This window comes from Apteryx mantelli, chromosome 4, assembly GCF_036417845.1.
Source record: "Apteryx mantelli isolate bAptMan1 chromosome 4, bAptMan1.hap1, whole genome shotgun sequence".
In the NCBI taxonomy this organism is placed as follows: domain Eukaryota; kingdom Metazoa; phylum Chordata; class Aves; order Apterygiformes; family Apterygidae; genus Apteryx; species Apteryx mantelli.
Window position 1 is genome coordinate 13,434,732 of NC_089981.1, and position 72,089 is coordinate 13,506,820.

The following is a 72,089-nucleotide window of genomic DNA, read 5'->3' on the forward strand; positions in this document are numbered from 1 at the left end:
GTGCAGTAGATCCAGACCCATCATGGATCTTGAGCACATGCCACATGTGTCGCGGTCCGCCGGAGTGACGGGAAAGAATCATACGCATTCACAGAATGCAGGTTCAATTCCAACTTTATTCGGCAATTTGCCCATCTTATATATGTTTGTGCAGTCGTACACTTTGCTAGGCCAATCACCATGCAGATTATGTCACAGGTAGCCAATCATGGCACCGATCACGCACGCAGCGATCATGCCTTGTACCTTGCTACTTATTTAGCAAAGCTATCTTACCCTTAACCTTGGTTCCCACTGGCTTCTGCTAGTTTATCTGTACTTTCTCAGGATGTATCATTTCCAGCTGCGCCAGTGTCCTTGGTGGACTACTTCAAAGCACGTAGCAGTGGCTATAGCCTGAGGCCTAAGGCTTCAGCAAATTTAGCTACTAATGCTAAGCAAGTTGTGCTAAGCAATTAATCCTAAACAGTGTTAGTTCCATGCTCTATATCTCATATAGATTATTGTTCTGAAGCACCGCAAGGGCCCCAACACACATGTCTATACAGCAGATGGGATTCATCTCCCTGCAGTTAAGGTATTTAAAAGTTAGGTGACTGAATCTAATCTGGTTGTCTAAGCTGCCTTTGTAGTAAAGGAAGGAGACAGGCCATTCAAGAAGATAATTCATCATCTCTCTCTTGCAAACTCATCTTACAGGGACGTGGGACATTTTCCATTGCCACTCATTTCCTGCTGGTATTTTAAATGCTATCTTAAATTTGCCCTCACTCCCACACCTGCAGAAAGAGAAGGAAGGTCAGAAGCAGTGGGGGAGTCGTTGATATTCCTGGTGGAGGCTGCTCTCCAAAGATCTCCCATCTTTGGGCAAATAGTGTTTCTCTTCAATGGTGAATTCCTACTTCTCTAATCTTCCTTTTGCATGAGAGAGCAATGTTGAAACACTGAAATGTCTTCTGGGTCAATTATGCTAAATTTCAATTGAGAAAAATCAAAATGCTTCATTTTAATCATTTTGAATCATTTAACTTCAACAAAGAAATTATTAGATATTTCAGAATGTATATAATAGACATTGTGGTGTAGTCATGTAGTATGTAATAATAGAGTGTGTTTTGAATTAAATGAAGCTAGAGAAGAAAGTAGGTATGAAAAATGCTTTGGAAACTGGAAGTGCTTCTCCACCTCAAATGTAAGGATGGCTCAAAGTCAAACTGTACCAGCTGACTATCTGGGCAGTTGGTTTAAAAGGAAGTGCTAAAAACATGGGAATAGGAGAACTTACAGAGATGATTTGTTTATTTATTTATTTATTTATTTTTCCTTGGGAGATGTTGTGCTGGAAGCGGGAAGGGGACCTGTGGGAAGATGGAGGCACTGTGGGATGCGTGGAGGAATACCGGGGCTATTAAGGTAGTGGGAATTCTGCATGTGTGTCCATCGCATGCATCTCTAAGCACACGAGGTTTATCAACTGGAAACAACTGAGTATGTAATTACCTCACAGGAACAGCTTTTGGGAAAGAGGTCTTCAGATATGCATGGGGGTGAGGGCAGACTGAAATAGCAGCAGGTGGCTATGGCCCAAAAGTGAAGGGGCTCAGCTGGACTTCAGGGAGAAATAACAGAATGGTGGAAACAGTGAATTTAGGAGCAGAGTTAGCCAGCTACAAACAAGGGACATGTCTGCAGAGGATGCGTAAATGACTTTTTTGCAATTTCTGATCGCCTCACAGCCTGTCATTGCTTGAAACAAGGTAAACCCTGGCCTCAGCTCAGTTCTGCCATTACGAGCATTCACAGTCTGTGTCGTTACCTGTGGAGGCTAGGTTGAGTGCCAGTCTGGACTTCCAGCTGCTTGAGCTTATCTAGGTAGTACCCTGAACTGCGCTTCTCACGCTCGCTTCTGTCGCTTGCTCCAATTATTCATTTCTTCTCCTCCTGCTAGGCTGAGCCATGTCTCCTTTTAGTCCTCTCCTCCCTTCCTTTGCCTTCCCTCCATCCAGAGTCAGCGTCCTCACGCACAACCTAACCAGGCCACCACAGCGGGACCATTCTTTCCCCAAACAGCCCCTGGAGTCTTCCTCAGCTGAGTCCCTTGCTCCAGGAGTTCAGCCAGACCTTGGCACTTCCTTCACAGACCCCCTCCGTGTTGGCTGTAGCCTGTGCTGCCACCAACACATCCAGGTTCCCCCACCCCCTGGACTCTACCTTCTTCAGCCATGGCCTTGCAACAGCAGCCAGCTTATCCTCGGTGCTGAGTTCTTCAGTTTTAAAGGCATTGCACTACAATAAGGTTAGAGCTCATGATCATGGGTGGGGGAAGTGGTATGTCTGCATGGTCTGACATTGTGTGAAAACCGTCTGGGATGCCAAAGGTCTTTGCAGGACAGGGGACTGAACTCTCTATTTCCAAGTCTGTAGGTAGCAGCCCTCACTTGGGTCTGTGAGTTGACACATATGGCAGAGGTGGGCTGGAGGTATTCTTGATCTTGGATCTCGTAGGGAACATGGCAGTGGAAAATAGGATTTGGGATCCTTAATGGAACTATGGGGTGCTTGTCGAGTAGGGTTTAGGATAAGAGTTGCACTGGCAGACTTGAAGGGTTGGCTGACAGGCTTCTCGGCAGTTGAATTTTGTTGACAAACCCGAAAGGAGGCCACAGAGTTGTGCAGGGACAGCCCTGAAGAGCTGGAATTCAATACCCGCTACCAAGGATACAGAAAAAAACAAGGACACAATTGCCAGTTTGGGGAGGGGGCTGTTCTTCCTTCCCTGCCCCACTCCTTCAGTGACCACCTCCATTTACGCCCCACTGAAATTTTCCAGGATTCTGCTCTGCTGGGGTGTTGGCAATCTTGCTGCCATTACTAATCTGCTGCCCAAGGCAACCCCTCTGCTCTGCCTAATAACCTGAGAGATGTGGCAGGAGAGAGAACAGATTGGGCTGGATTATGTATACTGTCAAATTTCAATTATTTTATTATTAAAGTTCTTTTTTTTTTTTTTTTTTTTTTCCGGAAGGGGCAACCTGTTTCATAAATTGTGGAAGTGATGGACTTCAGCACTGGATTCCTCAGTTGCCAGTTTGATTTCTCTCAGCATTAAGATGTATGCCTTTAAGAAGACATTTTGTGCTGGTGAGGCAAAATGGAGAGACTCTGGAAAACAGGCATGTCAGGCTGAAACTTATTAACTGATGACTAGTAATATTTGACGGATGCTAACATAGCCATAAGAACAAAACTGTGGCATTTCAGATTTTTTTTTTAATTGCTTCATCTGTAATTGTGAAACTGTAATTTCCTAGTTTCTTTTTTTAAGCTTTACCTTTCCTCCAGGGGAAATGTCTGTGATTTCCTTTGCTTTTCTCTGAGGAAACCCTACGCAGATTATTACATGTATTGATTTGAACTAATCACTCTGACTTTGACAAGGAAGCCAAATGCAAATTCCAGGTAGGTTACAGCTTTAAGGAGCCTGTGTCTAAAGACTCAAGGCAAGCAATTTAATATAATTGGTTGTCTCTCCAGGAAATGACTTAGGATGATTTTAGTAAGGTCTCTGTAGGTACAGTTAAGAAACTTGTGCCTGACAAATTGCAATGATGCAACTTGGCAAGTGAGTTTGCGAGTGTGTTTAAATTGGCTCCAGTGTGCATCATTAAAAGCTCAAGTTCTTTCACTCCTTGAAATTAGCAGCTCTCTCATCTTACAGTCAGACGTGATTATTGCTCTAATCTAGGGACAGTGAGAGACCGCCTTGAAGGAAAAGCAGCCTGTGAAAACTGGCAGGATCTCTACAATGCTTTTGCTGTATCTCAAAAACCCCACAGAGACCCCGGTCTAATCTATTTCATTTAAAGATGATGGGTCAAACAGAGCTGGCTGCATTGCACTAGTGGGGCTGCAGCTTAAAACTGCCTGGACTGAGCTGGTTTTGAACTGCTCTGTTTTTTGCTGGGATAATACACAGCTGACTGACCAATTTGGTCTACATAGCAAAGGCAGTAAACTCAGAAATGGTTTCTGGCAAAGATGAGGCCAATTCACAAGTTTCCCTGTCTTCTTCTGCTGTCCCAGGCCTCCTACTCTGCAGATTTCTTCTTGCTACTCCATCTCCTTTGCAGAACCTGGAAAACAGGGGACAAAGTTTTCATTAGAAAGCCAGTTTTTCATTTAATTTTAGAATAAAGAACATCCTGAGGGAGCCTAGCAGGGAGGATGGAGCCCACCTGCAATGTGAGCTGCAGGGAGGGATTATTCCCTTGCAACAGAACTACCTCAGAGCATCTTGTCTCTATGTCTGAAACACAAATGGCCATGAAAGAAAAAAGGATCGTTCTCAGCCCCATGTCTAAAGGCAGCAGCTAAGTCTGTAATTGGCCTGGGCTCATAACGAGCATCCTTAGTTGGACAGCTCAAGACCTGACAAAGCTCATTAATCCCACTATTAGTCAAAATCAGATTGCTTTGATCGCATTGCTCCAGGAACATAGTCCTGGTGTGGCATGAGAGGTCTGAACAAAGCCCTTCTCCAGACAAACACTTGCCCCTCTGATGCCTACATAAACCCCATAGTGACGGCTCCTCAGCTATAAGGCTAACGACCCTCGGTGGAAGCACCAGTCTGCAGGGTTACACAATGCCGTAGCATGCACAGTGCAAAGAAGAGGCCTAAATAAAACAGCAGTATGGCATGCATAAAAAGACTTTTCCTCTCCTTCCGAGCTTTCTTTTTGCTTTGAGATCCAAAGCTAGGACTCAAAATGTAGGGGGAAAAAAAAAAACAAAACAGCCAGCAAGTTGCGATAATAATGAGTGTATAGATGTAAAAGCATGTGGCTGGGCACCAGGGGGAATGGCTGCTTATTTGTCTTGTCCTGGTTGCTGCACTGTGGATCGAGATGAAACTCCAGGAGATTTCAGTTGCCCCAAACATCCTGACCTTTGAGAGCCTTCTGGAGAGCAAGTGCCTTTGGCAGGGCAGGAGTTTGGTAGGGAATCTGCAGTTTGAATGCAGATTAGAGACAGCTGAGAGTTGCAGGGGGGCAGTGTGCTGCAGGACTTGGCCAGAGCGAGGCCTCTGAAGTGACAGAGGGAGAGAGACTCTCCTGGTGGGCCAAGAGGGCCAGGGCTGAGTTTTCTGCGACCAAAAAAGCCACTGAGAGGTGTTGACCTGGAAAGCAGGGCTCAAAGGAAGAACTATTTTTCCAAGGACTCACTGAATTCAGAGGTGTGTGTTCAAAACTTTTGATTTAAATTGCTCCCCCAACAGGCCTGCGATTATCTGGGCCCAGCATATCATCAACTAGTGCATGCATGTATTCTCCAAATAGACTCCTGAGATTTTTTTTGTTTTAATTACTATTTCATCATAAAACAAAATGGAAGAACTGTAATTTAAAGGGCGCATCCTCAATTAGAAATTTCCTGTGGTGAGCATACCAAAATAAGCAGGTTGAGTAGTAGCAGGTGGCTTTGGATGATAGAGCCATTGGGATTAATAAGATCTGGAATAAGGAGTTTACGCTGCACTACATATATCCTGCAAGTTAGGCGTATGAAATAGTAACATTTGAGGGAGTTGCACCACCCAAGTACCTCCAAACTACTTTGAAGTATTCGTAGGTGAAGATTACTACCTGTGAAATGGGATTTTTATCCAGAGGCAGAATACCCTTTTTACAAGCAATATGTAATATCTACTTGCAACTGGGCTAAAGGCCTCCTTTTTTTTTCCTGAGTAATACTTCACAAGTACTGCAATTATTGCATACGGACTGAATATTTCAGTATCTAGAGTAGAGAGAGGCTAGTAATGCTATTCTTATGAAATATTTCTCTACTTAGGTAAGATTCACTAGGCCTTGGTAACCGTATGACAAAGCTGATAAAAAGAACAGCATAATACAGACACAGCTGAGGACGCTTTTGGTAATTGCTGATATTTTCCTAAGGCCTTAAAGTCAGCATTTGCATTTGGTACACAATAGTGGCACATATAGTTCACAAGCATCTTGAGGATCAGTAACATCATATTCACAAGCCTAGACCTTTGTAGTCTTGGGCTAACACATCACAACCAACCTGGTTAGTTGGAAGGCCTCATTAGATTTGGCTAAGAACATATCTCAGACACTGCCCTATGTTTCTACTTTTAATTACCCGGTACAACTAAGAACATGCCTACAATGACACATCTGAAAACTAGAGGTGTCATTGAGAGCCAGCAGCCCAAAGCTCTCTCCATAGTCATGGGAGACTCTCACCTTGAAGGGGCAATGCATCCCAACCTGAAAGAGGTTTCTAAGATACATGACGTGAAGCTCTCCTTGAACTTGTTTATACTTTCACATACAACTACACCACTACCTTTTAGACATGTGCATTTTGATGAGATAGTTAGCTTTACCACGTACTTCATGCTGATGGCTAGCGATGTATGGTTTAGCAGAATGTCAGATGTTGCATTGTGACAGGATTGGATTATCAGCACTGGGATCTAGATGTAAGGTCTCAGGTTAGAAGTTCCAGAAAGGGAGCATCTCACAGGCAGGAGGTGCATTCGTTTGGCTAGTATTAGCACATCGTCACTTGACTATCCATACAGCACTGTATTTTGGAGCCGTGTATCACAGAGAGATTTTGTACGAAGTATTGCCCTCTTGTGGCTGTCCAACAAAAGATGGGTAACTCAGAAAGTTTTCAGCTAGTGGAGAGCACATTAAGCCAGTTTGGGAAGACGGAAGGGCACAGCCCTAGTTCTCCTAGGAATACATGAAATGTATCTGTTCACTGTGTCCATTTCTGGCATCTGTTGGGTTTATTACCTAATGACTAGCTCCATTCTCTGTTTCAAAACTTCATGGGATACGTGATTTCTGATGGTCCTAGGGCTTACTGCAGTACACACAAAGAGAACTGGACCTCATGCATTTATTCCAGCCGAAGGTCTATGCAAGCATTGCATAGGGTAGACCTGTGTTTGGTAATCCTTGGAGAATACCAGCATATCTTCTAACATATACATGGGAGTCTTAATTTTGCAAGAGGCACACACTGCAAACATAGAGAAGAGGCTTTAGGAGTGATTGATAAACAATATTATCCACGTTAACACTGCAAAAGTTATTGGTTGGTAGTGTTGGAACAGTAACATATACACCAAGCTGTGCATCCAGAGGGAAAGTGGCATTGCAATAAATAAATGCATGGATGCTTCCTGGAACAAGAGTGGGATTTTTTTGATTGTTCTCTGAAGTAGTGCTGGTAATTTGTGTTCATTCTTATGCCTGGCTACACATGCACTTCAAGTAGCGCATGGATTTCACAAGTGGTTTACCTCTTGTCATTTCTGGAGGGCCTATACAAAATCATAGCTGATCATAGTAATGAATTGCTAGAATGGTTATCAGTAAAGAATTTTCTGCATAAGATTCAGCTAGAATATTCTTGTGAGCTCTCGCTATAGAACCAGTGTGTAAGTCATTCCTGCAAGTACTGAGGTACTGTTTAATATAGTAATGCAAGGTATACGGAAAGATCCTTCAACGCCAAGTCTGCCTAGACTTCTATGCACTGGGAGAGGGGAAAAAATTAAATGTCTGAGTAGATCCTAAAAGTGATAATACCGTTGTTATGAAAGTCTACAGGGCAAAATTTATAGGAAGAAGTGTAGTCTTTTATCAGATACTGGATTTTATTCCATTTTGTATCCCCCCAGATAAAGCCAAAAGAACAAAATGCATTCTGGGTACACCATCCCTTCCCTGAGCTTCAGTTTGTGCCCATTGCCTATTTTCCTGTCATTGGGCACCACTGAGAAGAGTCTGGCTCCATCTTCTTCACACCTTCCCATCAGATATTTATAAACATCGATAAGATCCCCCACCATGAGCCCTCTCTTCTCTGGGCTAAACAGTCCTCTGCCTCCCTTTGTAAGAGAGATGCTCCAGTGCCTTAATCATTTCATGGCCCTTCACTGGACTTGCTCTGGTAAGAGGCAGAGTGCTGTGCAGACTCCTGGGCGTGCGTGTTGTGGCTATAAATCTGGGTGCATCTTAACTATGCTTCTGTGCTGCGATGATGAACACTCATGGCTGGAGATAGACCTCAGGTTTGTTAAAGCACTGTGGCATGGCATTCCAGCTGTGGTGCCTGGTGCAGAATAATTGAGAGGACTTTGTTGTTTCCACACTGCTCTGTACTGAAACCAAGTGTCAAGGATGTGTTTCTTAGGGGCCTTTTATTGTGGTTGCTGCCTTTCTGTAAAGGCTAAGCTCATGACTGTTTCCTGCTGGAACTCAGCTCTCAGTGCTAATGAATGTACATTCTTAACAGTAAACCAGTGAAAGTATGAAAGTAGTTTAAGTTTTGTTCACCTTCAGCTGTGGGTCATCATGTTGACAAGGGGTTCATAATGCATTTTCTGATTTTTTTTAAAGTATATTTCAACAACTTTAAAAATAGCATGATTGTCCATTCCTATCCCAAACCATTTAAATTCCAAAGCCAGGCTTTAAGAAGTTGGTAAATGCCTCCATGAATTTTTCATGAAGCTTTTTTTTGGGGGGGGTGGGGGGGAAGGGGGCTGCCTCTGTTCTCATGTTGACATCACAGCAGAGTTGTTATGGATGGGATTGATGGGAAACAGTGCAGGTGAGGCATCTGTACCAGGGCTTTCTGTGCAGTTCCCTGTGCAGCAGGTGAACAGAAATCAAGAATCGGCATTCATCTCATCCCAAAGTAAATATTTCTCCTACACCAGATGAACTGCACCATCATAGCACCTTTTCTCTCAGCTGAAAAAGAGCCTTGGAGCCACGCACGGATGTGTAATTTCAGGGTCCGAACTAGGCAATTCCTACATCTGCAGTTAAATAAAAACCAGCAGGGCATTGTCTCCAGAACTGGTTTGGTATGACTGTCACTACTTAAATAATACAGAGCCTATCACAGTGTTGGCATGCACCAAATCCATGTCCGTCTATCTCTTTCCCTCCCCCCTCTACCCCCAAGACAATGACAGCATACAGTGCCGGGTGACTGCTCATTAATAGTTTGCCCATGGCTAACCCCTTCTGAAGTGGTAAATGGGAGAAGAGAACTGACCCATTTGGATGTGAGCCATGCTATACTCTCATAGTTTTGGGGAACAGTAGTCTGCATGGACAGCTGGAAGACCCTTTCTTACCCTTTTCAGTAAGGTCATACCAATGTAATATTCACCAACAAACTGAGGCAACCAGATCATTGCTTCTGGTACCAACAGGCTGTGCAGTCACCAACAACGTTTACTACCTCTATAAATGGAAGGAATCTCTTACGAATTGTGGACTAAACTAGCACTGTCTGAATACTATGGAAAAGTTTTCTGTAGCTACACCATCAAAAAACACTTCAGATGTTTCTGAAAGCTACAGGCAAGTTAATGACCATGAATTTCCAAACATTTCCTTCCGAGTTGGGAAATGAAGCAGACAGCTGGGGACTGGACAAACATATCTTTTCTCATTAATCAAGATTTTCAAAATGAATATTAACCCAGATGGATGACCAGCATAAGGCACTACACTTCCTAAAACTCTTTCTTCTGAAAAGAACATTCTGAAAAGAAATTTCTTTAAAGCATCTAAGACTGAGTTGTTGTGAAAGGTCTGGAACTAGGTTTAATAATATTTTAAAATGATATGTGTGTGTCATTGTTTTGGCCACAAACTATTTCACAGCAAATAAAAGCTTGAGCAAACGTTAGCTGTTTCCAACAGCCTCTTTCTAATCAAAATGATACGCAGGTGACTTTGAACTGCATATCAGACAGTTGTCTGAGAGTGGGAATGGACAGCACTGTCAAGGAAATCCTGATGTAATGGGTTTAAAAAAAAAAAAAAAAAAATCTCTGCTGGGAGCAGAGGCCAAGGCCTTTAGAAGCTGTAGGGATTAGCTTCTTTGTGCTTGAGGTAGGTTTGGTCATTGCTGCTTCTGTTGGGTTTAGCATGGATATCTGTCTGTTTGAATACCTGATCTAGAAGATTGGGTTTTTTCGGAAGGAGATTGTCTGCTGTAGAAAATATAGCCCTACTAAGAGCAGCATGCAGAGATGCAACCAGACTGCAGCACCCTGAAAGCCTTGTGGGATTATACAGGAAAATGCAAAATTCAGAGATGCAAGAAACTTTTCTGACTCTTCTTCTCTGCCTCATATACAGTTGTTTAAGAGTGAGTGGACCAAGGAAAGAAGTTGTGATGGTGTGCTCCTTTCTCCCCCCACTGATGTGCTCTCTCCCCCTCAACCTGACCTCCCTGTAAACAGCACGTATGTAGGGGCTAGTTGAGCATGCACCAGCTAAGACCTGTCTAGCATGCAAATACGACCATGAGTCAATCATCTCCCCCCCATAAATAGGGGGCAGCCCAGAGCCCATTGAGCTCTCCTGCACAGCAGCGGGCTGCACTGCAGAACCTCCTTTTGAGTAGGAGCGCCTCTCAAGGTCACTCCTCAAGGCTGAGAGATTCCTTACCCACCACAGATCCTCGGTAAGTGATCAACAGCATGCTGAACTTTTGTGAACTTCGCAAAACTTTCCTGAGTTATATCCCTGACTGATAGCACACCTAATTCCTTTCACATAAGCCGTTGACCAAGTCTGAGACTAGGACTGGATTCTGCCGCACCTAGGCTTCTCTTCGGAGGAGTTTAGAAAGCAAGGGGTTCCAGTCTGAATCTTGTGACTCAACAGGAGGGCTCCCTTTGCACTCACCCCTTTAGACATCAACCGTTGACCAAGTCTGGGACCATGACTGGAGCCAGCTGCACCTGGGCTCCTCTCCAAAGGAGTTTAGAAAGCAAGGGGGTCCAGTCTGAACCTCGTGACTCAACGGGAGGGTCTCCATTGCACATGCATCTGACCCTGTCCTTCATGCAGTAAATAACTGAGAGAACCTTGCCAATCGAACCTCGTTAAATCATTCTTATTTACGACTGAACTTTGTTAAGTCGCTGTCTTACTGCAGTAAACGTAGTGCTGCTTCCCTCTTACGAGGGAAGTGCATCACTCCTTTCGCGACAGAAGTCTTTTCTCAAACCTTTTGCAACTAAATCATAGGTGGAAGAGACAAAAGGGGCATGTTGTAGAATGTCATGTAGTATACCCCTGTTTTCTTCTCTGCTCTGCTGTCGGATATTAGACCAATCACTTGTAAATCCCTATGGATTTCCTATCTATGGAATGAAAGGCCAGTGACACAAAGGACTTAGAAACTTCTTCCATTACATGCCTGCTTTCCTGTAGTTTTACTCTTGTTGTTTATTTATATCCACCATATTTAATAAATACTGTCTGTATATTAAGATAATTCTCCAAGAATGAAATGAATCACCATCTAAAGGTTCTTCTGTCTCTCTAGTTTAGAGGGAAACATCCAAATCAGAGTCAATATATTCCGCTCCTCAGGCTGACAGTGCAAACAAAATGCATAACGTAAAATACTGAAAATCTTCAGTGGCATCTAAGCACACTGCAGGGGGCTTTCAAAGCATCCTGAGGATGCTATCAGCTCACAGAAAAGAATTTCTCCATCTGATAGCAGTCAGCGTGCTATATGCAACAGCTAGTTGCGTTTATGTTCAACCTCAGTGCAACAGCTCACAATGGCAAGGCAAAATTGGAGCAGTATTTTATATGATGTCATCCCCATGCTAAATCTCTTGATCCACAGCCTGAGAAACACAGGTGGAAAGGATGCCCTGATGTCAGCTGTCACTGTCCACCTATGTAGCCTGAACTTCATCAGTTTCTCTAGCAGGATGTCATGAGAGACTGTGTCAAAAGCCTTGTTGCAACTGAGGTAAACAAGTACCTCTCCTCTCCCCTCACCCGCCAAGCCAATCATCTCCTCAGAGCAGGCTGGCAGCTTTGTTAAGCAGAGTTTTCCCCTCATAAAGCCATCCTGTCTACCTCCAGCCTATCACCTTTCCTTCCCATGTCTGGAAATGATGTCCAGGATTAGTTGCTCCATCACCATCCTAGGGACTGAGGTGAGGCTGACTGGCTTGTAGTTCCCTGAATCCTCCTCCTTGCCCTTCTTGAAGGTAGCAGGGGCGTTTGCTCTCTTGCAGTCCTTGGGAATCTCTCCTGTACACTTCCTTTTTAGGTTTGAGGTCAGCCAGGAGCTCCTTGCTCATCCACATAGGCCTCTTGCTACCTTTGCTTGATTTCCTGCTTGTTGGAATGGACCACTCTTGAGCTTGGAGGAGGTGATCCTTGAATATCAGCCAGCTGTCTTGGACCCCTCTTCCCTCCAGGACCATATCATATGGAATCCTTCCCGAGCAGGCAAAATTCTCTTCTCCTCAAGCCCAGGGTATTGATCCTGCTTTTTGCCCTCTGCTCCCTCCTCACAGGATCCTCAGCTCCACCATTTTGTGGTCACTGCAGCTAAGACTGCCCCCGACTTCCACATCTCCAATCAGTCCTTCCTTGTTTGTATGTATGAGATCCAGAGTGCCTCTCCTCCTCAGCTCCTTGATCACCTGTGTTAGAAAGTTGTCATCAATGCACTCCATAAACTCCCTGGATTTCTTGTGCCCTACTCCGTTGTCCAGCCTGCCAATATCAGGGTGGATGAAGCTCATAGGACCAGGGCCTATGGACATAAACTTTATTCCAGTTCTCTGAAGAATGCCTCACCTATTTCTTCTTCCTGAAGAGACTGTCTACAGCAGACACCCATTACATGGTCACCAGTGCTGGTCTGCCCCCAGTCCTGACCCATGAGCTCTCAGCTGGCCCCTCACCTGTCCCCACGGACAGCTCCATGCATTCCAGCTTCTCATTCAACTACTTCTCTTCTCTTCACACTTGAAACAGATTGCATTTTAAGCAAGAGCCTAAATTTTGTCAAATTTAACTTGATGGCTTCAAGGAAGTTCTTCAGCTGCTGCCTTGTACATCATATCCATTCAACTTCATCTGCAATGTCTAAGTTGATTGTAGAGAGGGGCACACTATTTCTGTGCTCATCCTGCACCACAGGTGTCTGCCTCCTGACAATATAGAGAAAGAAGATTGAAATCAATATTCAGAGATATGACATCCCCGCTGTTGAAGGGACCATGACTGTACTTACCAACAGTTTGTGCCATTAGGGACAAATTCAAAAGACTCTTTTGCTCTTCCCACGAGTCTGAACAATAGTGTACTAAGCTGTCACAGCAGAAAAGTCTGGCAGGTGAGCGTTCCACAGGTCAGCTGGTGACCACTGTTCAAACAGCCTACATAAGACTTTCTCCAGGAAAGCAAAGGTTCTTCCATGTCAAAACCATGATGCTACAGAGCCTCCCACAGAGTTCAGTGTCCTGACCAACAGTAAGGGTGGGATTCAGTTCTAAGAGACACTCACAGACACTAAGCAGCAGTGGGGTGAAGGGGGTGGTCATGGCCACGTATTTTTCATTCCATCGACGCACCCTCCAGTAGCCCACCTCCTGCTTGGGGTCCTCTGCATGGCAGCTGGCAGACTCATAACAGACACCCAGGGCCCAGTGGGTTTTGTCTCCTACTTCAGCCTCCCAGTAGTGGCAGCCTGATGAGTAGGCAGATGATCCCAGCACACAGGGGAAAGTGGTGAAACACCGAGAGCTGTGTGGCAGCTCCTGGGGGATGTCAGTGAAATAAACACTCCTGAGATTCTCCGAGAGCACCACACTGGCATGAGCTGTCTGAGGGTCCAGAGACACATCTCCTTTGGCAGAGCAGAGACTATGAGAAAGCAGGGAAAACCAAGGGGGAGGGAGCAATGGATTCACACACCTCACCCCAGAAGAATCAGCTAGAGAAGAGCAATTACACAACTATTTGCCCATTGACCACAAGGCAGCTGGGCATCTGTCAACCCTCCATGCGCCATCTCCTCACCATGCGCCATCACCACACGCTTGAATTGCCTTCTCTGAGTCCCTACCCCAAACTGTCTTAGCTCTATGCTATGCCACCTTTCTCCTAAAGTTGCTTACCTTCCTCTGATAGTCTATACTGTCATCTGTTTCATCTCTCAAGCGCCCCACTCCTGACCCCTTATTCAGGCAGGCACCAACAATACTGGCACCAGGGGGCACTTCTGCACTTTGGCAGAGTGACAGGGGTGCTGTTGAGCACATGCACTGATATAATGGGCTTTCTCCACAAAGGGGCCCACAAATGAGCTCTCAGGTCCGTTCATTGGGTTCACCAACAAGACAACCACTTAAATGAGAAGAGTCAAGTCTAGTCACTTCAACATTTTAAACCAGGCCTAGACATACAGGTGAATTCACTGCCAAACAGAAGACACTTTTCAGAGCCAAGGACTGGACTCAGGTCCCAGACCTCGGTCTCTATATAGCTTGACTACCAGTGTACTTCTTCAGCATCTGCTTAAGCTGAAATAATGGCCTAGGGAAACAGGCCATTGCCCTCTTCAGCTCAAGAGGGACAGAAGGTAGCTCCAGCTTCTTAAGTGTTTCACACCTAAGGAAAGAAGTGACCTCATCTAGTAATTAAATCAATCACAGTGTCTAGAAGATGCCAATCACAGCAGCTGTTTCTAGGAATTATTACTATGCTAAGGTTGAAATGCTGGAAGCTTGCCAAAAGTCTATATTCCCACTGAGAAACCATGAGAGGAAAAAATTAATGGGAAGAAGCTGACAGTTCATATATATTGGGATTTGGCCCAGAGTCAGCATGACTACCCTGGTCTGAGAGAAGGCAAAGGATGGAACTGACCACCAATATATCAGGTTTTATCTTCCAGGGGGATCATTCTATTACAGTGCAATGCAGCCAGTCTCCTAACACTGCACTGAAACATTGGCATGGCATTAATCCCAGAGGAAAGGAGCACTCCTACCAAGCAATTGCATCTTCAACTACTAACGGCTCCTTCCCTATCCTATCCCCTCCCCTCCCCCCAAATAGGAAGAGGAATAGGGTACATCACCTCTGCAGAACACTCTGCATGTCCTAGAAAAGGAGAGGGAAGACAGCAAGTCAGATCCCACCAAACCCCCCCCCCCCCATCAGCATAAATATTGTAGGGTGTGTCTGCATGCCCAGCAATCCTTTTGCCTGTTAGTGCTGGGCTTTATCTAACCCAGGTGTCATTAATTCTGCTAATTATTTGGGGGAAATGGAAAGAAAGGCAGCACTTGTAAGGTCTGGCTCATGACATCTGGATGAGTCACACCCCATTTTTACCCTTTGAGTATAAAGTCTTGCTTTCCAAGGTGCAGACCTACCATGCCTCAGTTTAAAGCTCAGCCTTTTCCTCACCTCACCAAGAAAGATGAAAGTCATGTTGCTCTCAGCTAGACCACATGGAAGAGATTAAACAGGGAGATCCAGGGCTCCTGGTTGCAGAGGGCCATACAGATTAATAGTGACCTCTCAAAATGCAAGGCAGAGCTTCAGCCCTGCCCCAGAGAAAGGGACTGCCACAAGAGCTTCTTTGAAAGGCTGTGACAGAGAAGTCACCAGGAGATTAGAGAGCATCTCCCAGCTGGGGACTGACCTGAGGCAACACCCCCAGGGAAGAAAGAGCCCCTCTTGTCAACTCTTCTGAGCTCACCACACCACTCCAGTTCACTCCAGCTGGGTGGGCCTAAAGAGAAGGCCCCTACCCCACTCCTCCCAGCTCTGCCCCTTCTTCCACTTACTCTCAGCTCCTTGGGCTTTTTCTCCTCCATGGATAAATGTTCCTTCAAATCCTTTGCTTTTCTGCCCAGATGCTCCACGCAAGCTTGTAGCTTATCCTGGAGAGGGAAGGGCAAGAGATTCTGCTCAGGCAAAATGGACCAAGGCATCAGATGCTGAAGCAGCACTGAGAAGGCTTGGATCATACCAGCTGAGAATCATATACCAATTGATCTGACATGTCACTTCATGCACTTTGCTTTCATGGGATGTCAATTATAAATTCCAGCAGTCCTCTGGCTATTCAGACTGAACATCTGCATCAGGTACTACACTGAGTGTTTCTGGGTTAAAGTTCTGAACACCTGTGTGTACAGCAGCAATACAGGTTACAATATTCCTCTGCCTTCAAAATTTAGCTTCTGAACAGCAGCTAGAAGTGCAGACAAGGAGTCAAAGCAAGATAGTTCTACACTGTATAGATTAATTTTTTCTAGGGAGTCAATCACCAGAGCAACTTTCCAGGAAACCTACTGTATCTCTGAATCAAAATGGAACTTCTGACTCCACCCTCAGATATGGGACAGCAGGAATTACTCAGTGGAACATCACAAATTTTGCTCTAACACTCCCTCCTGCCTCTGAAAACGACTAATCGAATCCTAAGTTGTGATTCCCCCCTACACAAACAAAAAAAAAAAGAATGGGGCGGGGGGCTGAAAAATGCCTCCAACATTTTGGATGCAACTTGTGCAGACACCTTGGCTGGGATTCTGTCCAAGATTAAGACATCTACATTTAGATGAATTAGATGAATTAGATGCCTAAATTCCACTAGATGTCAGTATAGTCACAGGAGTATTCTAGAAAGCTAATTAGCTGACTATGCATCTACTGTCGGGTGAAGTGAATAAGCACATTTGTCAGACTGTTGGTTCTAGCCACCAACACAGCTAGCTCAATTGGTTGAGGTTGCCTCAGAGGGTGAAGCACACATCCCACTCAGCTGCTGGAATGTTTCTTCAGCTTCAAGATGGAGAGCCCGTGAGCAGTAACATCAGTTTCTGATGTCGGAATCATTACTGTAGTTTTGGGTGGTCTCACCTCAAGCTGGCCATGAGGTATAGGCACATTTCTACATACAGCTGCCTTAGTTCCCGTTCCTCCTTGCTCTATCCATTAGACTCCAGTTTCTTTACTGGATCATAGAAACGAAACCCTGAGCCCCCAGCACGCACCCTCCTCCTTCTGTAGCAGGGACTGTCTTTCTCCTCCCTGTTTGCAGAGAAGAGCGGAATCCACTAATAAGTTCTGCTTCGCTGCTTAGAGCGGGTAGGAGCCAGTAGTCATTGGGCCTACACTCAGCTCTTATGCCTAGATTAAACTCCTTCCCAGAACTGGGGAGGCCCTACATCCTCTTTCATAATCTACTCATGTTCTGATCCCTAGGCTCCGCTTCCAAACTGTGGTGCTTGAATACAAATTTCTCTAGAGTTTCTCTGGTCACTAGCACCCTTTTGAAATATTTAGCGTCAAAGTCAAACTAGAGATGCAACACTTGTTCCCAGACTGTTCTGCTGCATTCCTGTGACTTAACAAGTATTGGTGGGTCTGAACTGCCCTACTGCCTTACTTAGGATGAGATGGTTAGAAGTTTAAAGACTGGAGTGGAATGCCAGGTATCTCAAACCTTGTGAAGGAAATGCTTTCTAGCAGTACCTCCGGGAGATACCACTTGCTTTAGTTGTGTTTTTTGAGGGCTTCATCCAGGGGCCCTCCTGTATGAGCGAGATGGCCGTGGGAGACTGCACACACCACACACATGGCTTCCTGGTCCTCCTTGCAGAAGAGACTGATGACCTCATGGTGCCGGCAGCAGAGCTTCTCGTTCTGCATCTTTTCCTTGACAAAAGGCAACTGCCGGGCTGTCTCCACTATGCTGGCCAGCTGCCGGTTGGGGTACATGACTTGCTGAGCACAAACATGCTGACACATTGAGCAGCTGAAGTCCTTGACCGCTGGCTCCCAGTAGTGGGTGATGCAGGCTCTACACAAGCTGTGGCCACCGGGAATCATGACAGGGTCCTGCAGGTAGTCAGACTGATGGAGCAAGTGGTGTCTATGTTAAGGACCTCCAAATGACTGAGGCAAGCCATTGGTGGTAGTGCTATGAGATGGGCACAGACTTCAGGAGACAGTTCCTATGTCCTGATATAGGAATAGTCACCTGGAGAAAAAAAAAAGAAAAAGAAAAAAAAGAAAACCACACCACAGAGCAAATAGATCACATACATGCATTATGCAGCATGTGGACTCAAGGAAGCCTAAGAATCAGGCCTCATAGATATTCTCTCCTAGCTTGAGTGAGGAGAGAAGACTAGAGAAAAGACATGGGCTATGTAACCCAGACACCTGGTTCAGCTTCATTGTCCTGTTCCTCACTGACCAAGGCAATCAGTAATTTAAGTAACAAGCATTTATTGAATTCCCCAGTACCTTGCAGGAGGAGTTCTTTCCCCATATCAGACATGGGGGTGGAAGGCAGGCTGGAAATAGCACACATGTTAGCAAGCGTAGTAGTACTGCATATTTCTGCTCTGTCACCTACATACAGACTTTTTCCCTTGAACTCAGTACATGGTGACTAGACACACAGAGAAACAGAAATGAGAGGTCCCACTTTCATACATAGCCCCCTGAAGGCAGTCTGGAAGAGGACTTATTAAAAGATAGCCCAGGCCTCATGGCATAGACTAAATAGACTAGCTTCCCCCTCTCACTGTTTACACATGGTGCTTACAAGATGAAAAATTCCAATGCAAACAAGTTTGTTAACAAGGAAAACATTTTTCATCCAGAGGGTGACAAAACGCTGGGACAGAAGCCTAGAGAGACTGTGATATCTTCATACTTGGAGACAGGGAAAAACCAGCTGGATAAGACCCTTAATGTCTTAATCTAATTAGGCCTACTTTGAGCAAAAGACTAAATTAGGAGACCTACAGAGAACTCATCCAACATAAACTAGTCCACAATTTCACAACCCTGTAGATCTCCACTTCAAAAAAGAAAAAGCATACTACAGTTGAAGGAAATCAACAGGAGCAGAACACCCCTAGACAGACTGAAAAAGAACAAGTCTAACCAAGCAAGACCTCTTGATAAAATTTTAAAAGCTAGAAGCACTACGAGTTAGGCATTCAGGGCATCTAAGCTTTTTGGTCACAACACTACCTTGCCAAGGATAACTTCCAAGCTAAAGAATTTGTTAGGCAATACACATCCCAGGTGGACTGCCACAGACCTTTGCTTTCAGCAACTAGAGAACAATTCCCCCTCTTCTCCTTTACAGAAAAAAACACAGATGTGGCTAACAATGGCATTTATATAGGAGCAACAGCTGTGATTGCCACCCACATGCCCTTCCCTACCTCACCCTATGAGTATGAATATGAAGCATATTAATTTGTGGTTTTAGGGATTAGTCATGGAATCTCTCTCCTTTCCCTCTGCGTTGGATGTATATTCCCTGAGATGTTGCAGAAATCCTCTGCGCCCTCCGGGGTGACCCCTTCATCGATGTTAGGAGAAACAGTGCAGGTTTCCTTGACTGCAGAAGCAACTTTGACACCTGTGGTATGGTCAGAAATACAAGTTTATTGTCCTGTTCCAGGCTGTGTTGATCAGATTCAGGACTAATCAACAGGTACCCACAAGCAGCCCTAATGTCATTAGCTTATATTTCTCTTTCCTCTCTTCCCCTCCCAACTATGCTTTCCCTTTTGACTCCTGTTTTGCTCGTTTCACACCTGTATTTGCTATTTATATGATTATGTTGGTAACTCTAGCCTTCCTGAGCAACTTTGCTAAAACAGCAATCCTATTTCACTGTCTTTCAATATCCTTCACCCATGGGGAGTTCCTGACAAGCCTCTTTCACTCTCTGTAATGTCCAGCAGTTTCTCGTGTTTTTATCCTATTAGTGTAACCTCGGGTCATGGAGAGCCACCTGCCCAGATAGATAAAAGCCTGTTCAGATCTCCTTCTTTTTCAGAGTGCTGGGTATTACCAAGAGTGGAATAAATCCAAATCTTCTCAACATTTTGGAAAGAGACCACCTCTGTTATACAAAACAGAAATAACAGAGATAAAGTCTGTTTATATTTAAAAGTAGACTGAAATTTAGCAAAACATCATTTCAGGACAATGTGGAATGAGAATGTTACAGTCTAGGAATCCTAGAATAGCCTCATTTTCACACGTGTTCTTTGTGGCTTCTATGTCCAATTTATTGATAGAATTGATACAGCAGCAGCAGCAGACTGTAGTCATGTATTCTTCTGTGCAAACAAATTGCAGTTACTTACCTTTGGTTTAATAAAGACATGATAAGTGAAAATGGATATGAATTTAACTCTTTTCATAGTCGTGGAGTTGAAGTGCAGTTGACATCTACTCTGGAATATCATTGTAATCCCATGCAGACAAATGCATTTGAAACCTTAATTTCCCCAAAGATGCTGACCATCCATTTCTGTCTTCACAGGTAACTCTGTATATCCTGCACACCTTCAAAAGTCAGCTCAGGAATTCATACGTCCATGTACCTACTAGTCAGACAGTCAGTTTGTTATGAGTGTGAATGGAGCTTAGTTTGGTGCAGGAACGAGCAGAATTAATCAAAGAGTGTTTTCTATCAGACATTTGTCTAGTAGAATGCCATCAAAGTTGACTGGAAACAGTTGGAATCCAACCAGTGGACTTTAATATCCTTTTCTGAATACAAAAAAATATTAGTATCACAGTTATAAATATGGCACTGAAGGAATAGTTGGTTTATTTGTAATAAATCTGGAGTAGCTCTGCATGCATATGCCTGCTTATGGAATTCATCTCACCTAGAGATATACCTTTAAGCATGCCTTTGTTTCTGTCTTCCATCTTAGTTTCTTCTCAATAGGGAGGGGGGGGAAAAAAAAGTAACAGGTGTTTTTACAGAATGGTTCATCTAAGTATCTTAGACATCTGCTACATGATGAGATGAGTTATGCCATAGAAGTGCCCATTTTTTCCTTCCTTTTCCCTATTCAGGATGTGTAGAATGATAAGCTCAGGAGGCTGCAGCCAGGGCCTGTCCCTCTGGCCCTGAGCCAGGTGGGCAGAGAAGACCTGGAGATGGTAGCCGAGTTCAACCAAGAGTCCAGATGACCAGGAGAGTTCCTGGTGATGAAGCAGGTATGAGGTCAAGCTGAGAAGTCAGCCTGCGGGTCAGAGCCAGGATCAGGCCTGGTGAGGATAACCAGGGACAGAGAGAGTCCAGTGCCTACTGGGCAGGCCCAAAGTGACAAGATAGGTGCAGGGTCAAGCTGGGAAGTCAGTCCACAGGGCAGGGTCCAGAGCAATGGAGTCTGCACGCTGAGCTGAGCTGAGCTGAGCTGAGCTGGAGATCAGTGCTCCTCTAGGGTAGCTCAGACAGAAACTGAAGGCCCAGGGTTGAGCTTAAATGGGGCTCCTGGGCCCATGGGCAAGAGGTGCAAGTAGCTGCCTCAGGCGAGCATGATCAGGCCCATTAAGGCCTATTAGTGCCCTCAGACCCTGAAAACAGTAATAATGTTAAATATTAAATATTAAAAATAAATATTAAATACATTTCTGTAATAGCAAGAGCTACAGCTTTACTGTGAGAAAGTACAATTGTGACACTTTTGAAGGCGATTAGTTTCACCTAAGTTTTTACTTTCAAGTTTGATGCCTTGAAGATATCCCAGCTTTGTTTTCAACTGTTGCTAACTAGTACCAGTTGAGCAGTATCGCTTCCATGTTCTGTTTCCATTCTCTTACCTCATACATCCTTGTAGCCTTTTTTTTCCTGACTCACAGTCTGAAGGTGATCATTAACCTTTCAGTAAAACCGGGTCACATTCATCAGGCACCTTAGACTGTTTACAGTATTAGTGATGTGGGCGACTCGAGTCTTCCATGCAAGAACAAAGTTACCACACAGCAGGTGGTCCTGAGGGACAGCCTACCCTCTTTTGTTGTGGGTGAATATCCTTGAACCAATTCACATTCATCGCAGGCTAAAAATGTGCGCACAGAAGAATTTTTTACAAATGCTGAGGCTGGGACTCATCTTACTTAAGTTTAGACTTCTGTTAATGAGCTGCCAAAGCATAAACCAAACTTGTAGGCTCTTTCTATAGCTCATGAAGGCAAATAAAAGTCTGTTTGCCTCCATAGTTTTGGGAGAGAGATTGATCACACCTGTCTCTGTCTCCCCTGAAAGGTCTATATTTATATCTATGAATTACAGGAAGAGTGTAGAGTGACCAGCTCAGGTTTATGGAATTATTTCAAGTCCACGTTAATGCAGCTTAATGCTGCCCTGAGTTCTGGTTTTGGATCACATTCCATCTGACTCAGGGAGCTGGCTCACAGAGAACAAAAAGCCACTGGCTTCAGTAGGGAAAGACTTCAGTCTCAGCTGCTTTGGCCATGGAAGTAGCACAGAGAAGGAAACGGAACCTGCTATAACACTGCCTCAATACACAGAGTTATTAGACAAATGGGTGTAAGACCATTTTTCCCTATCCTTAGGAAGGACTGCAAGTAAAGGTCCCATAAAAAGCTACACTCCCACTCACTGGGGGTCATCACTCAGAGCAACCCATTCTGCCCATCCTGAACCACTTAGACCCCTTAATGTGTAAACGTAGTGTCTGAGGAAGAAATATGTTCCACTCTTCCATATCCATAGCTTTATCATTAAGACTGACAGGTGTCATTAAACAATAACCAGTCAGTTCCCAGAGCAACTCTGGCAGCATCTAGAAGTACAAATTTTCTGCAAGCAAACATTTTCATGCTTCCTAGAATACCATGGAGGTTGCAGATATTCCTGACTAAACTGTGAGAGAGGACTACAGCAAAGAACGATAAATAACCCAGACAGGCAATACCTGTTGATCCACTTTTAACCCAGCTATCTCCTGAACACCACGGCTTTCACATAGTCTAGACGAGAACTCTGGAAGCCATTACATTGCCAGTCTAATGCAGTCTGGAAGAGGACTCGGTCCAATGCAAATACATTGCAGACCTCATGGTGCAGCCCAGAGAGACGAGCTTCCCTCACTCATCATCTTACACATGGCACTGCACATTCATTGTCCCAGGAGTCGCCCCCACTCCACAACACGAGCAGCCACTGCAAGCACAGTCTAACCAAGGCTGCGTTACCTGGGACATTTCTGCCTGCCTAAGCCCCACTGATGACTTTTCCTGCTAGGGACAGTCAGAGCAGATCACTCTTCAGCTGAGTAACCCAATTCAGCTCTCTGCTCTGAAAGCCAACAGTTTCTCGAACAACCTCTAAGCCCTCGAAGTAGCACAAGTAAGCTAGCTTTTCTGGCAGGTAGAGATGTCCTTAAACTCCTGCCAGAATCAGGGGAAGGGTCTTTGTTCGTATGTCTCAAAGGCTCCTCAGCTTCCCAGAACAGCTGTCTTCATCATCTTATCGTAAAGTAATTTCAATAAGTGTCCAGTGATATTGCAAGAACAGGGAGAGAGGTTAATGGCAAGCTGTTACTAAAGCATGATATCTATGTCAACATCGTCCAATAGACCATTATTTCTCTTTTCTTCAAAAGAGTTAATTATTCAAGGACCTTAGAAGAAAAATAAGCATGTGATTAGGTGAAAGTGCAAAGGCAGTGTTAAGGCAGAGGCACCAGAACTCTAAGCAAATCACCAGCGATTACCTACTTGAAGAACTTTATATCTGCATTTGAAGAAAAATCTACCCCGATGGATGGACACATAATCTGAGCCTGGATGGTCCACAGATGAACAGGTTATCACAGCAAAATATCTGCTCCACAGATGAGCAGGCTGCCTGAAACTAGATGGTCCATGAGCCAAAGAAGTTATCTAACAAAGGACACGAGTCCAAGGGTAGATGTGTTATTAGAGACAACAGGAGTCTTCTGTGGAAAAACCAGCTAACTGTGTATCAGGACTGTGCATTTTAATGAGAGGAAGAATTATCAAGTTTGATCATAATTAATAACAGAGGTGGATTCACATTCAGATGGCATTCCTAATGCTTAAACTCCACGGAGTTGCACTGCAGTTCTTCAGAGTCAGATAAGCAGAACTGATTCCTCTGATATCTTACACTGTACTGCTATTTACGTGAATATGGTCTTGTTATTATTAAAAGAATTTGTATTAAAGTTTGCAGTCTAAAGTTTTGTTAAGCTTTGTTTGTGAGCTGATAGGGACAGACATGACGAGGGTTCACTGAATTTGCTAGGATACTTATGTCATCAGTTTCACTAGTAAAAAGTAGTAAGGGCAGGGAATGAGATGGGCATGTCCTGTAATCAATGACAACAAAGACACCCTTAGAGGATGATTCCTTCTGCTTATCACACTTATCTTAAGATGGGATGAATTGTCCTTTGAAGGTGATATTGCTTCCTTTGTCTATAGGGGGAGCCTAGAATAGATGTTGACTGGACCCGTAACCAAGGGTAGGGGAAATTAATTCACAGAAGGATTCTTCATTACAGTGCATCTGCTGAGACTCCTGATTAAGGCCTGGTGTCTTGCAGGAGATCTAATTTACAGACATTAAACTGCGTCGAGAGTCATAAATACACCAAGTACTTCAGTAACACCATTTTTCTGAAGAAAGAATTCTGAAGCGGCAAGCTGAATGTTAGAATATCACATTTAGAATATCACATTTCATATTGAAGTTGTTTCTCAGCATGTCACTCCACTAATGTTTCACAACCCCCAGGCTGCAGGTCAGCTGCAACATATAGGGAAAAGAATGAGTTGTTGCTCCAAAGGCAGTACTGAATTGCATAGTTCTGCAAACATCGAAGCAAAGAACATTTATCTGGGCATTTATCTGGAGCAGGGAGGGGCTCTATTGCAAGTGTGAAGTCCTAAAGTTTTTCTATTTAGATAAATCTTCTGATTTGTTTCAGTAAGATGTCTTTGAAGTGAAGAAGGAAGCTACTCACTATTATGAAGGTACATGAAATGTTTGTAGCTTTTGAAATAAGAGTTTATTTCTGGGGTCAATACAGCATAAAATATCTCGCACCTTCATGCAAGGAAGGTAGGCCTATTTCTTCATTTTAGAGATCAAAAAGATCATTTTCAATCTGCAGATAGAATCATAGAATCATTTAGGTTGGGAAGGATTTCTGGAGGTCATCAAGTCCAACCTCCTCCTCAGAGCAGGTTCAGTCAGATCAGATTGCTCCAGCCCGATCCAGCTGAATTTTAAATGGCAGCACAGATGGAGATTCTACAAATTTGCACCTAATCCAGTGTTTGATCACTCACGTTGGGGCAGGAGAGGGAAATTTCCTCCTTCAGTTTCCCAAGTAGTCCATGGAAGAGAGCAACCTGTTGATAGCAAGCTCATTGAAGCCCTTTTCTGAGAATTAACTGGGCTAGTTGCTGTGCTTTAGGGCAGAAAAGGTTGGGTAGGTTGGAGATAAACAACAGCCAGCTATGCAAGGATAACTCAGTGTGTAAAGGCAGTCTGGTCTTTTGTGCATCTAAGCAGGGTAAGCATTTTGCCCACTTAAACTGTGTACCTAACCATTACAGGCTGGTTTTAATCCTGCTGTCTGCTTCTTGAAATGGGCAAGTACTTCTGAAGATTTGGCTCAAGGGGGGAATAGACTGGCTTGATATCTACAGTATCTACTCTTGCCTTTCTGGATGAAAGAGGTCAGTAAGAGAATAGTTTTGTACCTATGCAATACCTTGAAGCCTATGCTAGAAACAGACCTCAGCAAGAACTGAAACCTCCATTCAGTCACCCACATTATAAGAACTCTGCTTTGAGAGCATCAGCCAGGTTACTGGTAACCTCCAATAGATTAATAATAATTTTTCATGTGAGGAGAAGCTGGTAGAACCTTTACAGTGATGAGTGATTCCCTTCTTGTTCAGGATTCCTTCCCTTTTAGCACGACTTTTTTCCCCCTCTAAATGGAAAGTATTTCATTTGGTGACTCTTCCCAATTTATTCCTGAGCAGAAGATGGCCACTTTTCCTTGACAACAGGGATGCAAGCAAATGAGAAATCCTTTCTCAGCCAAACCTGGAGGATCTTGTGGTATCTCCTCCTCTTTGGGAAGATGCAAAGCTGGGTTTTCCTGCTGCTGTTGCCATTTAGTGCCTGCCAGCATTTCATTCAAGAGAGGAAACTCTTACTTTCTTCTGCCAGGATGTGGATTTGTTATTTGTATGTTTACAAGTTGCAGTCCCAAAGGTCAGGGTGGTGGAGGTCCATGTAATGAAGGCAGGTCTTAGCAAGTTGGCACAGCTGCAGCCTAACCATTGTATTCCTATTTCAGCAAGGCTGAACGGGGGCTGCTTTGTCCCATTAATGGACTTTGTGGCCCATACTGAGCTCTAACTACCCTGCTACCAATGCCCGGGGGAGTTAGCTAGTAGGCAAAAAATGTATTGGTGATTGCAATACAGGAAGAATGATGTCTGAACTAGTGTCAAGACCATGTATCTTCAGGAACAAGCAGGCCATTGCCCTTGGAGTGGGCCATTTGGATGATCCTGTACACCCAACCGTGGCCACGAGTGAGGGGAGAAGAGTGCTCCATAGATGTCCTCAAGAAAAGCAGACTTTTTTCCTTAAAAGAGGAGAAAGAGGGCACATGAAAACCATTGTAGTGCCAGACTAGGACTTGTGTTTCACAGTGCTGCTGCTGCCTTTTGAATAAATTATTTTATCTTTCTGCACTTTCTTATCTCACCTGAAAAATAGGAACCGTACTCCCTTGTATCACAAGTCATTTCAATGCGTAATTAAAGAAGTCTAGTCAGAAGCTATGATGAAAATGCGCCGTACTTCCTTGTGGCTACTGAGACAATCAATTGTGTGTTGCCAGTTTCCCATCACTTCTAGGTGTTGAACCAGTTTCTTGTTGGGAGATAATATGAGTGTGCTAGCAACATGCCTGAGAGGAATCACTGTGTGGCCATTGAGTTTATCCTCTCTGGACTATCAGAAAGCCAAGAGGTGAAGGTAACCCGCTTTTTTTAAGCACATTAATAGGGAATCTTGGAAGGATCATGTAGATGAAGGTTGATTCCCCTGGCTTCACACACTGTGTACCTTTCCCTCAGTAACTTGGCTTCTGTGGATTTCTGTTACTCCTCAGCTATCTCCCCGAGGTTGCTGGTGAACTCTTCAGCAGTGAGGAGAGCCACTTCAGTCAGTGCCTGTGTGGCACAGCTATTCACTTGTCTCCTCATGGCTAGTGTTAAGTGTCTCCTGCTGGCAGTAACGACATATGACTGCATGTGGCTCTCTGTAACCCTCTCCTTTATGCAACTGTCATGTCCTCAAAAGCCTGTACACAGATGGTAATCATCTCCTCTTTCACTGGCTTTGTCCACGCACTTGCGCAAACTATCTCCACCTTCACATTCTCTTTCTGTGACTTTGGTGTTATCGGTCATTATTTCTGTGACATCCCCCGAGGATCCAGCTTTCATGCTCTGACACCTATAGCAAAGAGACGGTACTTCACATTTTTGGTGTGTTTCGTGGCATCTTCACATCTCTGGCAATTCTCATCTCCTCCATCTACCTCATCTCCACCACCCTGAGGATCCACTCCTCCAAGGGCAGATGCAAAGCCTTCTCCACCTGTGCTTCCCATCTGAGAGCTCTCTTCTTGTTTTATGGCAGCACCATTTTTATGTACGGTAGCCCAATATGCAGCTACTCATTGGACTGAGATAAATGGGCCTCTCTGTTCTCTACAGTGGTGACTCCAGTGCTGAATCTTATCAGCTACAGCCTAAGGAATAAGAAGGTGAAGGATGCTCTGAGGAGAGTTTTAGGTCATATTAGAGAAACTTCAGCAGACTTGTTAGAAAGAGAACTTTGTTTGGGGAAAATTTATCAAAACCTTGGTACAAAGAGTAGGACTTCCAAGGAAGATTTGATCAGCTTCCAAGGGTGAGATTCAGAAAGGTACTTAATTGTTAGAAGTGCTTTTAGGTGGACTTTTAACTGGTTGTATCTGCAACTTCTATCTTGAAAGACTGTGTTCCTCTGCTGCTGAAAGCTGGAGGAATCCTGACTCTTAACTTGCAAGTTCCAAGCTCAAACAGGACTCCTGCCTGAGGAGTGCGTGGCACAGAATTGCAGTTCTCTGTTCTATTAGGAACGTTTGCTCATATAGGAAAACCACCAGTCCGTCAAGATGAGAAAAAGCTTTCAGAGACATTCAAGAGGAGAAAAGCAATGTGATTTGAATTTATGGCCATTTCTGCTACGTCTTCAGTATTTGAAAGGAGTAGCCTCTTCCAGTGCAACACACAGAACCTGAAGTTCTGGAAAGGAAATCTTGGAGAACACACACCCGTGTTTTTGCCCCCCAAACACTAGGGAAAGTAACTGTCCCTCTCCTGTTAAATCTCCCTCTTCTGTCACTCATTACTACCTCCTTTTTCCCCTTCTGCCTGGAAACACGAAAAAACTACAGAAATGTAAAGAAGAATGTGAAAATATAGCCTTTTGGTGCTGCTAGTTGTCATCTTTCTGTTGCTGCAGAGCCTGAAGCTCAAGGTTTATCTCTTGTTTCTCATCATTAAGTATCATCAGATATGTGAAGTTCACTGTTTTTACACGTATCAGCGTTGCAGTGTCCTTATCTTGAACAGAGAAGTGAGATTTTTCAAACCAGATTTCTGAGGTGTCCAAAATTGTCTCTTTCAGTGGACTCCCAGCTCACAGGAAGGAAATAGCTTGAAAAGAAATCACAGGCATCATTTTATTTTCCTGTGTATGTTTACAGGTCTCTGGGAAGAGCAATGTACACTAGTACTCTTCCAGAAGAAGACAGGTAGGTTGTCATCAAAGAGCTTCCCTGCACAGCAATGAGTCATGTCTGCACACCTCTGTCTGCGCTGATGTTTAAGGTAGTCAAAGCCATCTCGAGCTAAGCATCAGCAGAACCGGCAGCATGTTTCAATCAAGAATCACAATCTCAAACCTAAATATGCTTTCTGACAAATATCATCAAAAAGAACAGATTTTCATAAGCCCCACATTCATCTCAGTCCTGCATTCACCTATGCCTTAGCCTCCACCTCGAGAAACCCAGACAAAATTAGGGAATTTAAAATGTTAAAGAGCTGAAGTCTCTTCAAATCTACAGTTTGCTTTTCGAAGAAAGCCTTCTGATCCACCATCCAGAATCCTGTTCCTCTTCTTCCCTTCCCCAAATCTCAGTTCCAGGAGGAGATTTGGGAAAATCCCTGCCTTGAATCACTTGTCATGACAGCAATGCTAAAGTAAGTCTATTTGAGGTAGAACAGCATTGCCCAGAGTCAGGAGGTCCTAGGGGCATTTGGGGGTTTCCCTGCTGCAAGCAGTTGAAGAAAACTCGATGAATCAAGAACAGTACTGTTAAGAATTTTAGGGAAATTTTCAGTGTTCAGCTAGGAATTAGGTTATATTGTGTGGAGTGTGGAGAGATATTGGATCCCCATATTTCCACTGAGATACCTATTCCTTAGATCTTTATAGTGTAAAGCACCAGACGACTGGCCAAAGTATGAAACTTCATCCAGTCTCTAAATAAAGAGGTGAAAAATGTCCCGACAATTGAACTGGATTGTGGCTCCAACATTGACTATGGTATTTAACCATGCTTGGATTGCTGCTCTGATAGATTATAAAGCTCAGCTATGACATAAGGTCTAGGCCTTGGAAAGGTGTTAGCAGAGCTCCTTTAAATGAAGCGTTCCCAGAGACACCAGGTTGGCACAGACTGATGAAAATCGGAGTTAATGCCTGGCATTGGGAAACGGCCTCTGTGTCCATCAGTGTTCCTGGGAGCCTTGGAAAGCCTAGTACAGTGTATGTCACCCTTCACTGTAAGGCAGACACCTAGTGCAGCATCCTGCTCCTCTCATGCTCCTCTTTTACCATGCAATCAATCGCAGTCCCCTCAAAGGTCTCTTGCTGTCTTCAGCAGCTCTCTCAAGTTGAGGCACCTCATGTCAGCACACCAATATATGTGGGATGAAACCTGCTTGTGCTGTGCCATCCTGAAGGATTTGCTTTCTCTTGGAAGCTTAGCACCACCATCACTTTTTTTGTGTAGAAATGTGAGCAGACACCACTCTCCGAAGCTCGCAGGAGCTAGTGGGAAAGCACAACCTCTCAAAATACCTAGTTATTCCTCTTAATGCCAGGAGAAGCCAAGACCTGAGACTTACACAACTCTAAGGTGTCTAAAGGTAAAAGCCACAATACCACCCCAAAGGCTCGGGTTTGACTGGTGACAATATCCTCACATCCTTTTGACTGACAGTTTCCAAAGAAAGATGAGAGCTACATGAAACCTTGAATTTAGTTTCAGTTCTGCTCTGAACAGCCATGCCAAAAATAGAACAACATTCCTGAAAAGTCCCTCCTGAACACTTCTCTTTGCCTCCCCATGGTTGAGATGGACCCCAAAGAGCTGTGCTATGCAGCCCACAAAAGAGATGGTCTTCTTTTCAGCAAGAAGGTCATAAATGAGTTTGGGAACTGTGACAGTAGAGTAACTGATATCTACAAAGGACAAGCAGCTCAGGAAGAAATATGGGGTGGGAGAGTCCAGCTGTTGACTGTTCTGTATAGTGATGATGATAAGCAGGTTTCCAAGAATAACAGTGGCATAGAAGACTAAGAAGAATGTGAAGCATACTTTTGCTAATGTATCATCTTGTGTGAGTCCCTGGAAGACAAACTCCGTCACATTGTTTTTGTTCTTCATATACGTCACGTAGACAGGACTTGAAGCACAGAATAAAGCCACCTGTGATGGCATTAGAAACACAGTGTTATCAGTACACATCCATATCGATCACTGGTATGTTCAATATCAATGTATTCCCTTTTATGCCTTTTGGGGAAAGTTTCCTTTCAAAGTCAATGCTTCTCTCAAGGAGTGACAGTTGATTTCTAACTCAGAATGTATTACTGAAGTGTGTAATAGCGAGCTCCGTTTATTTATTTGAGGGAGTTGGTGGAAATATCCTCCAGATTCATATTTCTGATCTTTGCCCCTTTTAAAAAGGAAGACTAGTCACTAGGTTCCCTAAACATCCACTTCTGAAGTGTTGATTTGGAAACGAAAAACTGACTGAGAAGGATAGTGCATGTTTTGATTTGAGTCTCAACACGTTAGTCATGCCCTAAGGAATTCTGCTCAAGCAGTGAACATACCTTCTTTTTCAACCCTCTGAGGGAATTCAACAGAACTTTCCTTGCTATTGCTCTCTGACTCTGGTAGAATGTCCATGCATTTTTGTGCAACCGTCAGTATTCACATCATGACACAAGGCAGCTGGCTAATTAACATCACTTCAGCTATCAGCGTAGATCCTTCTGGAGGAGGTAAAGTGGACACCTACCTCATGTCTGTTTAGCAGAGACGTGCCTTTAGGCACAAACTGTCTTTAAGGCGCCCTAAGTGAAATCAGACCATGTTCAAGGGATGCCAGGAAACCTGAAGCAGGAGAGTCATTGTCCTATATGTGCTGTATTGGGCTACATCTTGTATTCACCTTTGCTGCACTCTGTGCAGTACGCAAGTATCACTAGTGTTCAGTTTCTACATTGAAAAGATAGACAGCAAGAACTGCATAACAATGTCCACAATACTGGCAAGTCCTTTGGGAACTTAATCCCAAAGTTAGGATTGAGTACATAGGAAGTGCTGCAGCTACCTATTGACTCCTTGACTCTGTAACACCAGAAACTTCCTTTTGACAGATATTTCTGGAAATGGCATATAACTGAAAAATAAGCAAAGAAGACACCAATTAAAACAAAGGGTAAAAAATTTTGAGTTCTTTCTACTTCATAAAATGCACCTCACAAAAGTCACTCAACAATAATGCCTCTTTTGAAAGGCAGGATTTCATAGTCATGCTTGAACAAAGCAAAGAAGCAAGATCAGAAAACTTGCACAGTTTATATTTGCTAGTCTCCAACAGTTTGCCTGCTATTCTCCTCTGATGACCTCTCGGACCACTTCAGGCAGTTTCATCAAAACCTCTCAGCTCCAAGCTGCTTCTTATGTGTCACGAGAGCAGTCCACATCTCTGCCAGGGCTGAAAACTACAGGGGATGAAACGGACAGCCTGAATGTCCAGCTCCATTTCTCATTCTGCTAAAACAACTTCCAAAAGCATCTGCAAGAACAACTCTCTGTCTCTCTCCAGATGGGGAAGTTGTGGCAGAAATATTTCAAGTAAATTGCACAGCAGAAGCACAAGCTTACCAGAAGCAATGAGATCGCAGAGGCATGTGAAGTTTTCTTTGTCAGAAAGAATCAGTGGACGGGGAGCTAAAATATATATTTTGGACAGCTATTAGAGTAATCTCTACAGGGTGACTCTGGAGCGTGATCACCTAGACCATGTCACATTGTGTGGGGGTTTGCTTGCTTTCTTGCTTGCTTTCCAATGCTGTCCAGATAAATGGACTTCATTTAGGATTAGCTATGTGCTTCTTTTGGAAACATTTCTATTTAAAATCAATGTCATGGCTGACCATTTGCAAGAGTTTGTGTTCACATTACCCTTGCAATCAAGCATTTTTTGCGTAAAGATGTCTCTTACACGTCTCAGATATTTTTTCCCTTCCAAGCCAATATTACACATATGCTTTCTTCTTTCTTATTAACTTCCTCTTACCATTGCACGTTTGCAGCATAAATAAATATCAGAACTGTGCTATATGACTGTTGGCACTTAGACATCTGGTCTGTACACGTTTGAAACAGGAAGTAAACGAGGAAATCATTTCAAGACTTTAAAAATGTTTGTGGTCAGGCCTCACTACTTGCCAGGTATTTTTACTCAGGCAATGCAAAATATAGAAGCAGCTGCTTAGTCCTCATATTAAGTCATTATAAGAATCTGGGCCAATGTGTAGAGGAATCAAATGCTGTTGTTGCTGTTGTTGATGCCTTCCATAAACTATGGTCCCGCTGTTGCCTGCTAGCATCCGGCAGCCGGAAGAGAAATCAGAAAAATCTTGGCGTTCTTCCCCAAAACATTAAAAAACAAACAAACAGTTTTTAAATTATAAGCCTTAGCTTCAACTGGCCGTGTGCCCTAACCCCTCAGCAGTTTCAGTATGAAGGGGGTCAGTGGGCCCCATCTGTCTTTCTACCTGCCCCACACAGGGTGAGACAGACCAGCCTCTGAAGGCGCCTGTCCCTCTCTGTTGACGATGGTGCTGAGCTAGACAACTGTCCTTCACTGCATGAAGAATTTAGACTGCTACAAACAGGTGGGGCTGGTCCCACCTTTAGCTGTGTCCACAGAGTGTGAATGCTGGGTGAGGGACATGCTGGCCCAGGCCTGAGGGACACTATCCCTCTAAGCCTTGAGAATCAGGATTTATCCCAGTTCCGTCCTGCTGGCTGCCATCCACATAACCCACCACGGTGAGGAGAAGACACTGAGACGTCCGCAGTGTACTGGTGCATGCCTGTGAAACGGGAACCCACTCTGCCACCCCCTGCATAGAGCAGAGGACATTCAGGGAACCAGAGCATTTGCGACATTGTCCCACGGTTTGGTCTGTAGATCTGCCGCTCTCCTGTGCAGGGAACACCTTCTTATCTTGAATCACACTTAAGCCATGTTAAGGTGCAACACAAGTGCAAGCCAGTGTTTATAGGGAACATGAAGTGAAGGAAGAAAAAAGAAAGTGCTTTAGTTACTTTCAGAGTGCATTACACAGATGTCTTTCTCCCTCACGCAGCTGATTTGCTCTTTTCCTCCTGGCAAGGTAGGAGTCAGCGTCCCGTGGCTCCTCGTGGCTCCTTTGGCCTCGTGGAGAACCTTAGCTGCTACAACTAACCTCCCTGTGGCAGCTGTGACTGGCTCTGAGGTGATTTAATCTTCCATCTTCACATCTTTTCCTTCCTGCAGGAGTAGCTGTTCCAGCTAGTCCCTTGGAATACATGTTTCTTCCTTTGCCTGGACTTGTAAATGTGCCCTGTTGGGCTACAAGGCATACAGACCTTGAGTACAGGAATTATCCCCAAATAAATTTTTTTTTCATTGACACATAAAATTGTGCCCCCCAATGCTTTCTTTGCCCCCCCCAATGCTTTCTTTGGTGGCGACAATTTCCTACGGTGAGCAATTTATCTTTCACTTGGATCTTTGATTTGCTATTAGTCTAAACAGTAAAATGCAAAATCTGAGGCCAAGATGAAGGGCAGAGGGGATGGCTAGGAAGGAGGGCATTAATGATAGCTGAACTACTGCAGAAAGGCAGAAAGCTGCACTGGAATGGGAAGGGGAGAAGCTTCTCCTCATATCATCTGCATCAGCAAATGACCCAGCCAGCATCTAAGATCAGCAGTTTAATTGCTAACCCATGGATTCAGCATATGACAATGCAGTACTCCTAAGAAGGCATTTACTCCAAAGTAAAGGGGAAGGAAGCCTTTGGCACAGTTGCTTCCAGCAGCAGGTGACCAACAGCCTTGCAGACACCTTGGGCCATCGTTTCCTAGCTGAGTAGATTACAGAGTAGATGGAGTTTGTCTGACGGAAAGTTTACACCTGGGAGAGCTCGGACTAATGGGATGCTCTGCCTGGAACACATTTTAATATTTTTGATAGCATTCATGTATTTATTTGCTGGTGTCTCCACAGTGCTTGGAAGCCCCAGTCCTGGGCCTGTGCTATTCAAAAAGAGAACATAAAGGGAATCCCTGCTAGTCACAGAGTTTACAATGCCATTCCAATCAAAACATGAGCTTTCAGTGTCTTCCTAATTACTGCAACAGCTAAAACCAAGCTTTTCTTCAAAAAGGAGCTTTCAGTAAATTTTCCAAAATGGAATTATAGTGAGAGAGACTTGATTTTCTCAGCTCCTGAGAAAATGTTACCACAGTTCTACACCTCACCCTTTTCACTCCAGACTTTTCTATTCCACAGTTTTCTCATGGCACTTTTCATCTCCTCATTTCTCAGTGTGTAGATGAATGGGTTCAGCATGGATGTGATGACAGTGTAAAACACAGCTACGCTCTTGTCCTCCGAGAGACTGCTGGATGGGCGTATGTAGATGAATGTGCATGGCCCAAAGAAGAGAATCACCACAGTAATGTGGGACCCACAGGTGGAGAGGGCTTTGTACCGCCCTTCGGACGTTTGCCTTCTCAAGGAAAATAAAATGACAATGTAGGACGTGACCAGGATGAAGAAAGAGACCAAACAAAGCATTCCACCATCGGCAACAACAATGATGCCCGCAACATAGGTGTCTATACAGGCCAGTTGTAGTAGGGGATGGACATCACAGAAGTAGTGGTCAATTTCGTTGGGGCCGCAAAAAGGGAGGCTAACAGTTACAAGGGTGTGCACCATGGCATGCACAAAGCCCCCCACCCATGAACCCATCACCATCCAGCCACACACACGCCTGGTCATGAGGGTGGTGTAGTGCAGGGGTCTGCATATGGCAAAGTAGCGATCATAGGCCATCACTGTGAGGATGAAGATCTCAGCGCAGCCAAAGAAATGTAACCCAAATAGCTGTGCCATGCAACCCCCAAAGGAAATGGTTTTCTTCTCAACAAGGAAGTCAGCAATCATTTTGGGAGCTGTGGCAGAAGAGTAGCAAATATCTGCAATGGACAGGTGGCAGAGAAAGAAATACATGGGGGAGTTCAGACGTTGACTGCTAACTACAGTGACAATGATGAGCAGATTTCCTGCCACAGTAACAATATAGAAGAACAAAAACACCACAAAACATATTTTCTGCACCCCTTGGTTCTTTGAAAGGCCCAGAAGAATGAATTCCTTCACACTGCTTGCATTCTTCATGTTGATCAGTTGGGTGCCAATATGCAATATACAGCTTATACCCCTGGGAAAACAAAGACAGACACATGATTCATCAGCATTTTTTTCATTATTAATAATGAGTTCTATTTCAGAAGTGGATACAAACCAAGAAAGATATAGCATTAGTATCAAGCTTTTGAAGTGTTTGGTTTCTGTCATGTATTTTTTTTAACGGCTTCTTAATTCTCCACAGTACAAAGCTTCTGACATGGCTTTGGTGGCACAGAGATAGGTGCACTCTGTGATATGTTCCTTAATCCTGGTCCTCCAGGATTTTGAAGGACTGGCTCCATGGCTGGTAGCCTTCCATGCACTAAGGACAAGGCCAGAGTGTTCACCTTGGGCACTACAAGGCAGATAATGCAGTATGTTTGCCCTCAGGGGAGACAAAGTCCCTGACAGCAATCTTTGTAAAATGGGTGTCTTTAAGAATACCTGGAAATATTGCTCAGAATGATGATTGGCTTTATAAGTACACATGATCTTTGAATTCTTGTTTAGAAGGGAAATGTACCCACATGCAGAGAAAAGAACTCTCTTGTGTATATACATTTTGAAACGTAAATATGAAATGTCACAGGCTGAAAAATGAGTTCTGGGAAGGTTATCTGTCATGGAGGGGAAAAAAATTGCACCTATGACTTAATGTAGTATTTCACATTGTTCTAAATCTCAGCATTGTTTCTATCAGAGGAAGGAAGAATGAAAGACTCTTGTGAGATCTTCTGTCCCAGCACTGTACTGATTTTACCTAGTGTGATTTTTGATACACTCTGCGTGATGCTTTCAAGGGTTAACTTAGCTTAATGAAGCTAATCTAACTAAACTCCTTCAACAGCCAGTATAAATCTAATTCATAGGCTGATTCAGAATGACTAAATGAGGGTCCTTTGCAGAACCCTTTTTTCCTCCATTCACTATGAGGAGCTTAAGCAAATTAGCACCACCAGGTTAGAATGACCCTCAGAGAATAATCCCTTTTGGTCCCTGAAAGTAGCTCAGAACTTTTTGTATGCCATCCACCTGTTTTAGGTTATGGCTGAGCTCCTTGTCCCTAGGCATTTCTACATCCATACAGTTTCTCATTCGAGACAAGGTCACATTCCAGCATAAACATGGGACTTCTTTGGTTCACCCTGTATTCCAGCTACAACCCATCGAGCATTACGTGTCACTAATAAATGAGTAGCCTACATCTTTAGAAAGAGTGTAACGTTTCTAGCTTGCCATTATGCACCCAGACCACCAGAGTTCCTTTGGTCAAAGAAGTCTGGGAACCACCAGATTAAACTCTTCACAGAGAGTTTAAGGTCAGCCAAAAGCAGGCACTCTTTTAATAAAAATATCCACTGTATGGGCTTCCTTCTAGGATCAAAACATTCCCTGTCAGCTGGTGTTAAAATGCACCATTTTAAGTCCTGCAGAATTACATCACAACCAGGTCTTCTCATTTGTGTTGGTGATCTGTGAGCAAATCGGCAGAATGATTCAGTTAAGCCAAGTTATCTACCAACTACTTCAATCTGCAGCATAATCAGAAAGGCTCGTGCAGGCACAAAGGGATCAAGGATCCACAGGAAACACTGAAACTGAGAAAAGCCAAGATTACTTTCAAACCCACAAAGTGAAGCCGAGAGAGGAAGTGGGCAAAGGTAGGGACTTTTCCTATGCTTACAGTTGTACTTACACTGGATGAAAGTTTTTCAAGCAGAAGGGTAAAATTTACATGGATGGTTCCTTTTCAGATATTTCTACATGGAAAAGGATCAGTAAGAACAACGGGAGGTCAGTTTCTCCCTCGTCTTACCAAGTCGTGATCCTTTCTACCCCTCTTCCTTCTACTGAGCAACGACGTAGACTTCTCAACAAAATAAATGACAGGGATGAAATGAGCACACCTTTATGGCTGTGCAGTACCCAGTCCAAAAGAAATAGCTGGGCTCCATCCAAGCCAGAGCATGACTGGAAGCATACCACAGCAATCGCAGGGCCATATTTAGGCAGTCAGAAAGGAGTGACCAAGAGAGAAATGGTCAGGAGAAACTATATGCCGGAATACCAGCAGATGGCAAATTCCTGAGCTAGAAACACGGTGTGCATCTACAAAAGGACCGATTCACAATTCAGACAGCTCGGCTATGTGTCTTGCTTGATAAGGTCCTTTCCATCACCACCAAACTGCATCTAACAAACTACCCATCTGTCTGATCTCATCTCATCGCCTTAAGTCATGTAGGCACCTGTACCTAAGCTAGGCATATTACACCTGACCAGTCTACTTGTAGATGTGATGAATCATGTGCTGCAGGTACCCGTTTCTTACTGCTGACTCCAAGAGGATTACTAGAATGACTAATTCAGTAGAGGATTGCCACCAGTTATGGCTTATCTCTTCAAGTGCCTTTGCAGGGGTAGACCTGAGCTATATGACATAATGCAATCAGCTGCAAAATAAAATGAATCTCATGTGTACTCTTAACATCTCAAAAAGGGTGAGAAATTGCACCATCTCCTTACTGCATGCATTCTTCCCTAAAATCTCAGGCGGTTATGGGAAACAAAAGAATAATTTCGAAGTAATCTAATCTGCGGCTGTAGAACTAGCTCTATATATGATTCTAGCCAAAGATAACTAGAGAGAGTTGATAACTTCAGTGGAAGTTCCTTTCTGTATTTTCACATTTGTGCAAGAAGAAAGGAAAAGGAAGAGGAAAGCAAAGCAAAACAAAGCAAAGCAAAGCAAAGTGAGAAGCCAGAGAAGCTGCAAAACTTACCTCGCCTGTGTTTAGAGATCTAATTTTTTGTGTAAGGGCTGTACAGCTTTATCTCCTCAACTTCTGTCTTCCCTGGTATGAATGTGTTAGAGCACAGCATCTTTAAAGAACATAGAATGGCTTCTGGAAAGCTTCCAAAACTTGCTTAGGAGGTGGCTGTCAGTGTATAATCCAATCCCATCTAATGTATTACTTGCTTTCGTGTGTCACAAGTGTATCTTGATGTTTCCTGCCTGTGTGAGAAGTGGTTTAATAGGCTGTGTGGATGATGTGACCTGGGTGTGTTGAATGACGCTTTCATATCCCAGCAGCTGCACAAAGGGCTGAGAAGAAAACCATTTAAGTACCAATCTTTAACCCTCTCCCAGGAAATCTTCCACCTGAAGGGCTCTTGGGGCTGGAGGAGGGAGGGGTGGAGGCTTAGTGAAGGGAAGGCGTGAAAGAAAGGGGCAAAGGAGGAGAATGAGTTCTGTCTTGACTGAAAAGTTTAAGTAAATATATTTTAAAGAAACAGTTGTCAGTCAATGCTTTTATAATGATATCACAAAGGCATTTCAGGGTTTCTCCATAAGAAATAACACTCAAAGGAGTAGCTGAGTATTCAACTGGACAAGCATATGCATGGGCCTATCCAGCTAACGCTTCTCGGAGTTCTTCCTTACTCCAAGCTGATAGTTGTATGGATTTCCCATGTGTAAAGGGCCATTAGGTCCACTGCTCTGGCTTCCTAGCATTGTGAATGCTAAAACAGTCCATTTGTAATCTAGATATTTTCTCTCCTTTTTTCACTTCTGTGTATTCCAAAAAACATGTAAAAGAGAAATCCTCATTAAAGGAAAAAAAGAAAGAAACCTCAAGCTGTAAGAAGAGTCACCATCCTCCAGGGATGGTAAAGAATTCCTATCACAGGAGTCTTTTAAGGACAGGTTGGGCTCATTTCTCTCACGAGTGGTTACGATGAAGTTTTTATAGGGACAGAAGATGTCCTGGGTGACCTCTTGATGACCCTCCAAGTCCTATCTCACCAGAAATTTCATCACTGGAAATCCAGTGAATAAAGCCTCTTTGCAAGAATTTGCATGTTTTAACAGAGGTCAGTGAATTACCAAGTCAGTCAAAAAAATCCTTCATTTACGAATTGGGAAACTGAGGGAGGACGTCACCTATTTAATGCCGATGGAAGTCAGCGAATTTAACCCTGACTTAGTCACTCTAGGCTCTTCTGCGGAAAAAAATGAATGTCTCTGGAGGCAGATGCATCTGATCTACCTCAGAACTGATTTTAGGATGCGATTAGGTGTGAAATGGACATCTAGCTTTTAAACAAAATAACTGAGGGCGGACAAATCTCACTGTCATGATGGGCCCCATCTTTCTTAACCTGAGCAGCTGCAGTCAAAGGTGAACCTATGAAATGAAACAAACGAAGCAAATAGACATGCTGATTTATATCAGCATATCATCTCAACCAAGGCCCAAGTCAAATGCATCGTTTCTCTCAACTCTACTGTGTATTTGTAGCTTATGCCTCATGGATGTCAGGAAAGACATTGTCTCAGCTACTGTCCTTTGCTTTGTTTTGCTGAAATTTCTGGAAATGTGGAATGGCCTGAGAGCAACATAGTTAATGTCTCCATCTCCTCTGCACAGAATGCGAGTGATCTCCACAGTGAAAACAGAAATCCTACAGTTAATGAGAATAAATACTGGTAAAGAAATGTCTTGGTGAAAATAGTCCCCTAACTTAAATGTCCTTTTACTGTCGCCTGGAGTCTTGGACAGCTTAATGAGGGTTAACAGTAGTCACTACAGGAAACAAGAGTATTGGGTAAGAAGGTAAACAAAGTCTTACAGTCTTTGGGAAAGGAAGAGGAGCAACAGATGACAGAAGCCAGAAATCAGGCCAATAGCGTCTGGCCTGCTCACCTAGTATGAGTCAGCCTGCCACTTTCTGTACCCAGTGGCACACATGGCAGCAACTTGGCTAGCATCACATTCATGTCCTTTTGTTTCCCTAGCCAAATGGACTACCAGAGGTGACTTAATGCACAAGTCCAAATGAAGAATTGCTGCTACCTCCTGCTGCAAAATAATTCCCCGTAGGGGTGTGCTTAGTGCCAGCAAAGGAGAAAGGTCTTTTCTCCATTTTCATTCCACTTACCTCGGCACCTGGCTCTGGACACCACTATGGCAGCAGGTCATGCTCAGGGGAGCTGTGATTTGGACAAGGAGGGACTGTGCATGGTGAGATGAACGAGGTTTTGCAGCTGGATAGTGAATACTGGCAAGGGGGTTGTTGACAGAGCCATGGTGAATGTGTGTTGTGAATTTGATGATGGCAGGATGGGGACAAGGCAGGGTGTGGAGGGAAGTTGTGAAACTTGAAATGGATGCTACATGGCCAGGGGCTGTCTTCGTGGAGTTTCCTTTGTGAGAAGTTGTGCTGAGGGAGGTTGTGAAATCAGCAGCAGGCATTAGGGAAGAGGACTGACAATTTCTCAATCTGTGTGACCCTGAGCAGCAGTAGGCCATCTTCTGCAAGGTCTGTGAAACTAGAGCTGCTCATGGATGCAGCTGGGAAGCAAAGCATCAGTGCAAGAGTCAAGCTATAACTTTGGACAGACAGTTCTTGTGTTCTTTATATCGTGAGACTGTCTGAAGAAGGGAGAAGTAGTGAAAAAGCATTACTATTGCATGCCAAACACTGGTAAATTCCCATTTTTGATGGTCCCTGGATCATCTCTCTGGGACAGCAGCACCAACCCGGTCATTTACTTCCTCTTCAGGAGCAACCGTCACCACCGGCTCCATGGCTCTGGGAAAGTCACCTTCCAACAAGCGTTTGCAGAGAAAGCAACGTGCGGAGAAGGAAGCCAAGTGCCCAGAGACACTGCTGCAGAGACTGCTGTATAAATCCCTGCTGGCGAGGAGGTGTGGGAGGGTGGGGCAGCCTGCAGAGGGGACTGAGGGGAGGTGGGCAGCAGTGCTCAGCCCCCAGCGGAGCCAGGGCATCTCCACTGCGGTGGGAGCAGCTCAGCTGGTGACGTGCCCCTTCCGAGCAGGGCTGTGCTGGGGACCAGGGAGCTGGGTGAGAGCGATCCTTGTCTGCACACCATGCCAGTGCCTCTTCTCATTACGTGGTCCCCCCTTGTGGAAGGGGACATGGTGCACAGAGCATGGCTATGCAGAGCATGCAGAGCGCGGGGAGGAAGAGTGACCCAGGATGCTGGGCATGTCTTTGGGACCCTGAACCTTACAGGGAGTCTTTTCCCTCACTTTGACTTGAGGCCAAGCCTGCAGGACTCCAGTGCATTCTGGCAGCTCCTGGGAGGCCATTCTCAGCAGGCATGAGTTTCATCCTGGCTATTTTGGGCTTGTATAGAAACATCCTTGAGGTCTGAACACCTAGCGGACCGTTCAGCTGGTGCCACGGCTGCTCTGGTCAACACACAGGGGTCCTGGAGTGATGCGTGGTGCTTCTGTGTGTGTAGAGAAGAGCACCAATTCCTCACCTACACCCTGAGCCTCTCCATCGCTGTCCCCAGAAGACATCTCAACTCATCTCTCCCAGCTTTCGCCCAAGATGGCCATCTCCAGATGAGTTAGTTGCCCTAGGCTGCCTGTACAGGCAGTGGAGAGAAAGGTGCTTGTAAGGAGCTTTTCCCTTCCCTATGTGGCTGCAGCACACAGCTCCTGCTGAGCCATCAGCCACCCTCCTGTCCCTGTGCCAAATCTCTTCCCCACCACCGTCTCGCCCCACACTGGGGATGCCTCGCTCCCCTTACGCAGTGCCATGCAAGGCCTCTCACTCTAGTGCTTCTGAGAAAGCTTTCAGCTCCCAGCCACAGCACCTTATCTCACTGTCTTCCCAGTAGCTGCTGGGAGGGTCACCTCTCTTCCTGGCACTGGCACTTGCCTGTTGCTGCAGGGCTGAAAGGGCATTTCTCTGCCTCTCCATCCAGCTCTCCAGACTTTCTATTTGGTTTTTGGTTTTTTTGGCTCCTGCCCTCAATCCTTCCCTCCTTTGTGTCTCCATTACTCTCTTTCTGGGTTGGCTGGTGCGTGGATCGAATTAACACTAAAACAGTTTGTGAGCAAGTGAAGGGCTGGATTTAAAAGGAATGGATCTAAATCTGATTTTTTTGAAATTAAGTTGAAAGCAGAGAAAGAAGGGAAAATGTCTGCACCAGAACATTCAAAGAACTAACAGGGGTCAAAACTTTTCTTTTTTGTTTGTTTTAATTCTACGGAGTAGCAGTATTCCTGAAGCCATTTCATGTCAGTTAACAAGGTTTGGAGAAGCCCTTTAATGGTTGATTACAATATTGCTTTAGCAGAGATTTCACTAGAAACCATGAGACCTCTCTGCTGTCCTCCTTCGTTGGTTTCATTTCATAGGTTCACCTTTGACTGCAGCTGCTCAGGTTAAGAAAGATGGGGCCCATCGTGACAGTCAGATTTGTCCGCCCTAAGTTATTTTGTTTAAAAGCTAGATGTCTATTTCACACCTAATCGCATCCTAAAATCAGTTCTGAGGTAGATCAGATGCATCTGCCTCCAGAGACATTCATTTTTTTCCGCAGAAGAGCCTAGAGTGACTAAGTCAGGGTTAAATTCGCTGACTTCCATCGGCATTAAATAGGTGACGTCCTCCCTCAGTTTCCCAATTCGTAAATGAAGGATTTTTTTGACTGACTTGGTAATTCACTGACCTCTGTTAAAACATGCAAATTCTTGCAAAGAGGCTTTATTCACTGGATTTCCAGTGATGAAATTTCTGGTGAGATAGGACTTGGAGGGTCATCAAGAGGTCACCCAGGACATCTTCTGTCCCTATAAAAACTTCATCGTAACCACTCGTGAGAGAAATGAGCCCAACCTGTCCTTAAAAGACTCCTGTGATAGGAATTCTTTACCATCCCTGGAGGATGGTGACTCTTCCTACAGCTTGAGGTTTCTTCCTTTTTTTCCTTTAATGAAGATTTCTCTTTTACATGTTTTTTGGAATACACAGAAGTGAAAAAAGGAGAGAACATATCTAGATTACAAATGGACTGTTTTAGCATTCACAATGCTAGGAAGCCAGAGCAGTGGACCTAATGGCCCTTTACACATGGGAAATCCACACAACTATCAGCTTGGAGTAAGGAAGAACTCTGAGAAGTGTTAGCTGGATAGGTCCATGCATATGCTTCTCCACTTGAATACTCAGCTACTCCTTTGACTGTTATTTCTTATGGAGAAACCCTGAAATGCCTTTGTGATATCATTATAAAAGCATTGACTGACAACTGTTTCTTTAAAATATATTTACTTAAACTTTTCAGTCAAGACAGAACTCATTCTCCTCCTTTGCCCCTTTCTTTCACGCCTTCCCTTCACTAAGCCTCCACCCCTCCCTCCTCCAGCCCCAAGAGCCCTTCAGGTGGAAGATTTCCTGGGAGAGGGTTAAAGGTTGGTGCTTAAATGGTTTTCTTCTCAGCCCTGGGATATGAAAACATCATTCAGCACACCCAGGTCACATCATCCACACAGCCTATTAAACCACTTCTCACATAGGCAGGAAACATCAAGATACACTTGTGACACACGAAAGCAAGTAATACATTAGATGGGATTGGATTATACACTAACAGCCACCTCCTGAGCAAGTTTTGGAAGCTTTCCAGAAGACATTCTATGTTCTTTAAAGGTGCTGTGCTCTAACACATTCATACCAGGGAAGACAGAAGTTGAGGAGATAAAGTTGTACAGCCCTTACACAAAATATTAGATCTCTAAACACAGGTGAGGTAAGTTTTGCAGCTTCTCTGGCTTCTCGCTTTGCTTTGTTTTGTTTTGCTTTGCTTTGCTTTGCTTTCCTCTTCCCTTTCCTTTCTTCTTGAACAAATGTGAAAATACAGAAAGGAACTTCCACTGAAGTTATCAACTGTCTCTAGTTATCTTTGGCTAGAATCATATACAGAGCTAGTTCTACAGCCGCAGATTCGATTGCTTCGATATTATTCTTTTGTTTCCCATAACCACCTGAGATTTCAGGGAAGAATGCATGCAGTAAGGAGATGGTGCAATTTCTCACCCTTTTTGAGATGTTAAGAGTACACATGAGATTCATTTTATTTTGCAGCTGATTGCATTATGTCATATAGCTCAGGTCTACCCCTGCAAAGGCACTTGAAGAGATAAGCCATAACTGGTGGCAATCCTCTACTGAATTAGTCATTCTAGTGATCCTCTTGGAGTCAGCAGTAAGAAACGGGTACTGGCAGCACATGATTCATCACATCTACAAGTAGACTGGTCAGGTGTAATATGCCTAGCTTAGGTACAGGTGCCTACATGACTTAAGGCGATGAGATGAGATCAGACAGATGGGTAGTTTGTTAAATGCAGTTTGGTGGTGATAGAAAGGACTTTATCAAGCAAGATACACAGTCGAGCTGTCTGAATTGTGAATCGGTCCTTTTGTAGATGCACACCTTGTTTTTAGCTCAGGAGTTTGCCATCTGCTGGTATTCCGGCATATAGTTTCCCCTGACCATTTCTCTCTTGGTCACTCCTTTCTGACTGCCTAAATATGGCCCTGCGATTGCTGTGGTGTGCTTCCAGTCATGCTCTGGCTTGGATGGAGCCCAGCTATTTCTTTTCGACTCGGTACTGCACAGCCATAAAGGTGTGCTCATTTCATCCCTGTCATTTATTTTGTTGAGAAGTCTACGTCGTTGCTCAGTAGAAGGAAGAGGGGTAGAAAGGATCAATACCTGGTAAGACGAGGGAGAAACTGACCTCCCGTTGTTCTTACTGATCCTTTTCCTTGTAGAAATATCTGAAAAGGAACCATCCATGTAAATTTTACCCTTCTGCTTGAAAAACTTTCATCTAGTGTAAGTACAACTGTAAGCATAGGAAAAGTCCCTAACTTTGCCCACTTCCTCTCTCAGCTTCACTTTGTGGGTTTGAAAGTAATCTTGGGTTTTCTCAGTTTCAGTGTTTCCTGTGGATGCTTGATCACTTTGTGCCTGCACGAGAGTTTCTGATTATGCTGCAGATTGAAGTAGTTGGTAGATAACTTGGAATAATTGAATCATTCCACAGATTTGCTCACAGATCACCAAGACAAATGAGAAGACCTGGTTGTGATGTAGTTCTGCAGGACTTAAAATGGTGCATTTTAACACCAGCTGACGGGGAATGTTTTGATGCTAGAAGGAAGCCCATACAGTGGATATTTTTATTAAAAGAGTGCCTGCTTTTGGCTGACCTTAAACTCTCTGTGAAGAGTTTAATCTGGTGGTTCCCAGACTTCTTTGCCAAAGGAACTCTGGTGGTCTGGGTGCATAATGGCAAACTAGAGACGTTACACTCTTTCTAAAGATGTAGGCTACTCATTTATTAGTGACACGTAATGCTCGATGGGTTGTAGCTGGAATACAGGGTGAACCAAAGAAGTCCCATGTTTATGCTGGAATGTGACCTTGTCTCGAATGAGAAACTGTATGGATGTAGAAATGCCTAGGGACAAGGAGCTCAGCCATAACCTAAAACAGGTGGATGGCATTACAAAAAGCTCTGAGCTACTTTCAGGAACCAAAAGGGATTATTCTCTGAGGGTCATTCTAACCTGGTGGTGCTAATTTGCTTAAGCTCCTCATAGTGAGTGGAGGAAAAAAGGGTTCTGCAAAGGACCCTAATTTAGTCATTCTGAATCAGCCTATAGAGAGACTTATACTGGCTGTTGAAGGAGTTTAGTTAGATTAGCTTCATTAAGCTAAGTTAACCCTTGAAAGCATCACGCAGAGCATATCAAAAATCACACTGGGTAAAATCAGTACAGTGCTGGGACAGAAGATCTCACAAGAGTCTTTCATTCTTCCTTCCTCTGATAGAAACAATGCTGAGATTTAGAACAATGTGAAATACTACATTAAGTCATATGTGTATTTTTTTCCCCTCCATGATAGATAACCTTCCCAGAACTCATTTTTCAGCCTGTGACATTTCATATTTACGTTTCAAAATGTCTATACACAAGAGAGTTCTTTTCTCTGCATGTGGTTACATTTCCCTTCTAAACAAGAATTCGAAGATCATGTGTACTTATAAAGCAAATCATCATTCTGAGCAATATTTCCAGGTATTCTTAAAGACACCCATTTTACAAAGATTGCTGTCAGGGACTTTGTCTCCCCTGAGGGCAAACATGCTGCATTATCTGCCTTGTAGTGCCCAAGGTGAACACTCTGGCCGTGTCCTTAGTGCATGGAAGGCTACCAGCCATGGAGACAATCCTTCAAAATCCTGGAGGACCAGGATTAAGGAACATATCACAGAGTGCACCTATCTCTGTGCCACCAAAGCCAAGGCAGAAGCTTTGTACTGTGGAGAACTAAACAGCTGTGAAAAAAATACAAGACAGAAACTAAACACTTCATAAGCTTAATACTAATGCTATATCTTTCTTGGTTTGTATCCACTTCTGATATAGAACTCACTATTAATAATGAAAAAATGCTGATGAATCATGTGTCTGTCTTTATTTTCCCAGGTGAATAAGCTGTATATTGCATATTGCCACCCGTCTGATCAACATGGAGAAAGTAAGCAGTGTGAAGGAATTCATTCTTCTGGGCCTTTCAAAGAACCAAGGGGTGCAGAAAATATGTTTTGTGGTGTTTTTGTTCTTCTATATTGTTACTGTGGCAGGAAATCTGCTCATCGTTGTCACTGTAATTAGCAGTCAACGTCTGAACTCCCCCATGTATTTCTTTCTCTGCCACCTGTCCATTGCAGATATTTGCTTCTCTTCTGTCACAGCTCCCAAAATGATTGCTGACTTTCTTGTCGAAAAGAAAACCATTTCCTTTGGGGGTTGCATGGCACAGCTATTTGGGTTACATTTCTTCGGCGGCACTGAGGTCTTCGTCCTCACAGCGATGGCCTATGATCGCTACTTTGCCATATGCAGACCCCTGCACTACACCACCCTCATGACCAGGCGTGTGTGTGGCTGGATGGTGATGGGTTCATGGGTGGGGGGCTCTGTGCACTCCCTGGTGCAGACCCTCATAACCGTTAGCCTCCCTTTTTGCGGTCCCAACAAAATTGACCACTACTTCTGTGATGTCAATCCCCTACTACAACTGGCCTGTACCGACACCTATGTTGTGGGCGTCATTGTCGTTGCCAATAGTGGAATGGTTTGTTTGGTCTCTTTCTTCATCCTGGTCACATCCTACATTGTCATTTTGTTTTCCTTGAAAAGGCGAACGTCCGAAGGGCGGTACAAAGCCCTCTCCACCTGTGGGTCCCACATTGCTGTGGTGATTCTCTTCTTTGGGCCATGCACATTCACCTACATACGCCCATCCAGCAACCTCTCGGAGGACAAGAGCGTAGCTGTCTTTTACACTGTCATCACACCCATGCTGAACCCACTCATCTACACACTGAGAAATGAGGAGGTAAAAAGTGCCATGAGAAAACTGTGGAATAGAAAAGTTTGGCGTGAAAAGGGTGAGGTGTAGAACTGTGGTAACATTTTCTCAGGAGCTGAGAAAATCAAGTCTCTCTCACTATAATTCCATTTTGGAAAATTTACTGAAAGCTCCCTTCTGAAGAAAAGCTTGGTTTTAGCTGTTGCAGTAATTAGGAAGACACTGAAAGCTCATGTTTTGATTGGAATGGCATTGTAAACTCTGTGACTAGCAGGGATTCCCTTTATGTTCTCTTTTTGAATAGCACAGGCCCAGGACTGGGGCTTCCAAGCACTGTGGAGACACCAGCAAATAAATAAATGAATGCTATCAAAAATATTAGAATGTGTTCCAGGCAGAGCATCCCATTAGTCCGAGCTCTCCCAGGTGTAAACTTTCCGTCAGACAAACTCCATCTACTCTGTAATCTACTCAGCTAGGAAATGATGGCCCAGGGTGTCTGCAAGGCTGTTGGTCACCTGCTGCTGGAAGCAACTGTACCAAAGGCTTCCTTCCCCTTTACTTTGGAGTAAATGCCTTCTTAGGAGTACTGCATTGTCATATGCTGAATCCATGGGTTAGCAATTAAACTGCTGATATTAGATGCTGGCTGGGTCATTTGCTGATGCAGATGATATGAGGAGAAGCTTCTCCCCTTCCCGTTCCAGTGCAGCAACTCTCTGCCTTTCTGCAGTAGTTCACCTGTCACTAAGGCCCTCCTTCCTAGCCATCCCCTCTGCCCTTCATCTCGGCCTCAGATTTTGCATTTTACTGTTTAGACTAATAGAGAATCAAAGATCCAAGTGAAAGATAAATTGCTCACCGTAGGAAATTGTCGCCACCAAAGAAAGCATTGGGGGGCACAATTTTATGTGTCAGTGACAAAAAAAGAGTTATTTTGGAATAATTCCTGTACGCAGGATAACTCCTAGCCCAACAGGGCACATCTACAGGCCCAGGCAAAGGAAGAAACATGTATTCCAAGGGAATAGCTGGAGCAGCTGCTCCTGCAGGAAGGAAGAGATGTGAAGATGGAAGATTGAATCATCTCAGAGCCAGTCACAGCTGCCACAGGGAGGTTAGTTCTAGCAGCTAAGGTTCTCCACAAGGCCAAAGGAGCCACGAGGAGCCACGGGACGCTGACTCCTACCTTGCCAGGAGGAAAAGAGCAAATCAGCTGCGTGAGGGAGAAAGACATCTGTGTAATGCACTCTGAAAGTAACTAAAGCACTTTCTTTTTCCTTCCTTCACTTCACGTTCCCTATAAACACTGGCTTGCACTTGTGTTGCACCTTAACATGGCTTAAGTGTGATTCAAGATAAGAAGGTGTTCCCTGCACAGGAGAGCGGCAGATCTACGGACCAAACCCTGGGACAATGTCAGAAATGCTCTGGTTCCCCGAATGTCCTCTGCTCTATGCAGGGGGTGGCAGAGTGGGTTCCCATTTCACAGGCACGCACCAGCACACTGCAGACGTCTCAGTGTCTTCTCCTCACCGTGGTGGGTTATGTGGATGGCAGCCAGCAGGACGGAACTGGGATAAATCCTGATTCTCAAGGCTTAGAGGGATAGTGTCCCTCAGGCCTGGGCCAGCATGTCCCTCACCCAGCAGTCACACTCTGTGGACACAGCTAAAGGTGGGACCATCCCCACCTATTTGTAGCAGTCTAAATTCTTCATGCAGTGAAGGACAGTTGTCTAGCTCAGCACCATTGTCAACAGAGAGGGACAGGCGCCTTCAGAGGTTGCTCTGTCTCACCCGGGGTGGGGCAGGTAGAAAGACAGATGGGGCCCACTGACCCCCTTCATACTGAAACTGCTGAGGGGTTAGGGCACATGGCCAGTTCAAGCTAAGGCTTATAATTTTAAAACTGTTTTTGTTTTTGTTTTAATGTTTTGGGGAAGAACGCCATGATTTTTCTGATTTCTCTTCCATCTGCAGGATGCTAGCAGGCAACAGTGGGACCATAGCTTATGGAAGGCGTCAACAACAACAACAGCATTTGATTCCTCTACACATTGGCCCAGATTCTTATAATGACTCAATATGAGGACTAACCAGCTGCTTCTATATTTTGCATTGCCTGAGTAAAAATACCTGGCAAGTAATGAGGCCTGACCACAAACACTTTTAAAGTCTTGAAATAATTTCCTCGTTCCTCTTGTTATTGCCCCCTGTCGTGTTTCAAACTTTTCTCTCTCCTTTGGTGCTGCTCACTTTCCTCCCAAAAGTAGACACAATCTCCTGTCCTTCCCAGGTTATTCATCCTGCCCAACCATTTCTAAGTGGAACATCATAAATAACTGAGGATGCACAAAGATGAAAACAAACCAAATGGATACTGTCTGTCCTGGTAGTCCATGCCCCCATGCCCCTGTTAAAGGGCTTAGCAAGTAGAGCTGGAATGAAAAAGTCAGGATTTTTCTATCATAGGGTGTGAGGCATTGTCAAATCCCTTACTCCGTAAAGCAGCCTCATCAGGGTGAACATGACTGTGGTCGGTGTGGTCTGTTTTGGCAACTGTGGAGATAGATGGAGAAAGAGGGAGATCAAAAAGGAAGATGTTATCGTTGGCTGATCTTGTGTTTGATCTCATTGCTGAAGTAGCTGATCTAGTCCTACTTTGACACAGTTGTCCACAAATCACTTCTCTAAGATTCCATTACTCTACTTTGTTTTCCAAAACAGGATAGTTACAGACAGATGTATTTGGGATAAACTCCTCTATGTCTAGGAAGCATTCAAACAATGTAATGCTGGGTTTATGGAAAGCCTGCAAATAAGCTTTGAGCACTCCAGAAATCACTGTTATAGCTCAGTGCACATGCGGTTCAAAAGAAAGTGGTGCCCACAGACATCCACAAGAGGCTTTTTTTGCTGGAAAGGACATTTTTGTTTGTCTCAAATGAGGACTGGATCCATGCACATGTCATTTGGGAGCTATGTCTCTCTCCCACTTCTAGTTAAAACAACTCACTTAAAAGAGTAGAAATTAAATTTTCTCTCTGTTATTATTACCAGATGTCTAAGTGCTAACAGTCATATAGCACAGTTATGATGTTTATTTATGCTGCAAAAATGCAATGGTAAGAGCAAGTTAATAAGTAATAAGAAAAAAGTTAATAAGAAAGCATATGTGAAATATTGGCTTGGAAGGGAAAAAATATCTGACATGTGTAAGAGACATCAAGGTATGTTCACTGCTTGAGCAGAATTCCTTAGGGGATGACTAACATGTTGAGACTCAAATCAAAACATGCACTATCCTTCTCAGTCAGTTTTTCGTTTCCAAATCAACACTCCAAAAGTGGATGTTTAGGGAGCCTAGCAGCAAGTCTTCCTTTTTAAAAGGGGCAAAGATCAGAAATATGAATCTGGAGGATATTTTCACCAACTCCCTCAAACAAATAAACGGAGCTCACTATACACACTTCAGTAATACATTCTGAGTTAGATATCAACTGTCACTCCTTGAGAGAAGCATTGACTTTGAAAGGAAACTTTCCCCAAAAGGCATAAAAGGGAATACATTGATATTGAACATACCAGTGATCGACATGGATGTGTACTGATAACACTGTGTTTCTAATGCCATCACAGGTGGCTTTATTCTGTGCTTCAGGTCCTGTCTACGTGACGTATGTGAAGAACAAGAACAATGTGATGGAGTTTGTCTTCCAGGGACTCACACAAGATGATACATTAGCAAAAGTATGCTTCACATTCTTCTTAGTCTTCTATGCCACTGTTATTCTTGGAAACCTGCTTATCATCATCACTATACAGAACAGTCAACAGCTGGACTCTCCCATGTACTTCTTCCTGAGCTGCTTGTCCTTTGTAGATATCAGTTACTCTACTGTCACAGTTCCCAAACTCATTTATGACCTTCTTGCTGAAAAGGAGACCATCTCTTTTGTGGGCTGCATAGCACAGCTCTTTGGGGTCCATCTCAACCATGGGGAGGCAAAGAGAAGTGTTCAGGAGGGACTTTCCAGGAAAGTTGTTCTATTTTTAGCATGGCTGTTCAGAATACAACTGAAACTAAATTCAAGGTTTCATGTAGCTCTCAACTTTCTTTGGAAACTGTCAGTCAAAAGGATGTGAGCATATTGTCACCAGTCAAACCCGAGCCTTTGGGGTGGTATTGTGGCTTTTACCTTTAGACACCTTAGAGTTGTGTAAGTCTCAGGTCTAGGCTTCTCCTGGCATTAAGAGGAATAGCTAGGTATTTTGAGAGGTTGTGCTTTCCCACTAGCTCCTACGAGCTTCAGAGAGTGGTGTCTGCTCACGTTTCTACACAAAAAAAGTGATGGTGGTGCTAAGCTTCCAAGAGAAAGCAAATCCTTCAGGATGGCACAGCACAAGCAGGTTTCATCCCACATATATTGGTGTGCTGACATGAGGTGCCTCAACTTGAGAGAGCTGCTGAAGACAGCAAGAGACCTTTGAGGGGACTGCGATTCATTGCATGGTAAAATAGGAGCATGAGAGGAGCAGGATGCTGCACTAGGTGTCTGCCTTACAGTGAAGGGTGACATACACTGTACTAGGCTTTCTAAGGCTCCCAGGAACACTGATGGACACAGAGGCCGTTCCCCAATGCCAGGCATTAACTCCGATTTTCATCAGTCTGTGCCAACCTGGTGTCTCTGGGAACGCTTCATTTAAAGGAGCTCTGCTAACACCTTTCCAAGGCCTTGACCTAATGTCACAGCTGAGCTTTATAATCTATCAGAGCAGCAATCCAAGCACGGTTAAATACCATAGTCAATGTTGGAGCCACAATCCAGTTCAATTGTTGGGACATTTTTCACCTCTTTATTTAGAGACTGGATGAAGTTTCATACTTTGGCCAGTCGTCTGGTGCTTTACACTATAAAGATCTAAGGAATAGGCATCTCAGTGGAAATATGGGGATCCAATATCTCTCCACACTCCACACAATATAACCTAATTCCTAGCTGAACACTGAAAATTTCCCTAAAATTCTTAACAGTACTGTTCTTGATTCATCGAGTTTTCCTCAACTGTTTGCAGCAGGGAAACCCCCAAATGCCCCTAGGACCTCCTGACTCTGGGCAATGCTGTTCTACCTCAAATAGACTTACTTTAGCATTGCTGTCATGACAAGTGATTCAAGGCAGGGATTTTCCCAAATCTCCTCCTGGAACTGAGATTTGGGGAAGGGAAGAAGAGGAACAGGATTCTGGATGGTGGATCAGAAGGCTTTCTTCGAAAAGCAAACTGTAGATTTGAAGAGACAGCAGCTCTTTAACATTTTAAATTCCCTAATTTTGTCTGGGTTTCTCGAGGTGGAGACTAAGGCATAGGTGAATGCAGGGCTTAGATGAATGTGGGGCTTATGAAAATCTGTTCTTTTTGATGATATTTGTCAGAAAGCATATTTAGGTTTGAGATTGTGATTCTTGATTGAAACATGCTGCCGGTTCTGCTGATGCTTAGCTCTAGATGGCTTTGACTACCTTAAACATCAGCGCAGACAGAGGTGTGCAGACATGACTCATTGCTGTGCAGGGAAGCTCTTTGATGACAACCTACCTGTCTTTTTCTGGAAGAGTACTAGTGTACATTGCTCTTCCCAGAGACCTGTAAACATACACAGGAAAATAAAATGATGCCTGTGATTTCTTCTCAAGCTATTTCCTTCCTGTGAGCTGGGAGTCCACTGAAAGAGACAATTTTGGACACCTCAGAAATCTGGTTTAAAAATCTCACATCTCTGTTCAAGATAAGGACAGCGCAACGCTGATACATGTAAAAACAGTGAACTTCACATATCTGATGATACTTAATAATCAGAAACAAGAGATAAACCTTGAGCTTCAGCCTCTGCAGCAACAGAAAGATGACAACTAGCAGCACCAAAAGGCTACATTTTCCTGAGACTTGTAAAATCCTTCTTTAGGGTGCCATAGATGGTCACAGGGACACAATTTTTGCTATAGTTATGCACAGCTTTAAGGAGAGGAAGTCAGGGGAAATAACAGCCCTAACAGGCTTGCAGTGAAATGCAAAGGGAATCCGCAAGACCTCTTTCCATCCCCCTTTGACTGTAAACCTTATGCAGAGGCAGGAACCTCTCACCTGTCTGAGATTAATTCTGTCACTTTCAGCTCAACAAAGATTTCAACTCCTTCTGCCAACTGAGGGACAGCATTTGTAAACTCAGCCAGAAGGGATGAAACATCTACTAGAGATAGAACACCTATCCTTAGAGCTAGCTTAGCTGAATTGATAAAAGGATTCCAAAGCCTTTCCCAACTTTCTCCTCTCCCAGAAATGATTGGTCGTTTATTCTCAAAATCACATTGATGGCAGACATGTAGTTGGTAAGTCACCATCTTATTCCATCATTCTTTTAAGTGAAAGAACACTGCAGCTTGATTAACTTTCAGATTATGTCCAATGTCCTTAAAATAACTACCAGTTCACTCAGTTGCCTCTAGTGGATTGCTGATATGTGGAGATGAAAAGCAGGAATAAGTTCTTGTTACTTCACAATGGTAGCAAAATTAGAAGTCAATCTTTTTTGCATTTCTGTAGTTTTTTCATGTTTCCAGGCAGAAGGGGAAAAAGGAGGTAGTAATGAGTGACAGAAGAGGGAGGGACAGTTACTTTCCCTAGTGTTTGGGGGGCAAAAACACGGGTGTGTGTTCTCCAAGATTTCCTTTCCAGAACTTCAGGTTCTGTGTGTTGCACTGGAAGAGGCTACTCCTTTCAAATACTGAAGACATAGCAGAAATGGCCATAAATTCAAATCACATTTCTTTTCTCCTCTTGAATATCTTTGAAAGCTTTTTCTCATCTTGACGGACTGGTGGTTTTCCTACATGAGCAAACGTTCCTAAAAGAACAGAGAACTGCAATTCTGTGCCACGCACTCCTCAGGCAGGAGTCCTGGTTGTGCTTGGAACTTGCAAGTTAAGAGTCAGGATTCCTCCAGCTTTCAGCAGCAGAGGAACACAGTCTTTCAAGATAGAAGTTGCAGATACAACCAGTTAAAAGTCCACCTAAAAGCACTTCTAACAATTAAGTACCTTTCTAAATCTCACCCTTGGAAGCTGATCAAATCTTCCTTGGAAGTCCTACTCTTTGTACCAAGGTTTTGATAAATTCTCCCCAAACAAAGTTCTCTTTCTAACAAGTCTGCTGAAGTTTCTCTGATATGACCTAAAACTCTCCTCAGAGCATCCTTCACCTCCTTATTCCTTAGGCTGTAGCTGGTAAGATTCAGCACTGGAGTCACCACTGTAGAGAACAGAGAGGCCCATTTATCACAGTCCAATGAGTAGCTGCATGTTGGGCTACCACACATAAAAATGGTGCTCCCATAAAACAAGAAGAGAGCTCTCAGATGGGAAGCAGAGGTGGAGAAGGCTTTGCATCTGCCCTTGGAGGAGTGGATCCTCAGGGTGGTGGAGATGAGGTAGATGGAGGAGATGAGAATTGCCAGAGATGTGAAGGTGCCACGAAACACACCAAAAATGTGAAGTACCATCTCTTTGCTATAGGTGTCAGAGCATGAAAGCTGGATCCTAGGGGGATGTCACAGAAATAATGACTGATAACACTGAAGTCACAGAAAGAGAATGTGAAGGTGGAGATAGTTTGCGCAAGTGCGTGGACAAAGCCAGTGAAAGAGGAGATGATTACCATCTGTGTACAGGCTTTTGAGGACATGACAGTTGCATAAAGGAGAGGGTTACAGAGAGACACATGCAGTCATATGCCATTACTGCCAGCAGGAGACACTTAACAATAGCCATGAGGAGACAAGTGAATAGCTGTGCCACACAGGTACTGACTGAAGTGGCTCTCCTCACTGCTGAAGAGTTCACCAGCAACCTCGGGGAGATAGCTGAGGAGTAACAGAAATCCACAGAAGCCAAGTTACTGAGGGAAAGGTACACAGTGTGTGAAGCCAGGGGATCAACATTCATCTACATGATCCTTCCAAGATTCCCTATTAATGTGCTTAAAAAAAGCGGGTTACCTTCACCTCTTGGCTTTCTGATAGTCCAGAGAGGATAAACTCAATGGCCACACAGTGATTCCTCTCAGGCATGTTGCTAGCACACTCATATTATCTCCCAACAAGAAACTGGTTCAACACCTAGAAGTGATGGGAAACTGGCAACACACAATTGATTGTCTCAGTAGCCACAAGGAAGTACGGCGCATTTTCATCATAGCTTCTGACTAGACTTCTTTAATTACGCATTGAAATGACTTGTGATACAAGGGAGTACTGTTCCTATTTTTCAGGTGAGATAAGAAAGTGCAGAAAGATAAAATAATTTATTCAAAAGGCAGCAGCAGCACTGTGAAACACAAGTCCTAGTCTGGCACTACAATGGTTTTCATGTGCCCTCTTTCTCCTCTTTTAAGGAAAAAAGTCTGCTTTTCTTGAGGACATCTATGGAGCACTCTTCTCCCCTCACTCGTGGCCACGGTTGGGTGTACAGGATCATCCAAATGGCCCACTCCAAGGGCAATGGCCCACTTGTTCCTGAAGATACATGGTCTTGACATTAGTTCAGACATCATTCTTCCTGTATTGCAATCACCAATACATTTTTTGCCTACTAGCTAACTCCCCGGGGCATTGGTAGCAGGGTAGTTAGAGCTCAGTATGGGCCACAAAGTCCATTAACAGGGCAAAGCAGCCCCCGTTCAGCCTTGCTGAAATAGGAATATAATGGTTAGGCTGCAGCTGTGCCAACTTGCGAAGACCTGCCTTAATTACATGGACCTCCACCACCCTGACCTTTGGGACTGCAACTTGTAAACATACAAATAACAAATCCACATCCTGGCAGAAGAAAGTAAGAATTTCCTCTCTTGAATGAAATGGCGGCAAGCACTAAATGGCAACAGCAGCAGGAAAACCCAGCTTTGCATCTTCCCAAAGAGGAGCAGATACCACAAGATCCTCCAGGTTTGGCTGAGAAAGGATTTCTCATTTGCTTGCATCCCTGTTGTCAAGGAAAAGTGGCCATTTTCTGCTCAGGAATAAATTGGGAAGAGTCACCAAATGAAATACTTTCCATTTAGAGGGTGGAAAATCTCATGCTAAAAGGGAAGGAATCCTGAACAAGAAGGGAATCAGTCATCCCTGTAAAGGTTCTACCAGCTTCACCTCACACGAAAAGTTATTGTTAATCTACTGGAGGTTACCAGTAACCTGACTGACGCTCTCAAAGCGGAGTTCTTATCACGTGGGTGACTGAATGGAGGTTTCAATTCTTGCTGAGGTCTGTTTCTAGCATAGGCTTCAAGGTATTGCATATGTACAAAACTATTCTCTTACTGACCTGTTTCATCCAGAAAGACAAGAGTATCTACTCAATACTCTAGATACTATAGATACTGTCTGTACTGTAGATACCAAGCCAGTTTATTCCCCGCTTGAGCCAAATCTTCAGAAGTACTTGCCCATTTCAAGAAGCAGACAGCAGGATTAAAACCAGCCTATAATGGTTAGGTACACAGTTTAAGTGAGCAAAATGCTTACCCTGCTTAGATGCACAAAAGACCAGACTGCCTTTACACACTGAGTTATCTTTGCATAGCTGGCTGTTGTTTATCTCCAACCTACCCAACCTTTTCTGCCCTAAAGCACAGCAACTAGCCTAGTTAATTCTCAGAAAAGGGCTTCAATGAGCTTGCTACCGACATGTTACTCTATTTCATGGACTACTTGGGAAACTGAAGGAGGAAATTTCCCTCTCCTGCCCCAACGTGAGTGATCAAACACTGGATTAGGTGCAAATTTGTAGAATCTCCATCTGTGCTGACATTTAAAATTCAGCTGGATCAGGCCGGAGCAATCTGATCTGACTGAACGTGCTCTGAGGAGGAGGTTGGACTTGATGACCTCCAGAAATCCTTCCCAACCTAAATGATTCTATGATTCTATCTGCAGATTGAAAATGATCTTTTTGATCTCTAAAATGAAGAAATAGGCCTACCTTCCTTGCATGAAGGTGCGAGATATTTTATGCCGTATTGTTGCAGAAATAAACTCTTATTTCAAAAGCTACAAACTTATGAGGCCTTCTACAGACAGCTGGAAGTAGCCTCATGATCCCAGGCCCTGGTTCTCATGGGGGACTTCAACCACCCTGAGATCTGCTGGAAAGACAGCACAGCTAGGCACAAACAGTCCTGGAGGTTCCTGCAGAGCACTGGTGATAATTTTTTGACACAGGTGGTGGAGGAGCCAACAAGGAGAGGTGTGCTGCTGGACTTCGTACTAACAAACAAAGAAGGACTGGTGGAAGATGTGAAGGTCGGGGGCAGCCTTGGCTGCAGTGACCATGAGATGGTGGAGTTCAGGATGCTGTGAGGAGGATGCAGGGCACTGAGTAGGATCGCAACCCTGGACTTGAGGAGAGCAAACTTTGGCCTCTTCAGGGACCTACTTGGAGGAATGCCATGGGTTAGGGCCCTAGAAGGAAGGGGTGTTCAAGAGAGCTGGTTAATATTCAAACATCACTTCCTCCAGGCTCAAGAACGGTGCATCCCTATGAGTAGAAAGTCAAGCAAAGGAGGTAGGAGACCTGCATGGATGAGCAAGGAGTTCCTGGCAAAACTCAACCAGAAGAAGGAAGTATACTGAAAGTGGAAAGGGGGACAGGCCACTTGGGAGGAATATAGGAACATTGTCAGAGTATGCAGGGATGCGATGAGGAAGGCTAAGGCCCATTTGGAATTAAATCTGGCAAGGGATGTCAAGGACAACAAGAAGGGCTTCTTCAAAGACATCGGTAGCAAGAGGAAGACTAGGGAAAATGCGGGCCCTTTGCTGAATGGAGTGGGTGCCCTGGTGATGAAGGATGCAGAGAAGGCAGAGTTACTGAATGCCGCCTTTGCTTTGGTCTTTACTGGTCAGGCCAGCCCTCAGGAACCCCAGACCCTGGAGGCAAGAGAGAAAGTCTGGAGAGAGGAAGACTTTCCCTTGGTGGAGGAGGATCGGGTTAGAGATCATTTAAGCAAACTTGACACCCACAAATCCATGGGCCCCGATGGGATGCACCCACGAGTGCTGAGGGAGCTGGCGGATGGTATTGCTAAGGCACTCTCCATCCTCTTTGAAAGGTCATGGAGAACAGGAGAGGTGCCTGAGGACTGGAAGAAAGCCAGTGTCACCCCAGTCTTCCAAAAGGGCAAGAAGGAGGACTCAGGCAACTACAGGCCAGTCAGCCTCACCTCCATCCCTGGAAAGGTGATGGAGCAGCTCATCCTGGAGGCCATCTCCAAGCATGTGGAGGACAAGAAGGTGATCAGGAGTAGTCAGCATGGCTTCGCCAAGGGAAAATCATGCTTAACCAATCTGATAGCCTTCTCTGATGGAATGACTGGCTGGGTAGATGAGGGGAGAGCAGTGGATGTTGTCTCCCTTGACTTGAGGAAGGCTTTCGACACTGTCTCCCATAGCATCCTCATAGACAGGCTCAGGAAGTGTGGGTTAGATGAGTGGACAGTGAGGTGGATTGAGAACTGGCTGAATGGCAGAGCTCAGAGAGTTGTGATCAGTGGCGCAGAGTCTAGCTGGAGGCCTGTAGCTAGCGGTGTCCCCCAGGGGTCAGGACTGGGTCCAGTCTTGTTCAACTTCTTCATCAATGACCCGGATGAAGGGACAGAGTGCACCCTCAGCAAGTTTGCTGAGGATACAAAACTGGGAGGAGTGGCGGATACACCAGAGGGCTGTGCTGCCATTCAGAGAGACCTGGAGAGGCTGGAGAGGTGGGTGGAGAGGAACCTCCTGAAGTTCAACAAAGGCAAGTGCAGGGTCCTTCACCTAGGGAGGAATAACCCCATGCACCAGGACAGGTTGGGGCTGACCTGCTGGAAAGCAGCTCTGTGGAGAAGGATCTGGGAGTGCTGGTGGACACCAAGTTAAGCATGAGGCAGCAATGTGCCCTTGTGGCCAGGAAGGCCAATGGTATGCTGGGGTGCATCAGGAAGAATGTAGCCAGCAGGTCGAGGGAGGTGATCCTCCCCCTCTACTCAGCCCTGCTGAGGCCACATCTGGAGTACTGCGTCCAGTTCTGGGCTCCCCAGTACAAGAGGGATGTGGCACTACTGGAGCAAGTGCAGCGAAGGGCTACAAAGATGATTAGGGGACTGGAGCATCTCTCTTATGAGGAAAGGCTGAGAGAGCTTGGCCTGTTTAGCTTGGAGAAGAGAAGGCTGAGAGGAGATCTTATTAACATGTACAAGTATCTGAAGGGAGGGTATCAAGAAGATGGAGCCAGACCCTTTTCAGTGGTGCCCAGTGACAGGACGCGAGGCAACGGGCACAAACTGAAACACAGACGCTTCTATCTGAACATGAGGAAAAACTTCTTCACTGTGAGGGTGACAGAGCACTGGAACAGGTTGCCCAGAGAGGTTGTGGAGTCTGCTTCTCTGGAGATATTCAAAACCCGCCTGGACGCGATCTTGGGCAACTGCTCTAGGTGACCCTGCTTGAGCAGGGGGGCTGGACTAGATGATCTCCAGAGGTCCCTTCCAACCTCAACCATTCTGTGATTCTGTGAAATGGCTTCAGGAATACTGTTACCCCACAGAATTAAAATGAACAAAAAAGAAAAGTTTTGACCCCTGTTAGTTCTTTGAATGTTCTGGTGCAGACATTTTCCCTTCTTTCTCTGCTTTCAACTTAATTTCAAAAAATCAGATTTAGATCCATTCCTTTTAAATCCAGCCCTTCACTTGCTCACAAACTGTTTTAGTGTTAATTAGATCCACGCACCAGCCAAACCAGAAAGAGAGTAATGGAGACACAAAGGAGGGAAGGATTGAGGGCAGGAGCCAAAAAAACCAAAAACCAAATAGAAAGTCTGGAGAGCTGGATGGAGAGGCAGAGAAATGCCCTTTCAGCCCTGCAGCGGCAGGCAAGTGCCAGTGCCAGGAAGAGAGGTGACCCTCACAGCAGCTACTGGGAAGACAGTGAGATAAGGTGCTGTGGCTGGGAGCTGAAAGCTTTCTCAGAAGCACTAGAGTGAGAGGCCTTGCATGGCACTGCGTAAGGGGAGCGAGGCATCCCCAGTGTGGGGCGAGACGGTGGTGGGGAAGAGATTTGGCACAGGGACAGGAGGGTGGCTGATGGCTCAGCAGGAGCTGTGTGCTGCAGCCACATAGGGAAGGGAAAAGCTCCTTACAAGCACCTTTCTCTCCACTGCCTGTACAGGCAGCCTAGGGCAACTAACTCATCTGGAGATGGCCATCTTGGGCGAAAGCTGGGAGAGATGAGTTGAAACGTCCTCTGGGGACAGCGATGGAGAGGCTCAGGCTGTAGGTGAGGAATTGGTGCTCTTCTCTACACACACAGAAGCACCACGCATCACTCCAGGACCCCTGTGTGTTGACCAGAGCAGCCGTGGCACCAGCTGAACGGTCCCCTAGGTGTTCAGACCTGAAAGATGTTTCTATACAAGCCCAAAATAGCCAGGATGAAACTCATGCCTGCTGAGAATGGCCTCCCAGGAGCTGCCAGAATGCACTGGAGTCCTGCAGGCTTGGCCTCAAGTCAAAGTGAGGGAAAAGACTCCCTGTAAGGTTCAGGGTCCCAAAGACATGCCCAGCATCCTGGGTCACTCTTCCTCCCCGCGCTCTGCATGCTCTGCATAGCCATGCTCTGTGCACCATGTCCCCTTCCACAAGGGGGGACCACGTAATGAGAAGAGGCACTGGCATGGTGTGCAGACAAGGATCGCTCTCACCCAGCTCCCTGGTCCCCAGCACAGCCCTGCTCGGAAGGGGCACGTCACCAGCTGAGCTGCTCCCACCGCAGTGGAGATGCCCTGGCTCCGCTGGGGGCTGAGCACTGCTGCCCACCTCCCCTCAGTCCCCTCTGCAGGCTGCCCCACCCTCCCACACCTCCTCGCCAGCAGGGATTTATACAGCAGTCTCTGCAGCAGTGTCTCTGGGCACTTGGCTTCCTTCTCCGCACGTTGCTTTCTCTGCAAACGCTTGTTGGAAGGTGACTTTCCCAGAGCCATGGAGCCGGTGGTGACGGTTGCTCCTGAAGAGGAAGTAAATGACCGGGTTGGTGCTGCTGTCCCAGAGAGATGATCCAGGGACCATCAAAAATGGGAATTTACCAGTGTTTGGCATGCAATAGTAATGCTTTTTCACTACTTCTCCCTTCTTCAGACAGTCTCACGATATAAAGAACACAAGAACTGTCTGTCCAAAGTTATAGCTTGACTCTTGCACTGATGCTTTGCTTCCCAGCTGCATCCATGAGCAGCTCTAGTTTCACAGACCTTGCAGAAGATGGCCTACTGCTGCTCAGGGTCACACAGATTGAGAAGTTGTCAGTCCTCTTCCATAATGCCTGCTGCTGATTTCACAACCTCCCTCAACACAACTTCTCATTCCCCAAGGGTCCACTGTCACTGCAGAACCTCCCTTAGCACACTCATCACTACCGAGTGTCCTCTTCTGACCGCAAAACCTCTCCCAACACAGGTTGTCACCATACATTGTCCCCTACTACTTCACAGAACCTGTTCTACAGTAGGGTCTCCTTGAACTCTGTAGCCAGCCTTATGACACCTCAGCAGCCACAGTTCTGCAACCTCTCCTAGTGTTACCCTTCAATAGCACCTGTTCCAACTCCTTTGGAGGTTTTATTGACTGACAAACAATCTTCTCCATGTAACAGTCTGTTCAGTGCCTCATTTTGAGGACCTCCTTGGTCCTCAAGCTGTAGACTGTGGGGCTTACCATTGTATAAAACACACATATCACCTGGTCTTGGTCAGGCAAGGAGCCAGAGCTGTGGGGTGTGTAGCTGGAGTGCCAAAGGATATGGCAAAAACTATCAAGTGCACAGGATGCACAGGTGGAGAAGGCTTTGTGCCTTCCCTCGCTGAAGTGACACCCCAGGATGGCAGAGATGATGTAGATGTAGCAAAATGCGTACCTGCAGTATGACAAAGATGTCACCTAAGATACAAAATGCTGCGAGGATGATCTTGTTAACCCTGATGTCAGAGCAGGAGATACCAGAGATCAGGGGTACCACACCACAGAAGTGACTGGTGATGCTGGAATGGCAGAAGGACACCCAAAAGGCACAGCTGCTGTGTATCATTGAGATTAGAGACCCACAAGAGTAAGAACCAAGTCACAGCTGGATGCTGAGGCTTCATGACATGACAGCTTTGTATAGCAGTGGTTTGCAGCTAACAGGCCTTAATGGGCCTGATCATCCTCCCCTGAGGCAGCCACTTGCACCTCCTGCCCATGGGCCCAGGAGCCCCATTTAAGCTCAACCCTGGGCCTTCAGTTTCTGTCTGAGCTTCCCTAGAGGAGCACTGATCTCCAGCTCAGCTCAGCTCAGCTCAGCGTGCAGACTCCATTGCTCTGGACCCTGCCCTGTGGACTGACTTCCCAGCTTGACCCTGCACCTATCTTGTCACTTTGGGCCTGCCCAGTAGGCACTGGACTCTCTCTGTCCCTGGTTACCCTCACCAGGCCTGATCCTGACTCTGACCCGCAGGCTGACTTCTCAGCTTGACCTCATACCTGCTTCATCACCAGGAACTCTCCTGGTCATCTGGACTCTTGGTTGAACTTGGCTACCATCTCCAGGTCTTCTCTGCCCACCTGGCTCAGGGCCAGAGGGACAGGCCCTGGCTGCAGCCTCCTGAGCTTATCATTCTACACATCCTGAATAGGGAAAAGGAAGGAAAAAATGGGCACTTCTATGGCATAACTCATCTCATCATGTAGCAGATGTCTAAGATGAACCATTCTGTAAAAACACCTGTTACTTTTTCTTCCTCCCCCTCCCTATTGAGAAGAAACTAAGATGGAAGACAGAAACGAAGGCATGCTTAAAGGTATATCTCTAGGTGAGATGAATTCCATAAGCAGGCATATGCATGTAGAGCTACTCCAGATTTATTACAAATAAACCAACTATTCCTTCAGTGCCATATTTATAACTGTGATACTAATATTTTTTTTTTTTTATTCAGAAAAAGATATTAAAGTCTGCTGGTTGGATTCCAACTGTTTCCAGTCAACTTGATGGCATTCTTCTAGACAAATGTCTGATAGAAAACACTCTTTGATTAATTCTGCTCGTTCCTGCACCAAACCAAGCTCCATTCACACTCATAACAAACTGACTGTCTGACTAGTAGGTACATGGACGTATGAATTCATGAGCTGACTTTTGAAGGTGTGCAGGATATACAAAGTCACGTGCGAAGACAGAAATGGATGGTCAGCATCTCTGGGGAAAATAAGGTTTCAAATAAGGTTTCAAATGCATTTGTCTGCATGGGATTACAATGATATTCCAGAGTAGGTGTCAACTGCACTTAAACTCCACGACTATGAAAAGAGTTAAATTCATATCCATTTTCACTTATCATGTCTTTATTAAACCAAAGGTAAGTAACTGCAATTTGTTTGCACGGAAGAATACATCACTACAGTCTTCTGCTGCTGTACCAATTCTATCAATAAATTGGACATACAAGCCACAAAGAACACGTGTGAAAATGAGGCTATTCTAGGATTCCTAGACTGTAACATTCTAGTAACACATTGTCCTGAAATGATGTTTTGCTAAATTTAAGTCTACTTTTAAATAGAAACAGACTTTATCTATCTCTGTTATTTCTGTTTTGTATAACAGAGATGGTCTCTTTCCAAAATGTTGAGAAGATTTGGATTTATTCCACTCTTGGTAATACCCAGCACTCTGAAAAAGAAGGAGAACAGGATTTTATCTATCTGGTTAACGATGGAGCTTCTATATGTGTGTATAGACATCTGGAGATCAAGGGTCATATGGCTCAGATATCTTTCTCAGCTCCAATATTTCAGGATACATGAGAAAGTAACCAGGTTATAATTACACTCACTGGATCATACAAGAACTTCCAAAGTGAACACAGATGTTACTTCCCAGTTGAGAAAGCAAGCAACTCCACCTGTGTTGAAATCCAGTGTTGTAGCAGGCAGGATTAAGCAGTGGGTGTAAGAAAATGAATGGCCATCCTTTATAGCAAAGAAACTAGAGATGGGAAATAGATCTTTCAGCTACTAATTTCTAAGGCCAGGAAAACGCAAATTTCATACTAACCAGTGCAACTAGTAAATCCCCTCCTACATAATGTAAGAGTTAGAAAAAAGAAAAAGAGAAGTGTTTCTTTTTTTTTTTTAATTTGATCTTAGTATGTAATATGGCTCAGATATCTTTCTCAGCTCCAATATTTCAGGATACATGAGAAAGTAACCGGGTTCTAATTACACTCACTGACTTGGATTCCCCAGTCTGAAGGACAAGATGTGAGGTTTTTGCTGTCTGCGCTTTGGCTGTCTAAGATATAAGGTATATGATCTCAGAAGTAATCGCTTTCACCTAAGCTCTGCATCTCGTGTTCTTCATAGTTTACAAAGAAGATTCATGGATCCCAGGGTATGAAGATGTCTCTTCTAAGAAAAGATGAACAGTGCCCAAGAAGTGCCCTTTTTTTTTTTTAAATTAACCTTAAAGGAAGATTAGATTGGTGAGGTCAGATGGACTCAAATCTGCTGCAGAGGTTTAAATTTGGGTAAGATCAATCAATGTGCTCAGCTATAACTGGAATAAGCCGGGACAGCCTTGTGCTCAAGCCTATGACTAGATGCAGAGTCAACTATCTGAAAAGAGCATGTCGGATATTTTTGTGCCACAACACTCAGATATGATGCAATGCAATGTTGTTCACTACAATATAATTACAAGACGATACATTAAAACAAGTGTATATATATATATATATGTATATATAACTGATATTATCAATAAACGTTGAAAAATGGAAACTTTCTCAACCATCTTACTTATTTCGAATTCTCATTTTCAAACAAATAGATAGGGTCCAAAAACTTTCTCAGCTCTGTGGACACGCTATGATCGTGCTTTGCCACCAGATGGCGAAGGCACAAACCTGAGTGTATATAAATGTGTATACACTGGTGCTGATGTTTTCCGGTAAGTTGAAGACGGCTATTTTATTTGTTGGATTTTTCTTTAGCCATAGTAGGGCGCTACATTTTAAAAAACTTTTCTGAAAATTTTCATAATTCTCCTGCACAAGTTAATTATGAAAAGTCATACAAGGGGACATCCATAGGTAAAGGAGGAAGTGACACAATGCAGTATTATAGCTGGGGAGGCAGCGCAAGTATTTGGGGAAGCAGAGTAAAGGGAAGACAAGAGGATTTTCTTCTGTGAGGTGAATTGAATAACTGTGAAACTTCCACCTTGCAGGAATTAAGTTACTGTGCTCCTTCAGCAAATTATCCATTATGAATGTATTAATTATGTCACCAAATGCGTCAAAAGTTCAACATCTGCCAACAAAGAAATAAAGGGAGTTACATTATCTGTTTGTGTTAGACTAACTGACTCTTAGGATTCAGTTCATCTCACCTAAATTCAGGCATCCTACTGAAGGACCTCATGCTGGTGCCTAGGAGGTTGGAGATCTCTCAGTAGAGATAAAAGGGAGAAATTAGGGAGGATTGTGGGTGAAAATGCTCATGTCATCTACCAGGAAGCATGTAGAAGCTTTGTCTGAATCTAATCTAGTCATCTAAACCCCCTCTGGACTCAACGGAGAGAGACAAGCAGCTCCTGGAGATGATTCAACCAACCCTAAGGAAGAAGCGCTCTGTGAAGATGCTAACTTCTTTCTCTCTGATGAACACAGAGGAAGCCTGATTAGCTTTAAATAGGTCACTTGCATACAGCTAAAGCTCAGCAAGGAAGTCTTCCTGTATGTTTTCCCCAGGTGTTTCACACCTATGAGCATTTGAAAGAGTAATCATGGAGCCTGGCCTCCTGCATTGCTGTGGTATGGAAATATGGTGTGATGGCATGGCGCAGAACTGCAGGTTTGGGAGGGTAAGGCTGGTGGATTTCCAGGGAAGGGTTTTCTTGTTTTTTGTTTGTTTGTTTGTTTTTACACATGCATGTGCAATTTCGCACATGCTTTCTCCATGTCATGTTGATTAGGCTCCATGCATCCCAGATTTTGGGATGTGCATAGTTTACTGTGCACATAAAGAGAGTCAGAACAGCACAGGGTGCAGCTCAGTGTGATATTTCAGAGAATGTGAAATGCATCTCCTGGACAGAGCTGTGCAGTAGATACAGACCCATCATGGATCTTGAGCACCTGCCACATGTCTATACAGCAGATGGGATTCATCTCCCTGCAGTTAAGCTATTTAAAAGTTAGGTGACTGAATCTAATCTAGTTGTCTAAGGCGCCTTTGTAGTAAAGGAAGGAGACAGGCCATTCAAGAAGATAATTCATCATCTCTCTCTTGCAAACTCATCTTACAGGGACGTGGGACATTTTCCATTGCCACTCATTTCCTGCTGGTATTTTAAATGCTATCTTAAATTTGCCCTCACTCCCACACCTGCAGAAAGAGAAGGAAGATCAGAAGCAGTGGGGGAGTCGTTGATATTCCTGGCGGAGGCTGCTCTCCAAAGATCTCCCATCTTTGGGCAAATAGTGTTTCTCTTCAATGGTGAATTCCTACTTCTCTAATCTTCCTTTTGCATGAGAGAGCAATGTTGAAACACTGAAATGTCTTCTGGGTCAATTATGCTAAATTTCAATTGAGAAAAATCAAAATGCTTCACTTTGATCATTTTGAATCATTTAATTTCAATAAAGAAATTATTAGATATTTCAGAATGTATATCATAGACATTGCAATACAGTCATATAATATGTAATAATAGAGTGTGTTTTGAATTAAATGAAGCTAGACAAGAAAGTAGGTATGAAAAATGCTTTGGAAACTGGAAGTGCTTCTCCATCTCAAATGTAACAATGGATCAAAGTCAAACTATACCAGCTGACTAGCTGGGCAGCTGGTTTAAAAGGAAGTGCTAAAAACCTGGGAATAGGAGCACTTACAGAGATGATTTATTTATTTATTTGTTTATTTATTTATTTATTTATTTTTCCTTGGGAGATGTTGTGCTGGAAGCGGGAAGGGGACCTGTGGGAAGATGGAGGCCCTGTGGGATGTGTGGAGGAATACTGGGGCTATTAAGGTAGTGGGAATTCTGCATGTGTGTCCATCGCATGCATCTCTAAGCACACGAGGTTTATCAACTGGAAATAACTGAGTATGTAATTACCTCACAGGAACAGCTTTTGGGAAAGAGGTCTTCAGATATGCATGGGGGTGAGGGCAGACAAAGATGATTAGGGGACTGGAGCATCTCTCTTATGAGGAAAGGCTGAGAGAGCTTGGCCTGTTTAGCTTGGAGAAGAGAAGGCTGAGAGGAGATCTTATCAATGTGTACAAGTATCTGAAGGGAGGGTGTCGAGAGGATGGGGCCAGACTCTTTTCAGTGGTGCCGAGCGACAGGACGCGAGGCAATGGGCACAAACTGAAACACAGACACTTCCATCTGAACATGAGGAAAAACTTTTTCACTGTGAGGGTGACAGAGCACTGGAACAGGTTGCCCCGAGAGGTGGTGGAGTCTCCTTCTCTGGAGATATTCAAAATGCGCCTGGATGCAATCCTGTGCAATATGCTCTAGGTGACCCTGCTTGAGCAGGGGGGTTGGACTAGATGATCTCCAGAGGTCCCTTCCAACCTCAGTGATTCTGTGATTCTGTGATTCTGTGAAGATGGAGGCACTGTGGGATGCGTGGAGGAATACCGGGGCTATTAAGGTAGTGGGAATTCTGCATGTGTGTCCATCGCATGCATCTCTAAGCACATGAGGTTTATCAAATGGAAATAACTGAGTATGTAATTACCTCACAGGAACAGCTTTTGGGAAAGAGGTCTTCAGATATGCATGGGGGTGAGGGCAGACTGAAATAGCAGCAGGTGGCTATGGCCCAAAAGTGAAGGGGCTCAGCTGGACTTCAGGGAGAAATAACAGAATGGTGGAAACAGTGAATTTAGGAGCAGAGTTAGCCAGCTACAAACGAGGGACATGTCTGCAGAGGATGCGCAAATGACTTTTTTGCAAATTCTGATCGCCTCACAGCCTGTCTTTGCTTGAAACAAGGTAAACCCTGGCCTCAGCTCAGTTCTGCCATTACGAGCATTCACAGTCTGTGTCGTTACCTGTGAGGCTAGGTTGAGTGCCAGTGCGGACTTCCAGCTGCTTGAGCTTATCTAGGTAGTGCCCTGAACTGCGCTTCTCACGCTCGCTTCTGTCACTTGCTCCAATTACTCATTTCTTCTCCTCCTGCTAGGCTGAGCCATGTCTCCTTTTAGTCCTCTCCTCCCTTCCTTTGCCTTCCCTCCATCCAGAGTCAGCGTCCTCACGCACAACCTAACCAGGCCACCACAGCGGGACCATTCTTTCCCCACACAGCCCCTGGAGTCTTCCTCAGCTGAGTCCCTTGCTCCAGGAGTTCAGCCAGACCTTGGCACTTCCTTCACAGACCCCCTCCGTGTTGGCTGTAGCCTGTGCTGCCACCAACACATCCAGGTTCCCCCACCCCCTGGACTCTACCTTCTTCAGCCATGGCCTTGCAACAGCAGCCAGCTTATCCTCAGTGCTGAGTTCTTCAGTTTGAAAGGCATTGCACTACAATAAGTTGGGGGGCAAGTGGTATGATCACGGGTGGGGGCAAGTGGTATGTCTGCATGGTCTGACATTGTGTGAAAACCGTCTGGGATGCCAAAGGTCTTTGCAGGACAGGGGACTGAACTCTCTATTTCCAAGTCTGTAGGTAGCAGCCCTCACTTGGGTCTGTGAGTTGACACATATGGCGGAGGTGGGCTGGAGGTATTCTTGATCTTGGATCTCGTAGGGAACATGGCAGTGGAAAATAGGATTTGGGATCCTTAATGGAACTATGGGGTGCTTGTCGGGTAGGGTTTAGGATAAGAGTTGCACTGGCAGACTTGAAGGGTTGGCTGACAGGCTTCTTGGCAGTTGAATTTTGTTGCCAAACCAGAAAGGAGGCCACAGAGTTGTGCAGGGACAGCCCTGAAGAGCTGGAATTCACTACCCGCTGCTAAGGATACAGAAGAAAACAAGGACACAATTGCCAGTTTGGGGAGGGGGCTGTTCTTCCTTCCCTGCCCCACTCCTTCAGTGACCACCTCCATTTATGCCCCACTGAAATTTTCCAGGATTCTGCTCTGCTGGGGTCTTGGCAATTTTGCCGCCATTACTTAGAAACACAATTTTTCATTTAATTTTAGAATAAAGAACATTCTGAGGGAGCCTAGCAGGGAGGATGGAGCCCACCTGCAATGTGAGCTGCAGGGAGGTATTATTCCCTTGCAACAGAACTACCTCAGAGCATCTTGTCTCTATGTCTGAAACACAAATGGCCATGAAAGAAAAAAGGATCGTTCTCAGCCCCATGTCTGAAGGCAGCAGCTAAGTCTGTAATTGGCCTGGGCTCATAACGAGCATCCTTAGTTGGACAGCTCAAGACCTGACAAAGCTCATTAATCCCCCTATTAGTCAAAATCAGATTGCTTTGATCACATTACTCCAGGAACATAGTCCTGGTGTGGAGGCCAGAGTGCACGGTGGTCGAAATCTTCCACAGTCACTGCCCCTGTGGGCCCCTGCTGTGGAGGTCTGAGCTGGGGCCACGGGGCAGAAGGTCTCTGTGTTGGGCTCTGTGGGGCACCGGGACAGAGCTGTGGCCTTGGGGCAGTGAGTGCCAGCTGGGGCCATGGGGCAGGAGGTCTGGGCTGGGGCTGTGGGGCAGGGGGAAAGAGATGGCCGGGGCTCGATGGGGGCAGGGGCCACGTCTCCCCAGGCTGAGCCGTGGTGCCCCATAGCAGCCCTGCTCCCAGCAGGCCGTGGGGATGCCCCAAGGCATGCTGGGAGTGTGGCTGCTGCCAGCCCAGACCTGGTGTGGCGGAGCCGAGGTGCTGGCAGCCTGAGGGCGCTGCCTTCCTGCCAGCTTAAAGCCATGGGCTCTATGCAGCCAGTGCGTTGCTGTCTGCTTTCCAGGGACGTGCAGTCATGTGCCTTGCAACCACCTCGATCGCCTCCTTGGCACACTCCAGGCTCCTTTGTGCGACCTTAGATCCCTTCTCCATGCATGCGCTGATGCTCTGGTCCCCTCACACCTGCTAAAGTCTCCTCCAGTCCTCTCCCTGCATCCTCAGGTTCCTTCTGTTTCCCTCCGTGAGCATCTCAGCCCCCTGCTTTCCCCACCCTCAGCACTCTCCTCCCTTCCATTTCCCCCAAGGCTTCCTCTGATCCCCTCCGTTGCTCGCCACGCACACCCTCAGCCCCTCCATTCCCTTCCCTCTGTGCTCCCGTCCCCTCCATTCACCTCCCGGCATGCTCGCATCCCCTCCCTTTCCCCCACTCACACTCACTTCCCCTCTCCAGCTTCTCTCTTCTGCAGTCAGTGCTGCTGCCGAAGGCACCGTGCCCCTTCCACAGACCTCTGCAGCTGTACAGTTGGGGCGCGGGGGGGTCAGTAGGAACTCAGCTCTGCTCCCACTGTCTCGCTCACTCCGTTGCTTCCTTTGAGGCTCCCTCAGATTTGCAGGGCGGAAAATAATGTGCAGGGGATGCCTTTCAGGCACTCGGTGTAAAGCCACTCTGCTTTCCATGCAGCCATCTCAGCTATCTGTTCTGCTTCTGCAAGGGGTCTCTCAGCCTGAGGTGCTTACCAAGCAGGTGAGAAAGCAAAGACCTCAGGCATCGTTTCCTTCCGAAGAGGCCAGAGGGCCGGCCGCTCCTCAGACCACCCTCAGGGCAGACTGAGAAGTAACCAGAGAGGGTCACCAGAATGTACTGCGTGCAGGCATTATTCCCGTGCCTCGTTCGGGTGTGTGATACTGCGTTGTCACGCTGTAGATGGGAAGCTGCTCTCAGTCTCCTCCACTGGGAACCCAAGCGGTGGGATGGCACTGCGAGTGTTGCAGGCTCCATCTGAGCATCACATTCTTCTTCTGCAAAACGAGTGACTTTAGAAGGGAAATGGGCTTTTGGGGCTCCAGTGATAATCTCCACCCGGCGCCACCCTTCTTTTGGTTTTGCCCTGTTAGGATCACATCTTCAAACCCCCACCCAATTAGAACCCACCCCAAGACCAGGATTTACAGACGTCATCTCTAACACAGAGAGAATTTAGTGCCGAGGGAAAGAAATGACCTTTCCGATAAGCGCTTTTTTTTTTTTTTTTTGATTTTCCCAGGCTTTGA

The 72,089-nt window shown here is 44.9% G+C and overlaps 2 protein-coding genes across 2 annotated transcripts; one reads left to right on the forward strand and one right to left on the reverse strand.

Annotated features, from left to right (window-relative positions):
- Window positions 1-34,700: 34,700 nt before the first annotated feature.
- Window positions 34,701-35,594, reverse strand: LOC136991939 (olfactory receptor 4S2-like; the record flags this gene model as incomplete). The annotated part of the gene is made up of 1 exon (XM_067295436.1): window positions 34,701-35,594. A coding segment is annotated over exon 1 (894 nt), but the record flags the coding sequence as incomplete, so codon positions are not given.
- An 11,383-nt stretch (window positions 35,595-46,977) lies between these two features.
- LOC136991940 (olfactory receptor 4S2-like) lies at window positions 46,978-47,901 on the forward strand (the record flags this gene model as incomplete). The annotated part of the gene is made up of 1 exon (XM_067295437.1): window positions 46,978-47,901. A coding segment is annotated over exon 1 (924 nt), but the record flags the coding sequence as incomplete, so codon positions are not given.
- Between the last annotated feature and the right edge of the window lie 24,188 nt (window positions 47,902-72,089).